A 68,733-nucleotide genomic window follows, 5' to 3' on the forward strand; every position below is an offset into this window, starting at 1 on the left:
TGTGTGGACCTCTGAGGGCGGACACACACACACACACACACACACACACATTCACCACACACCACTCACATGAATCACATGCTTCATACACCACACACCGCTACAGCCATCACGTCCCCCCACATTTCCCACATACCACCCCCCCATAAATCACATCACACACCACATCATATTCACCACACACAGGTTTTGTACCACACACCACCTCATACATCACCTGTCCCCCTGCATTCACACATACTCACCTCCCTGTATACTGGAAACCACATCCATCCCCTATCCCACACAGCAACCACATCACACACATGCACGCACTCTTCATGACACACCCCATCACACGTCAGTCACCAAACCCCTTTATGCCACCTCACTTATCACACACATCATCATACATGTCACATGCCACATATCACAGCACAACGTCTATGCCACACATCCCCTCACACGTCCCCCCTTCATCACACACCAGCCCCATTTACCACAGCAGATTCCTCATACTCTCTCTCACACACACACACACACACACACACACACACACAACACACCACAATACCTCATATCTCTCCAACATACAACCCAAAGCTATTACACCATCATTGTCCCAGTCAGCCTGGGGGAGCCAGACCCCCATTCCTCAGCTCACTGCTGCTTCTGGTCATCTGAGGGGCGCCGGGGAAGCGAAGGACCGGCTGGGCCGGGCTGGGCTGGGCTGGGCTGGGCTGGGCAGGGCAGCAGAGCAGGGAATGTGCCAGGAGAGATGAAAGTCTGGGGGCCTCGCGGGACTTTGCACTGGATACAGTCGCGTAACCAGTGTCCACAGCAGCAGGCCCATGGTGTGGCCTCACTTGAGATCTGACTCACTTTCCCTCCTCGCAGATAAGAGGGCTGGGAGGATTTGCTGCCCTCGAAGTGGAACCAGAAAAGAACCTTGAAGGTTGTTTCCTGAGAAGAACATGGGGACATTAGCCAGGAGCGATCCCTGAGCACAGAACCAGGAGTAACCCCTGAGCACAGAACCAGGAGTAACCCCTGAGCACAGAGCCAGGAGTAACCCCTGAGCACAGAGCCAGGAGTAACCCCTGAGCACAGAGCCAGGAGTAACCCCTGAGCACAGAACCAGGAGTAAACCCTAAGCACAGAGCCAGGAGTAACCCCTGAGCACAGAACCAGGAGTAACTCCTGAGCACAGAGCCAGGAGTAACCCCTGAGCACAGAGCCAGGAGTAACCCCTGAGCACAGAGCCAGGAGTAACCCCTGAGCACAGAGCCAGGAGTAACCCCTGAGCACAGAACCAGGAGTAACCCCTGAGCACAGAACCAGGAGTAACCCCTGAGCACAGAGCCAGGAGTAACCCCTGAGCACAGAACCAGGAGTAAGTCCTGGGCACGGGGCCAGGAGTAACCCCTGAGCATTTTTAGATTTCAGGTATGACCCAAAAACCTAAATAAAACTAGAATACCAGGAGCGGTTGGAGCAATAGCACGGGGGAGCATTTTCCTTGCACGTGGCTGACCAGGGTTCCATCCGATGCACCCCATCTCTGGAGCACCCCGCCAGGAGAGATCCCTGAGTGCAGAGCCAGGACTAAGCCCTGAGCACTGCTGGCTGTGACCTCCAAACAAAAACAAACACAAAACAAAAGGGGAGAGAGAGAGAGAGAGAGAGAGAGAGAGAGAGAGAGAGAGAGAGAGAGAGAGAGAGAGAGAGAGAGAGGTGGGGTGGAGGGAGAGACAGAGCCGACATCCGCAGGGAGAGTCTTCCTGACTGAGCGAAATCAAAAGACAGAACCAGGAGTAAACCCAGAGAATCACCGGATGCAGCCCCCAAACCAAACCCAACGAGCACTGGGAACCGCTCCAGGAAGGAGTCACGCGCTGTCTGGGTGCGAGCTAAGTCTGAGCGTGGCCCCCTTGTTTCCCTTCTGCAAGTCTGCGGTGTCCCCGTCCCTGGCTCCAGATGAGGGCGGGGCTGGGTGGGTAGCAGCTGTCGCTGATTGCTCTGGTGGGTGGGTGGGGGGTACGGAACCAGCCTCTGCGGCTGCTCCCTGAGCTTCCTCCTGGAGGCAGCGGCCGACCCTCAGTGCGGCTGATCCCCCGCTGAGCTCCGCGCCAGGCGTTTGGTTTCAAAGAAGTGACAGGTCAGCGGCTCTCTGGCATCCCGCGGCCATAAACGCACGATTGGCTGCTCCTTGGCGATCAAAGTGCAGCTGGATGGTCTCCCCCTGCTCTGCTCCGTGGAGGGAGGCGCGGGCTGTGCGTGTCCGGCATGGAGGGCCAGGAGCTGGTTCCCGAGCAGGGCCCAGAGCAGGACCCCGGACAGAGGAAAGGGGTGAGTGTCTCTCGGGGGCACCCTGTCGGGAACTCCTTCAGGAGACCCTCCCTCAGGGGTGCCCCCGGCAGCTGGACTTTTAACAAGGACTAAAAAGAGATTAAAACACTTAGAGGGCGGTAGTACAGCGGGGAGGTGTGTGCCTGGCATGTGTCCAGTCTGGATCCGATCCCGGCACCCCCTATGATCTCCTGAGCCCCGCCAGGAGTGATCCCTGAACACAAAGCCAGGAGTAAACTTTGAGCACCGGCAGTGTGGTCCCCAAAACAAAACAAAGATGTTAAGAGTTAGTGATTAATTGGAAAACTCCCTACTGGGCCCTTCTGCACCTGGCACCAAATTGAAGAGACTTGGGCCCAAGACTTGGGCACAGCGGGGAGGGCATTTGCCTGGCCACTTGTTAGCCCGGCGATTGCCTTGCCGACCAGGGTTCAATCCGCAGCATCCCGTATGGTCCCCCGAGCACCGCCAGGAGTGATTCCTGAGTGCAGAGTCAGGAGTAACCCCTGTGCATCGCCGGGTGTGACCCAAAAAGAAAAAAAAAATTGAAGAGACTCAAAGATCCAACCACCTTCACCTTAACTCAGGGTAGGAGGGTCCTGGGACCACCACTCTCACGCATTGTTGGGGGCACATTTGGGAGCTGATCTGACCTTCAGGACATTTTGTCCAACATTTGTTGGAGACTTTCCAGGAAGTAACACAGCTAGGCCCACCTGCAGAGAGGCTGGGAAGAGTTGTGAGGCTGGGATTTCCTCTCACCCAAGGAGACCCCCCCTTCTGTTTAATAACAGCCTTTCTGGTCCTCCCCGCCCCCTCCCCAGCACCGTATAATTTTGATGATGCTTTTGAGGTCCCTTGAGTGAGGAAAGAGTGGAAGGACGGGGAGATCATATAAACTCATTAATACTTTTCAAGAAATTTCAAGAAGCTATTGTGAGGAATAAAGATGATTTTTGAGGGGGAGGAGGGGCTGTGGTGTGGTGGGCATGAGAGCCCCTCCCCCCAGAGTCATTGCCTTAGAGATGTGCTCGCCCGCGTGTGCTCGTGTTTGATTCTCACTGTGAAATGTCTGGACTCGGGGCTGGAGCGATAGCACAGTGGGTAGGGCGTTTGCCTTGCACGCGGCCGACCCGGGTTCGATTCCCAGCATCCCATGTGGACCCCTGAGCACCGCCAGGAGTAACTCCTGAGTGCAGAGTCAGGAGTAACCCTTGAGCATCGCCAGGAGTGACCCAAAAAGCAAAAAAAAAAAAAAAAAAAAAGAAATGTCTGGACTCGGGTCAAGTCTGGCGAGGGTTCAGGCTCTGACCTCACGGTCCCCGCGAGCACGGCTGAGTGTGACCTCAAGACAAAGCAGCAGAAAGTCAGACAAGGACCTGGGCTGGAGACATGGGCCAGTGGGCAGGAGCGCGCGTGCCAGGGCCCAGGTTCCACCCCCAGGTACCACGGAAGCGAGCCCTGAACGCACAGCACCACTGGAGACGGCCCCCAAACACACATAAAGGACTTGTGTATAGACACAAAAAGGGGGCACAGTGCTCTCTATCTCTCCCGCCACCCGCATTCGGTAGTTCTGTAGTCTTACACCACTTCCCCCACCCCGGGGCGGTCAAAGGAAGGAAATGAGGGCCAGGCTGGTTGGTGTCAGTTGCAGTTTATTCCAATTTTTTTTTTTTTTTTACTTTTTGGGTCACACCCGGTGATGCTCAGGGGTTACTCCTGGCTCATGCACTCAGGAATGACTCCTGGCGGTGCTCGGGGGACCATATGGAATGCTGGGAATCGAACCCGGGTCAGCCATGTTGGCTGCGTGCAAGGCAAACGCCCTACCGCTGTGCTATGGCTCCAGCCCCAGTTTCAGTTTCTTCCAATCTCCTCTCCATTCTCTGATTCTCCTCCTGCTTCTTCCTCCCCCACGCTACTTCATTCTCCTCCTCAATCCCCCTTCATTCTCCTTCTTCCTCTCTCATTCTCCCTCTGGCTCTGGAATAATCTGGATTTCCCCACCCACTCTTACAGTCTAGTTAAATCCCCCCACATGAGGGCTTGGGGTTTACACATAGGTGTGGTCACAATCAATAAGGTTAAGGTTCTTTTCCTCGGGGCAAACTTCTTCTAGGACAGATTCTTATTCAGCAGGATGACCCGCCCCGAGAGCAGAATCCCATGGGTGTATTTCTCCTCTCCAAGTCCAACAAACATATCACACAAACAATCACACAAATCATCCTGTTATTCGTCGATTGCCTCGAGCAGGCCCCAGTAACGCAGGCCCCAGTAATGTCTCCTTCATCCTAGCCCTGAGATTATATTCACGGCTCTTTAGGAGAATGAGACCCATCATTGTTACCGGTATTTGGCATATTGGGTACACCACGGGGAGTTTGCCAGACTCTGCCGTGTGGGCAGGGTTACATTCAGTAGCCTGCCAGTTTGTCCAAAGTAGGAATGAGATAATAAGATGTCATAATAAGACATACAAACATTCATAATATTAATCATTTTGTATGAACACAGTAAGAGATGCATTAAGCTTATAGAATTGCTTCTCCTGGGGTCATCTCAATCTCAGACTGCAGTGCTCAGGCCAGATTAGTCTTTCCTATCCCTGGCAGGGTCCTAACCTCATCGTTACGATTGGATCATGACGGCATTTGTCCATGACCTTGCTCTCAACTTATAGTTGAGTATCGTGGCACTTTGGCCTGGCCCATTTCGATGCCAGGGTAGCTCACAGCTTGCCCTGGGTCCATTCAGTCCCTTGTCGGGACCCTGCTTTTGGGGTGCTAGCAACTAAGGACAACTGAGGCTTAAGTCGAGAAAGCAGTTGCCTGGGAGTGAATAATATTCGAAGCAAATTAAATCCCATGTTCATGGTCACGGTCCTCCCGTTGTTCATCGATTTGCTCGAGCGGGCCCAGTAACGTCTCCATTGTGACACTTGTTACTGTGTTTGGCATATCGAATACATCACAGGGAGCTTACCAGGCTTTGCCAGGCGGGCAAGATACTTTCGGTAGCTTGCCGGGCTCTCCAAGAGGGGCGGAGGAATCGAACTCGGGTTGGCCACATTGGCTGCATGCAAGGCAAACACCCTACTGCTGTGCTATCGCTCCAGCCCAAGTTACAAAAACATAATGTTAACTGTCTTCCTGTGTGTATACAGAAAGGACATTGCTTTAAAGTAAACTATTCAAAAGACAAAGAGAGGAGAAAGGCAATATTAACTTACAATACATGTTCAGTGTCCTAGAAGAATCTGACCTTACAAATGAACAGAAGCTGGGGGCTGGAGCGATAGCACAGTGGGTAGGGCGTTTGCCTTGCACGCAGCCAACATGGCCGACCCGAGTTCAATTCCCAGCATCCCATGTGGTCCCCTGAGCACCGCCAGGAGTAATTCCTGAGTGCATGAGCCAGGAGTAACCCCTGAGCACCGCCGGGTGTGACCCAAAGAGCAAAAAAAAAAAACCAAATTAACAGAAGCTAATTAGGGAGAAAAGCTGATTAACTGGTTGGGGAAAAAAGCCTAGAGAAGAGGTTACAGATAAAGGAATGGGAGTGACTCAGGAGCACTGTGATGGGTGTAACCTGATAAACCTAAGCTCCTCGTGGCAAGGGAGAAAGGACAAACCAATGTTGTACAAACCAATGTTGTCCTACAGACTTGTAAAGGCAGGGCTAGGCTCGAAGCTCGGCAGCAGAACTCTAGCCTGACACGAGCGAGGCCTTGGGTTTGATCCCCAGCACCATTGTGGGGTGCAGGGAGAGGAGAGAGGACGAAGGGAGAGGCGGGAAGAGGAGGGAAGAGGAGGGGAAGGAAAGGGAGGGGAGGGAGGAGCAGAACAGAGCAGGTGTCCTGGCTTCCCAGAGGCTTCCTGCTTGGGGACAGAGGGCCTGGAGTGGGTCAGCCCTGGCCTTTGACACAGCAGAGACAGCCACCGAGGCGGTTCCACCTGCGGCAGTACCGGGGTTCACCGCTAGGTGGCGCAGATCAGACCAGGGCCGCCCCTGGCCCCAAGTCCCTAAATTCTCTTTTTCTCTTATGGGTCCTCTCCTCTCCTTCCCTCCTCTCCTCTGCTAACAGATTCGGGGGAGGAGAGGAGAGAAGGGAAGAGGAGAGGAGAAGAGGGGAGGGGAGGAGAGGAGCCCTAAGAAAAAGAATTTAGAGGGGCTGGAGCGATAGCACAGCGGGTAGGGCGTTTGCCTTGCACGCAGCCAACGTGACCGACACAGGTTCGATACCCAGCACCCCATATGGTCCCCTGAGCACCGCCAGGAGCAATTCCTGAGTGCATGAGCCAGGAGTAACCCCTGCGCATCGCCAGGTGTGACCCAAAAAGCAAAAAAAAAAAAAAAAAAAAAAAAAAAAAGGAAAAGAATTTAGGAACTTGGAGTCATGGGCATCCCTGGTCTGATCTGCACCACCTAGCGGTGACTCCTGGTACTGCCGCAGGTGGAACCACCTCAGCGTCCTCCCCTATGTCAAGGGCCAGGGCTGATCCGCCCCCAGTCCCCAAGCAGGAAGCCTCTGGGAAGCCCAGACACCTGCTCTAACTCCAGATTCTGGAATGTTCGCTGGCCCTGGTTCGGTGGACAGCATTCTCTGATTTTGAACTTTGATCGTGGCTGGGCTAGCCACGTGTGGTCAGCTGGTCTAGTGCCCTGGACCCCCACGACCGTGATGTAAGGACTGCAGTGAGAACTGCCCAGGACCCTGGCCTTGGGGGAGCCAGTAACTGATGACACTGCAGAAGCTTCCCGTCCCATACCCCTCACAGCCGCTGTCCTCCTCCGGGCCCTGGGCTTCCTGCAGTCAGCAATGGGATCCCCCCCCCACTCCACCTGCTGGTCACTTCCGGCCCCGTGTCCATAGCCCCTCTCCACCTGGCTCTCTGGGAGGCTGTGTGAGCTGCCTGGGGCGGCCGCGGCTCTCCTTGGCATCCTGCGGGCATGGGGTCCTAGCCGCACCCCCACTGCGGGCCCCAGCTCCACTAGCGGCCGAGGAAGGGCTGTGTTCCGGGGGTGCTGACCTGGGACCCAGAGTCCTGGCCTCGACTTTGCTCCTCTGTCCCGGTCCCTGACGGAGCAAGATGTCCCCGTGCTTCAGGACACTCCATCAGGGAAGAGGACTTGTCCCGAAAAGAAAGGAAAGATTGGAAGGAAAAATGGCCCCCAAGTGCAGTGGGAAGCCAAGTCTCCCTCCCCAGCCCGCTTAGTGTTGGGGTGAGGGAGCCCCGAGACTCCGCCATCACTCAGCCATCTCATGTCTGTCTTTTTTGGGGGGAGAAGGGGGTGTTGTGGGAGGGCACAGCCAGCCGTGCCCAGGGGTTCCTCTTTGCTCCGTGCTTGGGAATCACTCCTGGCGGTGCTCCTAAGGGGTACTGGTGATCAAACCCAGAGACAAACGCTCTCCCCGCTGTGCTATGGTTCAGGCCTTGTTTCTCTGCAGTTGGCCTATCCAGTTCCTCATTACTCGGTCATCTCCTTGCAGACATGGGTGGAACACTGGCTGCCCCCAGGGGGCTTCTAAGCATTTCACAGGAATGAACGAACTTTTTTTTTTTTTTTTTTTGCTTTTTGGGTCACACCCAGTGATGCTCAGGGGTTACTCCTGACTGCACTCAGGAATTACTCCTGGCAGTGCTTGGAGGACCATATGGGATGCTGGGAATTGAACCCAGTTCGGCCGTGTGCAGGGCAAACACCCTCCCCACTGTGCTATCGCTCCAGCCCCAAGACTTAACTTTTTAATCATCGCGTTACATTGTATGAGGCGGGCGGGTCCTCGCCCATTTACAGGGGTGAGAAATCGTAGTTCATTGCATAATCATTGCAGATCTATGTCCAAAATTTTTTTCTTTTCCCAAAGCGTGGGGGTGTGCTGTTATGTGACGCTTCAGAAGAGGTATTCGGGGGCCGCCCCCAACGGTGCTTCGGGGCTGTGCCGGGCAGTGCCTGGGTCAGCCATGGCCCGGCGAGCACTTTGCCTCTGAGCCACACCCCTGCCTCCCACTGGGCCAGGCCTTCAGAGCAGAGGGTCAGGCTGGGGACGGCGGGGACTGCACAGGCACCATCTCCTGGGGCCGGGGAATTGGTTTCTCGGCCCAGGACTGTGTGTCGGGTGAATGAATGGGAGGTTTCATCAACGTTTCTTCTTCCTCTGGTCTCCTTCCCTCCTTCCTCTCCCCTTCCCTTCCCTCCTTCCTCTCCCTCCCTTCCTCTCCCCCTCACTCCCTTGCCAACAACACACAGGAGGGTCATCAGTCTGGAGCCACTGGGGGAGCCTAGTGGGGGGCCAGGAATGAATCCCCACAGCGTCTCCAAAGAGAGTGGGGCCAGGACGAATGTGGGGGACGCCTACTAGCACTCCCACCTCTAAGCATCACTGGGACGCTCTGTCTCTTCCTTTCTCCCTCTCTCTCATCCTCTCTCCCCCCCCCCCCACTCTGGTGTTTGAAGTGCTCCCGGCAGTGCTCAGGGATCACTCCTGGCAGTGCTTGGGGGACCATAGGTGGTCCCAGGTACCATCAACCAAATCAGTTTGGGAATCTCAATGAGATTTCTGATTTTGTTTGTTTGGTTCTGGGGCCACCGCCGGCAGTGCTCAGGGATTACTCTTGGCGGGCTCAGGGGACCCTGCGGGGTGCTGGGAATCAAGCCCAGGTCGGCCACGTGCAGGGCGAGCACTGTCCCCGCTGTTGCGTCTCTCCGGCCCTGAGTGGTGACCCTCCGCTTCTGTCCCATGCTCTCCCACCCGGGGTCACTCGGCCCTGGCCCAATGGGGTGTGACAGTGTGTTGGCTGTCACCCACAGGACATGCCCCCATGGCAGAGGGTCGCCCTGAAAGGGGCTGCGATGCCCCCTTGGGGGTCCCAGGAGGAACCCTGCCGGGCTCCCCGTGACCCTGCTCTCTTGCACGCAGAGGCTGACACGGGTGCTCCTGGCCACTACACTGGTGGCCACCTTTGGCTCGTCCTTCCAGTATGGCTACAACGTGGCTGTCATCAACTCCCCTGAGAAGGTAGGTCACGTGTTGGGGGGCACCAGCCACCAGAAAATGATGGGGGGTCAGCAGCGGGCACCACACAGTGGCTGTTCCAGTGAAGAGACAGGGAGGCCCCCCACCTCCAGGGTGCTCAGCGCTGCTGCTCAGCCTTGGGCATGGCCGCTGGGCACGGCCCTCCCTCCCGGGCAGGCAGCCAGGCACCCCTGCCTGTCCACTCTCTCTATGGGGGGCCTGGCGGCTGGGGTGAGGCCCCACGGACACTGGCTGCCGCCCGCTGGCCCAGCCCCTGGGAATGTCGCGGGTGTCGCAGGCATCTCGGAGTGGCCCCCACAGCCGCCGGCCCCCTCTCGCCCGGTCCCGCAGTACATGAAGAACTTCTACAATGAGACCCACCACGGGCGCACGGGCCAGTACCTGAGCGAGTCGCTGCTGACGCTGCTCTGGTCTCTGTCAGTGTCCGTGTTCCCCCTCGGGGGTCTCCTCGGCTCCTTCCTGGTCGGCCCTTCGGTGAACAGATTCGGCAGGTGAGGGGCAGCTGCAGGTCTCCCGGGGAGCGCGTGGGCATCTGGCCAGCGCCTTAGAGCCAGGAGCGGGGTCTTGAGTCGGGATGGGATCAGGACTCGCCCCCTTCCTGCCTCTTCCTTTGTACTTTTATTCTTTTTGTTCTGTTTTGTTTTGGGAGGCCGCACTCTGCAGTGCTCAGGGCTGACTCCTGGCTCTGTGCTCAGGGCTGACTCCTGGCTCTGTGCTCGGGGCTCACTCCTGGCTCTGTGCTCGGGGCTCACTCCTGGCTCTGTGCTCGGGGCTCACTCCTGGCTCTGTGCTCAGGACTCACTCCTGGCTCTGTGCTCAGGGATGACTCCTGGCTCTGTGCTCAGGACTCACTCCTGGCTCTGTGCTCAGGGCTGACTCCTGGCTCTGTGCTCAGGGCTGACTCCTGGCTCTGTGCTCGGGGCTCACTCCTGGCTCTGTGCTCGGGGCTCACTCCTGGCTCTGTGCTCGGGGCTCACTCCTGGCTCTGTGCTCAGGGCTGACTCCTGGCTCTGTGCTCAGGACTCACTCCTGGCTCTGTGCTCAGGACTCACTCCTGGCTCTGTGCTCAGGGCTGACTCCTGGCTCTGTGCTCAGGAATCAGACCTAGCCAGGTTGGGGGGCCGTATGGGGTGCTGGGGTCAAACTCAGGTCAGCTACCTTCGAGGCTAGTGTCCTGCCCTCCGTCTCAGCTCTCTGGCCCCTTTTATCTTCTATTCTTTAAAACAAACGCTTGGGGCTGGAGCAATAGCACAGCAGGTAGAGCATTTGCCTTGCATGCGGCCGACCCGGGTTCAATCCCCAGCATCCCATATGGTCCCCCGAGCACCGCCAGGAGTAATTCCTGAGTGCATGAGCCAGGAGTAATTAACCCCTGAGCATCACCGGGTGTAACCCCCCCCCCAAAAAAAAAACACTCGGTCCCTCTTTATCTCTGTGCTTTGCTTTTTTGGGGGGGGGTGCATAGCACATAGGCCATACCTGGTGGTGCTCGGGCTACTCTTGGCCCAGTGCTCAGGGTCATTATTGGGGAGGGGAAGGGTAGAGGCCGGGCCTCGTGTCCGCTGCAGCCTGTGGGCTGGCTCTGCCCCACACGTGAGCAGTTTCAGCCATGCTGCTGAGTCCCGTCAGCCCCCATTCTCTCAGGAGCGCCATACCTCGGCGGGTGAGTGGGGTCCGCGTTTCTTGTTTTAATTTTTCTTTTTGCTTGTGTTTTGCGCCACACCCAGCCGTGCTCGGGGCTGCTCCTGGCTCTGTAGGTGCTTGCCTTGCGTGCAGCTGACTTGGGTCCAATCCCTGGCACTGCAGGTGGTCTGAGCCCGTGGAAGAGGCGTCTCGGGCAGTTCAGGCCATGCGGCTGAGCACAGAGCCGGGAGTAAGCCTTGACCCCTCTACGGGTGAGCCCTGAGTGTAGCCAGTTGTGGCCTCCAAACCCCAAAACAAAACAAAAAAGCTACCACAAAACCTCTTTTTTTTTTTTTTTTTTTGCTTTTTGGGTCACACCCGGCAATGCACAGGGGTCACTCCTGGCTCTGCGCTCAGGAATTACCCCTGGCGGTGCTCAGGGGACCATATGGGATGCTGGGAATTGAACCCGGGTCGGCCGCGTGCAAGGCAAACGCCCTACCCGCTGTGCTATCGCTCCAGCCCCACCACAAAACCTCTTGGCGAGCGAATTTTCTCAAAACCCTTTTTCCGTGCCACACTCTGGGTCATTTCCAAGATAGGTTGGCAGCAGGGTGTTGGCAGCAGTCTGGGGGTCCCGGGGACTCTGACGTCCAGCAGCAAAGATCGGCTGCATTCCAGAGGGGCTGCGCGCGGCCCTGTCCGCCCTGACGCTGGCTCCCGTGCAGGAAAGGGACCTTACTGTTGAACAACGTCTTCTCCATCGGGCCGGCCTTCTGCATGGGCCTGAGCAGGCTTGCACGCTCCTATGAAATGATCATCGTGGGCAGAATCTTCGTGGGGATCTGCGCAGGTAACGGGGCAGGCTGTGGCCCTTCCTGAGGTCATGGGACGCAGGGGGGAGGGGTCTGAGCCCGTAGAGGGGGCGTCTCAGGGGCAGTTCAGGCCGTGCGGCTCCTCTGCCCTCAGTCTCTCCTGCGACCGCAGACCCCCCTACCCCTGCAAGGCCGAGCTAGAGACCCCGACGTGTGCAGATGGGCTTGCTCTGCTGGGCAAGGCTCCTGAAAGGGCAGGGCCTGGGGGAGAGCACCGTTTTTGTTTGTTTTTCTGTTTTGTTTTGTTTTTCGGCCACACTCGGCCGTTCTCAGGGTTTACTCCTGCCTCTGTGCTCAGGGAGCCCTCCTGCTGGGTCTCAGCGGGCTCTCTGGGGTGCTGGGGCTCAACCTGGGTCAGCGATGTGCCCGCTAACACTGTCCCCGCTGATCTGTTTCTCTGGTGGTTAGGGAGGGCACTTCTGAGTCCAGGAAGGCTTGGCTTTTTTTGGGGGGGGCTGGAATTTGGGGTCACACCTAGCAGTGCTCAGGGGTCACTCTTGGCAGTGCTCAGGGGACCCTATGGGATGCTGGGAATCGAACCTGGGTCAGCCGCATGCAAGGCAAACGCCCTCCCCGCTGTCCTGTCGCTCTGGCCCCAGGGATGGCTTTTCACTAGAAGCCTGGCCCTCTTCACAGCCCCCTTCTCAGCTCACCAACTGACCAGATGTCATGAGGTGACCAGGCCTGCTGGCCACGAGGCTCCTCATAGCCTCTTGGCCCTGGGCCCCCTTAGAACTCTGGCTCTGAAACTCTCTGGAGATGGTTTGGTTTTTGGTGCCGGGACAGAAAACGAGCCCCACGCAGGCAGGCCAGGTGCGCTGACCCAGACCACCACGACGCGGCTGTTACAAAGGAGTCCAGGAGTGGCCGCATGGCCCCCTAGGCACTGGGCAAGGGGGGGTGTTTGTTTTATATTTTTTTTTCAGCCACACCAGTGCTGCTCTGGGCTCACTCCTGACCATATGTGGTGCCAGGGATCGAACCCCAGTGGGCCAAGAACAAGACGGGCGGCCTCTCTGCTGTCCTCTGCCCCCGCCCCCAGGATGGCCACCGTGAATGACTGTGTCTGAAATGCCGGCCAACCAGTCCTCGAAGTTGCTGAACGGCCTCCGTCTGGTCACTATCTCCCGCGGTCTGCTCCCTGCGTTTCTCAGCAGGGGACCTGCGCCCCCCCCCCCTCCAGGATATTGTAGGGGGGGGGCAGAGATGAAAACCATGTCCGTGAAGGGTCATGGCAGAAGTCTAAGTAGACTGGTAGGACACCTTGGGAGGAAGTGTGTCGGAAGGGGCCGCAGTGGAGAAACGCTGAGAAATCCTGAGTCCATCACCCCAGACACGCGCTTCTCCTCCCCGGGAGATAAAGCTCCCCCCTCATCCCCACCCCCCACCCACACAACCTTTATGAACCGCAGCTGGAGGAAGCACAAGGAGTAATAGCCCCGCCCAGGCCTGCCCCAGCCGCCTGGGGCCTTAGAAGAGAATAAGTGGGGAATGTATGTGGGTTAAAATATTGGAGCTTGTAAAATTATTTAACCTCTTTTTTTTGGGGGGCACACCCTGTTATGCTCATTGCTTACCTGCTTCTGTTCAGGATGACTCTTGGAGGGGCTCAGGAAAATGGGGGGGGGGCAGGGATTGAACCCGGGTCAGCCATGTGCAAGGCAAGGGCCCGTCCTCCCTGCTGTCCTCCCAGCCCCATATCGCACCGCTTCTTAAGGAACCAGATTTATTTATTTATTTATTGGCTTTTTGGGTCACACCTGGCGATGCACAGGGGTTACTCCTGGCTCTGCACTCGGGAATTACTCCTGGCGGTGCTCAGGGGACCATCTGGGATGCTGGGAATCGAACCCGGGTCGGCCGCGTGCAAGGCAAACGCCCTACCCGCTGTGCTATTGCTCCAGCCCCAAGGAACCAGATTTAAACAGCACAGAATAATCTCCCAGATCAGATCGGGGCACCCAGAAGAAGTAGCCCAGGGCCAGCTGCGGCTCCGAGGGCCCGTGTGAGACCCTGGCTGGGTCCCCATCAGCCTTGATGCAGTGACTCACCTGTTGGAGGTTTCAGATAGTCTCGAGTTTACTGACGAACAAGCAGGTGCTGCTGACCGGGCCCAGCCTTGCTTGTTGCGTGCACTGGCATCTCTGACCGGCGGCAGAGGCCCCTGTTCTTCTGTTAATGGCCCAAGGAGCAGGATGGGTGCCAGGAGGAAGGACGTAAGGGCAAGGTGGCCCTTGCATAGCACTCGGGTGGACACGTGGCCACCACGTCATGGCCAGGCTGCTGTCTCTTCCCTGCTGGTGCGGGAAGCGGAGACAGGCACGAGGCCTGCTCTGACCCTAGGAGCGAAGGTCAGGGCGGCTCGGCCCCGCTAGGCTCCCTTCCTCCTGACGGTTCTTCCTCCCACCCCCCACCCCAGGGATCTCCTCCAATGTCGTCCCCATGTACCTGGGGGAGCTGGCGCCCAGGAATCTGCGGGGGGCACTGGGCGTGATGCCCCAGCTCTTCATCACCATCGGCATACTCATCGCCCAGATCCTTGGCATCACCTTCATCCTGGGCAATGACCAAGGTAAGCAAAGGGCCGGTGGTCACAGCAGCCCCGCCCCATGGGTACCATGGGTGCCAGGGCGGGCTCTGAGCAGCTGGTGCTGGTGACGGATGCAGGCGCTGGCCTGGCCTCCCTCAGCTGGCGGGCGAGGCTGGGGCATGGCTGGGCTCTGGGGTTGCCCCTCTGTGCCAGTCACCTACGCCTGTCTCTCCCCCAGAGCTGGAACTCATTAGCTCGGGAAGGCCAGGGGCTCTGCGGGGCTCCCAACCTTTGTTCCTGAGCTTCCAAAACGAATCACACTAACACAAAGCAGCAGAAGGGCGAGACTCCGAGCCGATCGGGGAGGGCGCTTCCCTTCACACGGCCAACCCTGGGTTCAATCCCCAGCATCCCACATGGCCCCTTAGCATCAGCGAGAGTGATCTCTGAGCACAGCATTAGGAGCCCTGAGCACAGTGGGCGGGCATAAAATCCAAAAATAATGAGAAAGAGCAGGGTGGAGGGTGCATGGGAGGGCCCAGGGCTGGTAGGAGGGCAGCAGAGAGGTCAGGGTCAGCCCACACCGGGTATCTGGATTTGGCAGCAGGAAGACTTCTCTGTGGCAGGAAGAATGTTGGGAACTAGTCGGTGCTGGAGCAGGGAGACCCTCTGGCCTGTGGCAGCTGGGTGGGTGTGATCTGGGGGGTTTGAACTGGGTGGGTGTGAATCCTGGGTGTGAGCTGGGCAAGTATGAGCTGCTGGGTGTGAACGCTGGGTGTGAACTGGTTGCGTGCGTGACCTGGTGGGTATGAGCTAGTGGGTGTGGCCCGGGTGGGTGTGATCTGGCGAGTAGGAGCTGGTGGGTGTGAATGCTGGGTGTGAATTGGTGGGTCTGAACCGGGTGTGAACTGGGTGGGTGTGAGCTGGTGGGTGTGAGCTTCTGGGTGTGACACGTGGGGTGAGTTGCTGGGTGTGAACCGGTGGATGTGAACGCTGGGTGTGACTGGCAGGTGTGAGCTGGTGAATGTGAGCTGGTGGGTGTGAATGCTCGGTGTGAATTGGGCAGGTGTAAACTGGGTGGATGTGAGCTTCTGGGGTGGCCTGTGGAGTGAGCCTGGTGGGCGTGACCTGTGGGTGTGGTGCTGGCTTCCTTGCAGGCTGGACCACCCTCCTGGGGCTCACAGCCATCCCAGCGGCAGTGCAGGTGCTCGTGCTGCCCTTCCTCCCCGAGAGCCCCAGGTACCTGCTGATTCAGAAGAAAGACACGAGCGCAGCCAGGAAAGGTGTGTCCGCCTTTCCCTTGCGCCCACCGCGGGGCTGCTCAGTGCTCTGCACCCCTGACATCCTCCCCGTGCTCCCACCTCAGCTCTGCAGAGGCTCCGGGGCTGGGAGCACGTGGAGGATGAGTTGGAGGAGATCCGGCAGGAGGACGAGGCCCAGAAGGCGGCGGGCACCGTGTCGGTGTGGAAGCTCTTCCTCACGCGCTCCCTGCGCTGGCAGCTGGTCTCGACCATCTGCCTCATGGGCGGCCAGCAGCTGTCCGGAGTGAACGCGGTAGGGGCGGGGCCGGGGCCTGGGGTAGGGGAGCACTGGGTGGGGCCAGGGGACAGGAGCAGGCCTGGGTGGGGCTGGGCGGGGCCAGGGCCGGGTTGGGGTGGGCCAGGGCGGGATGGGCGGGGCCAGGGACAGGGATGGGCGGGGCTGGGCAGGGCCGGGGGTGGGGCCAGCCCGGGCGTGGCTGGGTGGGGAGGGGGAGGGGCAAGGGGCTGGGCGGGGCCAGGGCAGGATGGGCGGGGATGGGCAGGGCCAGGGGTGGGGCCAGTCTAGTGTTGGGGCGTGGCTGGGCGGGGAGGGGGAGGGGCAAGGGGCTGGGCGGGGCCAGGGCAGGATGGGCGGGGCTGGGCAGGGCCAGGGGTGGGGCCAGTCTAGTGCTGGGGCGGGGCGGGGCTGGGGGGCGTGGGTGGGGCCGGGATGCTGGGCGGGGCCAGGGCCGGGCCAGGGGCGTGGCCGGGGCTGGGCGTGGCCAGAGGCGGGGCCTTGGTGGGGCGGGGCCAGGTACCAGGGGTGGGGCGGGGCCATGGCCAGGTGCAGTGGAACCAGCCCCAGGACTTGCCTTCCAGATCTACTACTACGCCAACGAGATCTACACCAACACGGGCATAGAGCCAAGCCAGGTCCAGTACGTGACGGTGGGCACTGGCGCCATCAACGTGGTGGCCACGCTGGTCTCTGTGAGTGTCCACGGCCTCCTGCGTGCATGGCGGACGCGCCACGTGTCCAGCCTGTGTGGGGCATCTTGTCAGAGGCTGGGGAGGGTGGCCATGGAATGGGGGGGCTGCGCCCTGACCTCTTGCCCGGTGCTGACCCCTTGCCTGGGCTGTCGTGGGGAGGGCCAGGACGTCCCTTCCCCACTCCAGAAACTTCACTTCCCTCACCTCTGGCCTCTGAGACCTTCTGCAGCGGGCAGTGAGGTGGCCCACTGGCCATTCAAGGGCATGTTGGGGGCGGCCCTGCAGAGCTGGGTGGGGGCATGGCCCGGCTGCTCCAGGGAGGGGTGGAGTGCAGGGGCTCCAGCTCTGAGGCCTCCCTTCCCCCGCCCCCAGGTGTTCGTGGTGGAGCTGCTGGGGCGTCGTGTCCTGCTGCTACTTGGCTTCCTGCTCTGTGGCGGGGCCTGCTGCGTGCTCACGGCAGGCCTGGTCCTGCAGGTGAGTGACCACGCAAGGCCCCGGGCCCCTGGCCCTGGCCCTGCCCCCGGCCCTGCCTCTGGCCCTGCCCCTGCCCCCAGGCATGCCCCTGCCCCCAGCCCTACCCCCTGCCCCCTGCCCCTGGCTGGGTCAGCCGTCTGGATTGTCACCCGCCTGGCCCCGCAGGACACCGTCTCCTGGATGAGCTACCTCAGCATCACCTGCATCTTCTCCTACGTCGTGGGCCACGCCCTTGGACCCAGTGCGTCCTGGAAGCAGGTTCTGGGCTGGGCGGGCTCCCTCCTCTCGCCGTCCACCTTGAGCTCCCCTGAGAGCTTCTGGGACCTGGGGGCGTCTCACCGTGTGTGCCGGGGGGGGGGGGCACATGCTTTATCCTTGGTGCAGGCCTGTGCTCCCCCACCCCACTCCAGCCTCCCGCTGCGAGATATGTGCAGAGCTGGGGACGACCCTGCTGCGGGTGCCAGGGCTCGGGGCCTGCTGGGGTGGGTGCTCTCCCCACCACAGCCCCTTCCCCCCTGCAGGTCCCATCCCTCCACTGATCATCACTGAGGCCTTCCTGCAGTCCTCCCGGGCGTCCGCCTTCATGGTGGGGGGCACGGTCCACTGGCTGTCCAACTTCACGGTGGGGCTGGTCTTCCCCTTCATCCAGGTAAGCTCAGCCAGACCTCAGCCTTCCCAGGGTGCTGGGCGGGAGGCTGGGCCCAGTGGCTGTCCAGGAGCTGACCGTGGCCCCCCCTTGCCCGCCTGCAGCGCTCCCTGGGTGCTTACAGCTTCATCATCTTCGCCTCTGTGTGCTTCCTCACCGCTGTCTACATCCTCCTGGTCCTCCCCGAGACCAAGGGCAAGACGTTCGTGGAGATCAGCCAGATGTTCGCCAAGAAGACGCCATCGGCCGATGATGTCCAGGGCAAGGGGGAGCTCAGGGACCTGCCTCCCGCTCCTGTGGCCGCTAGCTGAGGGGACCACAGGGTTTCCTGTGAGGGGAGCCTGTGACTCCCCGGAACGAGAGCAGGCCCGCGGGGCAGAAGGACCCCCGCAAGGACAGTTCGCCGACTTGGTGTCACAGTGGGGAGGGATGAAGGGTGAAGGAATCAAAGGTTAAAGGTTAAGGAATCAAAGGGGCCTGTGTCCTGGGACCTCCGGGGAAAAGCCACCTGCGGAGTGACCTGGCTCCGGAAACCCTCCCCGGGGAGGTGTGAGGCCTCAGAAATGGGGGTCCAGAAAGCTGGGGCAGCAACAGGCGCTCAGGGAGATGCTGGTGGTCTGGACAGGGTGTCTGGCCAGGGATGGTGATGGCTCTGCCCGGGGCACCCAATAAAGCATCTCCCCATACCACGCTGGGCCACTTTCTGGGCTACAGTGTCCCACTCCACCCCCGGCCTCCCAGCCCATGCCAAAGTGCCAGGCCCTGGAGGGCAAGGGGCATGGTCCCTAGGAGCCCCCAGAGCCCGCCCGGCAGAGGAAGGGGCGTGTGTGCGCTATAGTGGAACTGAGCTAGCCCTGTTGCATTTAGGGTGGGGGAAGCAGCTGCCCCGAGGGGCTGACAGGGGCACAGAGGGAAGCACGGGACGCCCCCACATGCAGCAGTGCTGGTATCTTTTCTTGGGGAACGAGGCAGATGGTGCCTGGAGGGATGCTGGGGCACAGGACAAGGGTGTGGGGGGCCCTGCAGGAAGGGGTGAAGGTGAGCTGGGGGGCTGGGGGGCCTGAAAGGGCAGTGGGACTAGCAGTGGCCGGGCATCGAGGGCCCTGATGAAGATGGGAGGATACTGGGGGAGGCCTCCCCCCCACGCACCATCTTTCAGGGGCGGCACGAGGACTGGCCACTTGCAAGGGAAACAGGCAGCACTGGAAGCCAGAGGTCGGGCTGGGGCACCTTGCCATGATCCTGCCCAAGGGCCACCCTCCCCCTGGGGCCCCCAGCCATGCGGGTGCCGAGGCTCAGGCCAGTCTCATGTCCTGGTGGAGCCCGTCACAAAGATTTGGTGGCCGTGGCCAGGAGAAGGAAGAGTCTGGCCAGGCCTGTCCCCGGGGCCCCCCACGGGCTCAGGACCCCCCACTGGTTCCATATGTTTGGGGCCCAACACGGATCTCAGGGACACAGAAACCCACAGGCGGACAAGAAGAAGGTGAGTGGCCACTCGGTTGCATACGGCATGTCCCTGTCGCCAGCAGAGGGGGCTGGGAAGGACCCAGGTACGCACAGCTGCATGAGCGAGGAAGCCCTGGTCCACTTGGCAGAGGCCCCGAGAGACTCATCGGACATGCGGCTGGACAGGAGGGACACAGGGTGAGGGAGCAGCAGAGGGGCTGGCAGGAAGTGAGGGCACGAGTGTCCAGCGATATAGGCCTGGCCTTTGGGAGCCGGCACCTCGGAAGTTTGGCGAGTCCCCAAGATCCTCCTCCTGGGGGCACTGGGCAGTGGGTGTGGGCAGGGGCAGCGGGTCCTTCTACACTGGGAACGCCAGTGCAGAAGGCAGAGCAGTGGTGTGAGGCCTGGGTATATGGTGGGGGGGGGGGTCTGGTCCAGAGAGATGTGGGAGGATTGGGGACCACTCATTGGCCCCTAGTGGTCCCTGCCCATTTGACACCCATGGACCAGAGAAGCACACTGTGGCGTCTGATCTGTTGAGTCTTAGGAGCTTGTGAGAGCAGCAGAAAGGGTCTAGGAGGTTGGCCATAAGCCCCGGAGCCCAGATCAGGCTTATCCACATGGGGACCAGCACGTCCATGAAGCAGGCAGGCAGGTGGGGGTGCCCGGCCTTGAGTTCTTGGGAAGTAATTAAACCAAGATGGGTTTGAAGTGACTCTGTCACTAGCCCCGAAGTGGCTAACAGCATGATGGCTGGACCGACTTTTTTGGACACAAGAACTGGGGCCTGAGTAGATTCTTGCCGACTCAGCACAGGCCCAGAGAACAGTGAAGCACCAAGAGAAGTTCCCACGGGAATCAAGAGTGGTAGCAAGGGCCTGGAGCGATAGCACAGCGGGTAGGGCGTTTGTCTTGCACGCAGCCAACATGGCCAACACAGGTTCGATTCCCAGCACCGCATATGGTCCCCTGAGCACCGCCAGGAGCAATTCCTGAGTGCATGAGCCAGGAGGAACCCCTGAGCATCGCCGGGTGTGACCCAAAAAAAAAACAAAAACAAGAGTGGTAGCAAGGCCATGGAGGTAAGCCAGCAAAGTCCCAAGCACTTCTCCTTGACAACGCCATAGCAACAGACTCATCTAGGGAGAAAGCCCCCACGGGACAGCTTGGGGGAAGCCCTATAAAATCAACTCTGCAAAGGCAAGGGTCTCCCTGCCTGGCGGTCCCCGTCTGCATCAGATCTGTTTGCCTCTGGAGAAGTCCACGCTCTCTCAAACGCATCACTCTCCTCTCTTCCACATCATCTCTAATTAAATTGGTTTCACTTCACTAGTCGCCTCCTCCTGAAATTCTTGTCTGAAAAGCAACGAACTGGAAAAGATTTAGGACTGGCTTTCCTTTCCTGCAAAGAGCAATTCCTTGCCCCAGCCTGGGTCCTCGGCTCCCGAAGAAACCGGGTTTCTTCGGCAGGGATCATTTCCCATGCCGCGCAGGACAAGTGGGTGCCCCGTGCAGCTTGACGGCTCGCTTGCAGGGCTGGTGGGACATAAGGGCTGAGCCGGGCAGGGGCTCCCTTGCACACCCTCATCAGTCCTGGGTTCCCCAGCCACTTCCAGGTGACGGAGGCAGGTGGAGAGGGAAGCAGACTCCCTTCCCCGGGCTGCCGACTCTGCCTTCTCCCCCCTTCACTGAAGGTGCCTGCAACCAACTATTGTAGAAGCAGGGGTGTGAGTTTACCAGCGCTGAGACAAGGCAGGTAAAGCCATCCCGGGAGATGGTGTCACTAGATTTGAGGTGGTGGAGAACCATCAGGCATGAAAAGTGCAGGGTCTCCTGACCGGAAGAGAAGGACAGGAGGGGCTGGAGTGATAGCACAGCGGGTAGGGCGTTTGCCTAGCACGTGGTCGACCCGGGTTCGATTCCCAGCATCCCATAGGGTCCCCCGAGCACCACCAGGAGTGATTCCTGAATGCAGCGCCAGGTGTGACCCAAAAGGAAAAGAAAAAAAGAGAGGGGGTCAGGAGAACAGACAGGAGCCCCCCAACCCCCACCCTGTGAGACACAACGTGTCCTCTGCCCTGCAGATGCCCTGAGCAGCCTGTCCTCTGCCCTGCAGATGCCCTGAGCAGCCTCAGTATGGGCGGAGCTGGGGGGGTAGAGCGGGGAGGCAGGGAGGGAGGAAGCTGGCACCTGTCCGGAGGGTGGGCGGCTCTGAGCGGGGGTGCCGAGGGCCACACCCTGAAGCATTGTGAAGTACAAAATGCTTTTATTATTTTTTTAAATTTTGAGATGAACACAGAGCTGAACATTCCCTCCCAGGCTATCAGCCGTGACAGGTGCTGGTGCCGGCCCAGGAGCCGGTGGGGGTGAAGGACTGTGCCTTGCAACAATCAACCCTCCGCTCCAAGGCTGAGACGGAAGAAGGGGCGGGCAGGGAACAGAGAGAAACTGAGAGTACTTCAGTGCTTGCAGCCCAGGCTGGGGGCTGGGCTGCCGTTGGTTCATTCCTGGGGCTGTCAGCATTTCTGCAGCCGCTACCGGTCAGCTCCCCTGTGCTTTGTGGCCTGAAGTCATTTTCATCATTGTTCTTTGCTTGGGGGCCACACCAGGCAGTGCTCCGGGCTTACTCCTGACCCAGTGCTTGGGGTTCATTCCTGGTGGTGTTTGAGGAACCACTCAGGGTGCTGGGGATCAAGCCTGGGGGTAAGTGCCAGCGCCCTGCCCACTGTTCCCGGGTGGGCTGCATGCAAGGCCAGCGCCCTGCCCACTGTCCTACCCCTAGGCCCACATTATTTGGTTGGTTGGCTGGTATTTTGGGCCACTACCGGCAGTGCTCAAGGCTTACACTCCGGGCTCTATGCTCAGGGGTCACCCCTCATGGGGGTCGGGGGCCGGTATGTGGTGCTGGGGATTGAACTTGGGTTGGCCACGTGTGAGGCAAGTGCCCTTTTCCGTTGTACTATCTCTGATCACCGCCGTTGCTCTTTGAAACCAACAGCCTAGAGTTCCAATCTCACTTGTCAAAAAGTATTCAGCCTTTTCCAATTTTTTTTTTTCCTTTGTGCTAGCAAAGGATTCTGAACTGCGCACTTTTTTTTTCTTTTTGGGTCACACCTGGTGATGCACAGGGGTTGCTCCTAGCTCTGCACTCAGGAGTTACTCCTGGCGGTGCTCAGGGGACCATATGGGATGCTGGGAATCGAACCCGGGTTGGCCGCGTGCAAGGCAAACGCCCTACCCGCTGTGCGATTGCTCCAGCCCCTGAACTGAGCACTTTTGCTCAATATTTTATTGACTTCTTTGACCCCACGTGTACTAAGAGATTATGGTTGGCTCAAGGAACCGTATATGGTGCCGGGAATCGATCCCAGGTCAGCTATGTGCAAGGCAAGCACCCTCTCTGCTGTCCTATGTCCCCAACATGTTTAAGGTTGCTGTGACACGTACGTGAGAAGCAGATGCATTGTGCTTAGAGAAATAACCTGGAAGCCCCTCACAGTGGTTCAGTCAGGAACTGCCTGGCTCCAAACCACAGTTCTGGGGACACACAGTGAGTGCAGCTTCTCCATGCACTTGGGGTGCATCTGGCTAGGGGCTAGGCAGAGGCAGACCAAAATCACCCCAAGCTTATCTTATCAACACGTGCAAGGAAAAAGTGCACCTAGCAGGGTCCAGAGGCCGCGGGGGGCAAAGTCACACAGGCCACCCACAGCTGGGCGAGGACACAGGTGCCCCGACCCAGCGAGCTGCTTCTCCCCCAAGGATGGAGCCCAAAGAAGGGGGGACTCCTGCGAACGCCCCAGCCCAGAAAGGAGTAAGTGCCAAGCCCAGGTGACGGCCCTCGCTTTCCCAAGCTAGGCACGGGGTGCTGTGGCAGGCAGGGGAGGGTCTGGAAATGTCTCCAGCAGGGAGCAACATTCTGCCCCACCTTTGGGGGGGAGGGGGCTTCTGGGGGAGGTGGACCAGCACCTCCCATCACAGCTTAACCCACAGGGTTGAGTTCAGCTCCTTTGCACCAGATGGGGGTGGAGCTGCCCCCCCTCCACGCTACAGCCTCTGGCATCTGCCCCGCCCTGCCTGGGGGTGTGTGGGCAGGCAGCTGAATGAAGGTGGGGGTCAGGTGCACAGCCAGAGAACTGGGGTGTGGACGATGGCCACAGTCCCAGCTCAGGCAGCCACAGACGCCACCCCAATACAATGGTCCCCTCCTCTGAGGGGGGCCCTCTGGTGGGTCCACCCCCTGCCCCCAGCTGTGCTGGTTATAGAGTCACTGGACTGTAGAAACTGGTTCCCCAGGTGTGCCTGGGATGGCCCTCGGAGCTCGGGGTTCAGCTGGGAGGCACCTTCTGAGACAGACCCTCACCACACACTGCCCAGTGCAGCACACACCCCACTCCCCAATACAACACACCCCCTGACCCCTTCCTACCCCAACACAGCACCTCCCCTCACCCATCACATTCCACCCCCCAACACAGCACACACCCACATTCCACCTCACTGGCCAATTCAACACAGACCCCCAAACCCTGACCCCACCCCTCCCCCAGAGCTTGTAGCTCTGGACCCTGCTCTATGGCCTGTAATAGCACCTTTGTTTGAAATTCTCCTCTCTGCCTTTTTTTGTTGTTATTTTGGGCTCCCGGAGGGCAGTGCAAGGTCCCCACCTGCCCCCACCCCCTAATCCAGGAGATGCTAGGCTGGTAGCTGGGAGAGTGGGGGGTGGGGATGGGGGGGTGGGAGGGGGGTTGGGGGGGGAGTGGAGAAGCAATAGGATGAGGAGTGGGAACTGATGCCATCCAGGGCTCCCAGCCTCGGGCCGGCTCCCCCAGGCAGCCAGCCCCTGCCTCCACCTTCCCTGCACTTGACCTGGGTCCTGGGACCCCGACTTCCGGCCTCCGCATCCCACTTCCGGAGGCCCCGAGCCTCCTGACGGTGGGCTTCCTTCATCTCCCACAGCGCCTGCAGCCCACACTGGTGCTGGCCACACTGAGCGCAGCCTTCGGTTCTGCTTTCCAGTATGGCTACAACATCTCCGTGGTCAACACCCCGCACAAGGTGGGCTCCAGGTGGAGGCGGCCGCCTTGCTGCCCTGCCGACCCGCCATCTTGCCCATGGGGGCCGCCATCTTGCCCGTGGGGGCCGCCATCTTGCCCGCGGGGGCCGCCATCTTGGTTGGAGCCAGCCCGAGCCCAGGGTGGGATGGAACAGAGAAGGGGGTAGAGCCGGGCGTTTTGAAGGAGTTCTCCCCCAGAGGGGTGCAGAGAACGAAGCGTGTTGGAGGGAGATGTGGGGATCATGTGATGGGGGGAGGTAAACCTGGGATGCAGGGACAGAGAGGGCATTCAGAGGAAGACCCCGAAAGGCAAAGGGGCAGGACTGTCCACTGTCGCTCCTGCGCGTGCAGAATCCGCTATTTCACGCCACTTTCTGGCCCCCCTTTGTTCGCAGACAGCCTTCCCCAGGGGTCCACACTGCCCCTGGCTTGCTCTGACTGCATCCCACCCTGCCCATGGCTAGGGGATTTCTCAGTGGGTGGCGTGGACCCTGCCGCCCACAGCAGCCCATGTCCTCTGCTCCTCTGCGTCCTCGTCCCTCTCCCACCCACCCCCCATCCATCCCACAGGTGCCTTTCAACCTTCTCAGGCAATAGCAGAGACTCAGTTGCGCCAGTTGGTTGGTGGGCACCGCCCCAGGGGCCCAGGGAACATCGCCTGGTCCTCTCCCGGGAGTGCCCAGTACTCCTGGCGAGAAGGGGACGTGTCTCCCAGGTCCTCAAGTCCTTTTACAACGAGACCTACTTCGAGCGCCATGGAGTCAGCCTAGGCGAGGAGAGGCTGATGCTGCTGTGGTCATGCACCGTGTCCATGTTTCCCCTCGGAGGCTTCCTGGGGTCGCTGGTGGTCGGCCTGCTGGTTGACAGATGTGGCAGGTAAAGCGGAGGCGCGAGGCTCTCCGGCCATGCGCGGTGGTGTCCACTGTCTTGGCTGTGCATGTTGGGGACCCTGGGATCAGGGCTCTGAGATCTAGTCCGCACTTCACCAGACATCAGGGCGTTTTTTTGTTTGTTGGGGGGCCACACCCGGCGCGGTGCTCAGGGTTCGCTCCTGGTTCTATGCTCAGGACCACTGCTGGTGGTGCTGGGGGACCGTATGCGGTGCCAGCCATCAGACCGGAGTGGACCGTGTGCCAGGCCACGCCTTCCTCATTCCACTGTCTCTCCAGCCCTTGAAGCAAGTCCCGGGTTGCCCAGGGACTCCCTCCTAGGTCCCTTGCATGGGGACAACTTTCGCTCTGTCCTCTTCCCCATGCAGGTGGGTGGGGCTCAGAGCAAAGTGCTTGGGTGGGGGGGGGGTCCTTTGGGTGGCGTGAGTGGAAGAGGCTGGCCGTGGGGGGAGGTGCCCAGTGGTGTCAGCCAGCTGAGGTTTGGGGTCAGACGCGTCACCTCCCTCCTGCCTCGAGAACGGGGGAGCCCTCTGTGCTCCGCGTGGCTTGCACGGGCTCCCTGCTGGCTCCCTGAGCACGGGGGTCGCTGAGTTGTGACTGTGGGGGGGAGGTGTGACTATGCCGGTCAATCCCGAAACTCCGCCCCCCCCCCCCCCCCCCCCCGCCACTGCCCTTCCTACCCGGCTCGCAGCCCCCATCAGTGCCATCCCGCTTGGTGCCCAGTTCCTGCCCTTGCTTGCAGGAAGGGGACCCTGCTGCTCAACAACGTCTTCGCCATCGTCCCCGCCATCCTCATGGGCGTCAGCAAAGTGGCCAAGGCTTTCGAGCTCATCATCTTCTCCCGAGTCGTGCTGGGCATCTGTGCAGGTAGGGCAGGTGCAGTGCGGCGTGGGGCGGGGAGGTTGGGGGGGTGTGGGGGGGGAAGGGCTGGGGCAGATGGCCCCACGCCATTGGCTAAGCCAGGGGGCAGGGGCGGGTCTTCCTGGTCCTGCGGGCGCTTTTCTTTTTTCTTGCTTTTAGTTTTAATATAAGGGCTGGAGCGATAGCACAGCGGGTAGGGCGTTCGCCTTACAAGCGGCCAACATGGCCGACCCGAGTTCGATTCCTCCGCCCCTCTCGGAGAGCCCGGCAAGCTACCGAGAGTATTCGATATGCCAGACACAGTAACAACAAAGTCTCCAATGGAGACGTTACTGGGCCCGCTCGAGCAAATCGACGATCAACGGGAGGGCCTTTACCTTTATATCACTGATCATTGTCCTCCCATTGTTCATCAATTTGTTCGCGCGGGCCCAGTAACGTCTCCATTGGAGACTTTGTTGTTACTGCGTCTGGCATATCGAATACGTCACGGGGAGCTTGCCAGGCTCTGCCATGCGGGCGAGATCCTCTTGGTAGCTTGCCGGGCTCTCCGAGAGGGGCGGAGGAATTGAACCTGGCTCGGCCGAGCCGGCTGCACGCAAGGCAAACGCCCTACCCACCGTGCTATCGCTCCAGTGCCCGCCCACCGTCGCGCGCCCTTAAATATACATATATTTTTTAATTTCACGAATCACAACCTTCCTGTTATTCGTCGATTGCCTGGAGCAGGCCCCAGTAATGTCTCCTTTTTTAATTTAAGCATGGGGAATTACAGAGTTACAAAGTTATTCCTGGATGGGGTTACAATTGTACAATGTTACAACACCAGTCCCTTCCCCCGCGCCCAGCCCCCCTACACCAACACTGATGGTTCTTTTGCCTTATTTTTTGTCTGGTGGCCAAATCCGGCAATACTCAGAGGTTACCCCTGGCTCTGCGCTCAGGGATCACTCCTCGCGAGCTCGGAGGACCATATGGGTGCCGAGGTTTGAACCCCAGTTCACCGTGTGCCGGGCAAACGCTCTGCTGGCCGGACTATGGCTCCAGCCCCCAAAGATTCTTTTCTCTGGAAGCATCTTCTGACCCCTCCCCAGGGGCGGAGAACCCACACACGCTGGTTCCTTCCCTGAACTAGACCTTCTCCCGGAAGGAGTTTTAGAAACACATTCCCGGCCGAGACAGCGCGCTCGGTGGGAAGGACGCTTGTCTTGCGCTGTGCCAACCTGGGTTCAATCACTTAACACCCGTATGGAGCTGTCATACCGTCATACCGGACCATCAAGCGTGGCCCAGGACAAAACAAACACATGCTCTTAGGCCTGGAGACGTGGCAGCACCAGCTAGAGTGCAGACTTGGCACGCAGGAGGCCCGGGTCCGAGCCCCAATATCACACCGTCCCCTGGGTACAGAGTTGGGCATCACTCCCCCCATCATGATCACTTGTATCACTTGTCATCCTGTTGATCATCGATTTGCTCGAGCGGGCACCAGAAATGTCTCCATTCGTCCCAGTCTCGTGCTAGTCTAGCCCAATGGCGTCTGTTCGCTCCAGGAACATGATAGTGGGATAAATTGAAAGATAAATAAATACAAATAAAAGCATACTTCCTGGGGGAAAAAAAAAAGAAAAACAACGTTTTTCGAGGACTCTCTGAGAATGTTTTACCAGGCAACGGCAGGGTTGGGACGACAGTGCAGTGGGGAGGGCACCTGCCTTCCAAGCGGCTGCCCCGGGTTCGATCCCCGAAATCTCATAAAATGAGCAACTGCCAGGAGTGATCCCTGAGTACAGAGCCAGGAGTAAACCCTGAGCACTGCTGGGCGTGACTCCCAAACCAGAGCAAACAGAACAGGTCTCTCCTGAGGAGACGCCGCAGGCTGTCTGCCTCGGGCATGGACGGGGAGAGGTGCCCTTCCCCCCAGAAGACAGTAAGGAGGCAGCTTCCAAACTGGCATGGCTGCCCATGACGAGAAAAGTCATGCATTTCACCTGGGCTGAGAAAACAGGAAATAAATGCCCGCAAGGGTCTCTAGGGACACCTGTTTCTAGAAGATTCGCTGGACTGTCAGATGGCCTGAGGCTGAGCCTGGAGCTGTCACCGGGGAGGCAGGAGAAAGCGCTGGGTTGAATCCGGATCGGGTCAGGGGTCCTGCTTCTCCCCTGCCCTGACCCCCTTCTCCATCCAGGCATCTCTTACAGTGCCCTGCCCATGTACCTGGGGGAGCTGGCTCCCAAGAACCTTCGCGGCACTCTGGGGACAATGACGGAGGTTTTTGTCATCGTGGGAGTCTTCCTAGCACAGATCTTCAGTCTGCAGGCCGTCCTGGGCAACCCCACAGGTACGGGCACGCCGAGGTGGGGGTAGGTGTCATCTCCCAGGCGTTGGCTCTCACTCAGCCGGGCCCACGTCATACTGGACCAGTCAGATGAGGTGAGCAGTGACCTTTGGTCTGGGCAGCGTGTCCCATGGTGGCCTTGCTCAGTGGGGTCAAGAGCATCCAGGGAGAGGGGCTGGAGCGATAGCACAGCCGGGAGGGCGTTTGCCTTGCACGTGGCTGACCCGGGTTCGATTCCCAGCATCCCATATGATCCCCTGAGCACCGCCAGGTGTAATTCCTGAGTGCAGAGCCAGGAGTAACCCCTGAGCATCTCTGGGTGTGACCCAAAAAAAGCAAAACACACACACACACACACACACACACACACACACACACACGAGTGTTTGGGGAGAGTTCCCCAGGCCCACAAGAACACGGCGGGGCTTGTTTGGATTTGCCTGCCTAAAAATATTCAACCCCTCCAACCCCACAGTTAGCACGTTGGACTGACGCCCCTGCGCCCACCCTCCCCCCCAGCAGGGCGAAACTCAGGGGGGCTCGTGTTAGCAGGCCCCACTCACAGGTTCCCTGTGCACAAACGTGAACCACGGCCACCGTGGGACGGCTCAGGCCACGTTGTCCAGCCCCCCCCCCCCAGGCCTCGTGTGTGTCTTCCAACCCATCATTCATATGGCACTGTGTCCCCAAGCCCATCATCTTCATCCCCATGGCCTCATCATCTTCACCCTCACCCCCGTCACCTTCACCATCATCATGCCCGTCTCCTCACTCTCACCTGACCTCATCACTGTTACTCCCTTCATCATCCCTGTCAGTCACCATCACCATCCGCCCCGTTGTCATCTTCACCGTCTTCCCCGCATCATCACCACCCTCATCTTCGTGTTACTGCTCGGAAAACTGAGGCTTGGACCAAAGAACTCCTCCGGTTCCTGCCACACTAACGGGTGGAGGTGGTGTGCAGATTCAGCCCCCCTCGCTGTTCTCAGTGTCCACCCCGCCCCCCCCCCCCCCCACAGCGCTGGGTCCTGCCACTCTCGCAGCCCGGCTCCTTGGCCGTCAGGCCGTTTCCAGCCACAGAAAAGAACAACGTCACTTGCGTTGTCCTGGGGCCTTGGGGCCGCTGAGGCGCAGGAGGGTGGGTGTGTGTGGGGGGAGGGCGGGCGAGACTCCAGTGGGGTCTTGGCTCCCCTGCAGGCTGGCCCCTGCTCCTGGCGCTCACCGGGGTCCCGGCACTGATACAGCTGCTGTCCCTTCCCTTCTTCCCCGAGAGCCCTCGGTACACCCTGATCCAGAAGGGGGACGAGGGTGCCGCTCGGCAAGGTACAGTGACAGCTGCCCACCCCTTCCAGCCGCGTCCCCACCCTGCCCCGGGGTCCCTCCATGAGCCCGGGCAAGGAGGGTGGGTGGCATGACCGGGAGGCTCAGGGCTCAGGAATGGGGTGGGGGGTGGGAGCAGGGCCCTGCCTGTTTGTTTGGGGTGGGGGTGGGGGTCTTGCCAGGGGCTCCTCCGGCTCAGGCATGGTCCCAGCGGGGCTCCGGGGACCCCGCGGTGCTGAGGCTCCTCCACGCGCGGTGCGTGGGGGTCTGGCAGCCGCGCGCGGTCGCTCCCCCAGCCCTGCAGAGACTGCGCGGCTGCCCGGACGTGGACGCCGAGCTGGAGGAGATGCGGCTGGAGGACCAGGCCGAGAGGGCCGAGGGCCGCCTGTCCGTGTGGAACCTCTTCACCTTCCGGCCCCTCCGCTGGCAGCTCATCTCCATCATCGTGCTCATGGCCGGCCAGCAGCTCTCAGGGGTGAACGCGGTGAGCAGGCCAAGGGGTGCCCCAGTGCGGCTGCAGGGCGGTGGGCGTGGCCAGGGGCGTGGCCTGGTGTGCGGCGGGCGTGGCTTTGAGTGGTGGGCGTGGCCACGGCCGTGGGCTGGGTGGGCGTGGGTGTCGCTGTGGCCAGGGCTGTGGCCTTGGGCGTGGAGCAGCTGTGGCTGTTGGCTGCTGGAGGGTTGACTGTCCTCCCCCGCACCCCAACCCACTGGAACCATCAAACTCATCGGTGGTTCTCACAGTGCTCCGCCCGGTGCTCAGTGCCACCCCCGGCTCCTGTAGTTCAGAGCTGGCCGTACCTGTCCCGCCTCTGGCAGGAAGGGGAAGGTGGTTGGGCGCACACGCCTGGCTTGCACAGCACCGGGGCGCCCTGCAGAGCTGAGGCCACAGCAGGCGTCATCTCCAGATAGCGGGGAGCCTCCAGGGTGGATTGTGCCAGAGGTCCAAGGAGGGGACGGGAGGTCACAGCTCGCCCCTTACTCTGCCTCTGCTGTTCTGGCTGCCAAGCTTTCCCCCTCTACATCTCCTCCCGAGCCCTTTCCCTGCAAAGCAGGAAAAAGGACAAAGAGCTCGGCCGAGAGTCACGTGGGGTTGGGGAGAAGGCGGGTTTCTCGGCTTGGGGTGGGAGCTGCGGTGACTTGGTCCCCGTGGCCCCGAGGGAAGCTGGACAGGTTGCCCAGTTGTGGGCGAGAAGAGGGGTCCCGTGGAAGTGACATCAGGCCTTGGGGACACACAGCCAGTTTCCCAAGGGAAGTCCCAGCGGGAGAGCCCAGTGGCCACCAGGGACGGCAGCAGCTGTGACCGGCAGAGGTGCCGTGAGCCCAGGGCTCACTGTGCAGAGGGAAAGGCGAGGGGGTGAGGAGTGCTTGCCTGGCTGCGACCCCAACCACGCACAACCCCGGGGGCTCGTCCCCCCTTCCTGTCCCCCCCCACCCTCCCAGCTTCCAGGGCTGCTAGTGGCAGAGTCGGGACGGGGGGAGGGGGCACTCATGGGCTGGGCCCTCATTTCAGATCAATTATTACGCCGACCTCATCTACACATCTGCGGGCATCGGGGCCACGCACTCGCAGTACGTGACCGTGGGCGCCGGCGTGGTCAACATCGTGATGACCGTCGTCTCCGTGAGTGACTCTCAGAGCAGGGCCAGCAACCCCAGGTCATGGTGGATGTGGTCCAAGCAACTAACCTCCCATCCAAGTCCTCCCTCATAAAGTGCTTCCCAGGTGGCCTTCACAGTATCCCGCCGGTGGTACTTGAGTGACGTAAAACTTGCCCCGGAGGGGCCAGAACAATAGTACAGCGGGTAGGGCACTTGCCTTGCACAAGGCTGACATGGGTTCAATCCCCGGCATCCCATATGGTCCCCTGAGCCCTGCCAGGAGTGACACCTGAGCATAGAGCTGGGAGTAAGACCTGAGCACCACTGGGTGTGACCAACCAACAAACAAAAACTTGCTTCGGAGTGTTCTATGGAAGGGCCGGGAATGTGGCTCAGTGGTCAAGCACTTGCTGTGCTTGTGTGAGGCCCTGGGTTGGATTCCTGGCACTTGCGGGTGTGAGGTCCTGGGGCAGAAGCAAGCAGAGGGTGTGGAGGGAGAGAGGGCGCCTCACCCGCCCTCTTCCCTGCAGGCCTTCACTGTGGAGCGGCTGGGAAGGCGGCGCCTCCTGCTGGCGGGATACAGCATCTGCGGCTCGGCATGCCTGGTGCTGACTCTGGCCCTGCTCTTCCAGGTGGGTGTGGCAGGGCACCTGAGATGGGAGGGGGTCCAGCTCCCCCTGGATCTGCATCCTGCCCAGTGCGAGGACTCGAAGTGTCCCCTCCGAAAGGGAAGACCGCCCCTGCCAGGTTCACACACGTGGCCTTGGTGGCTCTTGTGGCCGGACCACGGTGTCACGGAGAAGCAAGTTTCCTTCGGTCCATGCTCAGTTCGGTTCTGCAGACAAGGAGATGGAGGAGGAGCATGCCGCGAAGTCATTCCCTTTGTGGGGTGCATGGGGGCCCCTCACATCCCCCAGGATCCATGCTGACAGCCCCTGGGAAACATCACGGACTCTGTCTGTGGGGTTTAAGAATTTACTTCAGGGGCTGGAGCGATAGCACAGCGGGTAGGGCGTTTGCCTTGCACGCGGCTGACCTGGGTTCTATTCCCAGCATCCCATATGGTCCCCCGAGCACCGCCAGGGGTAATTCCTGAGTGCATGAACCAGGAGTAACTCCCGTGCATCGCCAAGTGTGACCCAAAAAGCAAAAAAAAAAAAAAAAAAAAAAAAAAGGAATTTACTTCAGGGACTGGAGCAATAGCACAGCGGGGAGGGTATTTGCCTTGCACACAGCCGACCCAGGTTCGATTCCCAGCATCCCATATGGTCCCCCAAACCCACCAGGAGTAATTCCTGAGTACAAAGCCAGGAATAACCCAAAAGAAAAAGAAAAGAATTTAGTTCAGGGCGGCAGGGACAGACCGTGGGGGTGCAGGGGTGCGTCAGACAAGCACAGCCCACACCCCCACCCCCGCCTCAGGCAGACCCCAGCTATTGGCTCTGGGTATCAGAAGGGTTCCCTCCATCCAGGGTGGTCTCGGGAGAGAAGGGCTGAGAGTTGTGCCCACCCAGCAGCTTCGACACTGAGCCCAGGGACCCCCAGGCACCCCCTGCTAGAGAGCCCACCCCCTCCAGCCCGCCTCTCGCCCCACAGGGCCTGTGCACAGCTGGTGGGGCGCCCCCTACTGTCCAGTGAAGGGTCCCCTGGTGCGGGGGGTCTGTGGCCCAGCCATGGGGGCAGAGGGGGTGCTGGTGGTCTCAGTGGAGCCATTCTTGACCCCCCCCATCGCAGGGCTCCCCGAGTGCCTCGTGGTCGGCCTTGAGGCACTCTGTTGGCAGGACTCCAACACTCCAGCCCTCCCCCTGTCAGGGAGATTAAGGGGGGTTAATCCTCAGGAGGTGCAGAGAACCACGGGGTGCAGGGAACTCCCGAGAGTGGCTGGGAGCATCCCGAGGCAGCGAGGTGGGGTCCCAGGGGTATCCTGGGGGTTCTGGACACGGCCTTCCTGCACCCCCATCCCGTCTCCCTGCAGAGCCAGGTCCAGGAGTTGTCGTACCTCGGTGTGGTCTGTGTCTTCTCCTACATCGCAGGACACTCCATTGGACCCAGTGAGTCTAACCCCGCCCCCACCAGGCCCCCTGGGCCCTGCCCCCCCCCCACTGCCAGAGCCAACCCCTCAGGGACTCAGCCTGCCTCTCTGCATGTCCTGACAGTTTTCGTTCACTCATTCACTCATTCACTCATTCATAGGCTCGACCCCAGGGCGACACTCCCAGGGTTTGTTGTCCCTGCCCAGCACCCATCAGTGACATGCACCTTTGCAGGGGAGGGAGCCCCGGGGCGGGGGCGGGGACGGGCAGAATGCATGGCGTGGGCGGGGGTCCGTCCATGTCCGACCTTCCAGTGCCCCCACAGCTCAGCTGTCGCTGTCCCCAGACCTGCACAGCCTGGGGTGCCCTGTTCTCCCCACGAACATGCCAGCGGACCCCTCCCCCCCGGCCCACCTCCCCGGAGCCTCTGGACTCTAGGGTCACCCCTCCAGGTTTCTGAGACCCGATCCCCCTTCTTGCTGCCTCGGCAAAGGCACGGGGGTCCGCAAGACCAGAACTTTTCCCACAGTCTGGAAAGGACCTTCCTTTCTGCCACCCCCTCACACTGGGGGGTGTATCGGTATTTTTCAGGGGGTTGTGCGGGGTGGTCCGGGCCTTCCTGCTGATGTCTTCCAGACGAGTCTCCAAGCAACCCCAGACTATGGGCTTGGGGTGCAGGGAGGCAGACCTGAGGGACAGACTGCTTGTGTGAGCCGGGCCTGGAAGGCACCGCCAGGGTGTGAGCCAGGGCTGGGGGCCCCAGACTTGTGATCTCCGCCTCCCCCAGCACACTCGGGCCGGGAGCTGGTTGTGGAGGGGCCGCATCTTACTGTGGGGGCCACAGGGACTGTGGACACAGGCTGATAGTGGTGTATGGGTGGCAGAGATGGTAAGAAAAGCAAGGGGCGGTCACCGAGGCAAAGGGGCAGCGCTGCTGATCCCCAGAACTACCACAGGGGGGCAGCATGTCCCGAGCCCTGCGCTGCTCTGCCCCTCTCAGGAAAATCAGTCTGCAGAAGGTTCTGGCACCTGTGAGGGAGGGACTGGCCCCTGCGCTCCCTGCTCCCAAGGTTTCCCATTTCCCTGGCTGCCCATCTTGACTCATCCCTGCTGACCTCAGAGGAGCTCCATGCCTGCCCCTGGTCAAGGACCTTGGGGGTCCCCTCCAGAAGGAACCTTCTAGCTTCCACCTTGGTTCTGTGGGTAGAGCTGGGCTCCCTCTCGGGCCCAGTTCCGGCGGGGACTGGTCATAACAGCCCACCCAGCCGCTGCTGCAGGGGAAGCTGGTGATCCGTGTGACCTTGAGACCTCCTGCGACCTGGAGGCCCAGGAAGGAGGCCAGAAGGGAGGCTCAGGAGGGAGGCTGGGAGGGAGACCCAAGGAGGGAGGTCCAACAAGGAGGCCCAGGGTGCAGGTCTGGGAAGATACCTGCATGGAGGGAGGCCTGGGGGAGGCCCAGGATGGAGGCTGGGAGGAGGCCGAGGGAGGCCTGGAGGGAGGCAGGAGGGAGTCCCAGGAGGGAGGCTGGGAGGAGGCTGGGGGCTGGAGGGAGGTCCGGGAGGAAGGTCGGGGTGCAGGTCGTGGAAGACACCTGTACCAAGGCCGGGAGGGAGTCTGGCTGGCCCCGGGCGGGGGTCAGAGGCCAGAGCAGATCTCCACCCCTCATCCCCCGCCCCAGGCCCCGTCCCGTCAGTGGTGCGCACTGAGGTCTTCCTGCAGTCCTCCCGGCCGGCCGCCTTCACGGTGGACGGAGCCACGCACTGGCTCACCAACTTCCTCGTGGGCTTCGTGTTCCCGTCCATCCAGGTGAGCCCCCTCCCCGCCCCGAGCACGCCGGCGCCCCTCCTGCTCGTCCATCAGGGGGCGCACTCACCCTGCAAGGCCGGAGCGTGCAGGCCGGGCTCAGACCCTCCAAGCCCCTCCACCTCCCTCCCTGTCCTGGAGCGTGGCCCTGGGACACCCCCCCATCCTGTGCCTCCCCCAGGGAGCCCCACTTACCAAGTGCGTCCCCTCGGGGAGACTCCACCTTCCAACTCTGCTCCCAGAAACACATCGGCGCCTACAGCTTCACAGTCTTTGCGGGCATCTGCTTCCTCACGGCCGTCTACATCTACGTGGTGATTCCCGAGACCAAGGGCAAGACGTTTGTGGAGATAAATCGCATCTTCGCCGCGAGAAACGGGGTGCAGCTTCCGGAACCTGAAGCAGAGAGCACAGAAGCGGTGCCCGCGCGGGAAACTGCCTTCTAACCCGGCTGTCCTGGACCGGCCCGTCTCAGGGAGGGTCGCAGGGATAAGGGGCCCCGGGCCTGTCCCCTCAAGCCCCGAAGGTCCAGATGGCTTAGTTCCGGCCTAGGTCATAAGGCTCCAATGATGGGGGGATAAAAGGGGTGGGACCCCTTCCTCAACCTCTGCCTGAGCCCCCATGGCTGCTGCATTTTAAAAGAAACTTTCCCGGGACCAGAGAGTCCAGCAGGGAGGGCGTTTGCCTTGCAGGCAGCCAGCCCTGGTTCGATCCCCGGCAACTCCATATAGTCCCCTGGGCACCGCCAGGAATAACTCCTGAGCATCGCTGGATGTGGACCCAAGTGTTTTAAAAGGAATAGGAGGGCCGGATGATAGCACAGCGGGTAGGGCGTTTGCCTTGCATGCAGTCAACCTGAGTTCAATCCCCAGCATCCCATATGGTCCCCCAAGCACCACCAGGAGTGATTCCTGAGTGCTGAGCCAGGAGTAACCCCTGAGCATCGCCGGGTGTGACCCCAGAAAAAGCAAAAAACAAAAAAAAGGAAAAAAGAAGCTTTCCCAGTCCAGCGGCTGACCCCACCTGACCAGTCCCTGGTCCCCTGGGTCCAGATCTTCCTTCCATGCTACTCTCACAGCCCATTCTGTCCCCCAGAAGCCCCCTGTAGCACCCCTACAGCCCATCCCTGTCCCCTACAGCTCAGTGACCCCCCCCAGTCCATCCTGTCACCCCTCACCCCTGCCCTGTGAGGCTGGGCGCTGCTGGACATTAGAAGAAAATGTGTTTTGTGACTGTTTGGGGGCCCCTGCTTGGGGACCTCATCTGTGTCCTGGGAACCAAGCGTGCCTTTTCCAACAGCGACCTCTGAGCCCAGTCTTATCCCCCCCCAAATCACTCGCTCTGTGCCCCCCAAGATTATAAGGCCCCGGCAAGGCCACCACCTCACAATAAAGCTGTGTGAGATTTTCTCGATGTTCACAGGAGGCGACACTGGGCAGTGCTCGGGCATGCAGGGTGGGCCGGGGGGGGGGGGGTGGCGCTCAGTGCTCAGGCAGGCAACACTCAGTGCCCAGGGGTGATGACCCCTCTTGGCCTGTTCCCATGACCCCTCCGTCACCTGAGGCCTCTTCTCCGTGGACCCTCGTCACTTCGTCCATTGTGTATCATTCAACGAAAAACAAGTCAACCCCGAACTCAGGCTCATGCATCCAGGTCTGTAGACCTGGGCTGAGAGTTCGGGGCTTCATCTGGAGGATTCGAAAGCGGGGTCCACACTGGTCTATGGCAGAGACCCCCATTTTAGGAACCATCCAGCAGCCACCTGATTGCACCCCCCAATTATCTCAGCAACCCCTGGGAAGGGCAGTACCACCCGTTTCGTGAAGCACTGGTCTATGGGTCACCCTGTTTCTTGGGGGGCACCCTCAGCAGTGCTCAGGGGCTGCTCCCAGGGACCCGGGCAGACCATACTGGGGACGGACCTCAGGCCTTCTGCATGCAAAGGACAGGCTTAGCCCACTGAGCCTTCCCTTGGGCAGCCCCATTTCTGATGCTTGGACGAAAGTCGACCTGAATTTTACTTACACCCCAGAGTCCCCCACTCGGATGGGCGGACCCCAGGGTGAGGGAGATCCCGCTCATACGTGTGCACCTGGAAGTCACCTAACATGAATTCTCCCGTGTCAATAGAAGCAGTCACTTGGGGACCAGACAGGACAAGCCGGTATGCAGCTGGCTGGGGTGACCCCTGAGCACTGACCTGTGATGTAAGCCCTGAGCATCATCGGCTGTGGCCCGACAATCACGAATCACGACCATCCTGTTATTCATCGATTGCCTGGAGCAGGCCCCAGTAACGTCTCCTTCGACCTAGCCCTGAGATTTTTTTTTTAAAGTGCCATGACTCTTTCAGAGTTAGGAGAATGAGACCCTTCATTGTTACTGGTATTTGGCATATTGGGAACGCCACGGGGAGTTTGCCAGACTCTGCCATGTGGGCAGGTTACATTCGGTAGCCTGCCAGTTTGTCCAAAGTAGTAATGAGATGATAAGATGATAAGATGTCCGCTTCCGGGAGCTGGGTTTTATAGTCTCTGAGTCTTGGCCGTTGATGGGATTACACGGCGCCAGGGGGCCAGTTGGTGGGTGTGACCCCCCGCCTACTGGAATTTGGAGGATCTGGGTGGAGGATGCTCAGTCCTGATCCAAGTAGGCTTGGAGATCTCGGCCCCAGGACCCACGTGCCTTTGTTCCTCTGCCGGTACCTTCATGCGTGTGGAGAGTGGTCTCAGCATGGTGGTGGCTGGTCCTGGAGGTCTTCGGCTGCCGGAGCCCTGGTTGGGGCAGGGAGGGAAACTCAACCTGCTCCCCTCCAAGGGGCCCCAGCGAGGACAGCCAGGTGCGGGGGCCCGACAATAAAGCCAAACAAAAGCAACCCCTTGCTCTGGCTTTCACAGTTGCAGTTCGTCTGGAACTGCCAAGCTCTTTCTTTCCATCCACATTCTTCTACCTGGTGGTTAGGCAAGCAGGCCACTTCATCTCTTGGGGTTCCGTTTCCAGGTCTCTAAAAGAGACAGAAGCTTTGAGGCTGATCAAACAAATCTCAAATGAGCCCGTTGGCAAAGCTGGCGGTGCAGGAAACCTTTGACGCATGGCAAGGGTCAACTTTTGGTGGTTGCTGTCGCAATAAACTGGTGAGTCAAACTAGCCCTGTTACCGGCAGGGTCCCCCCTGCAGGCTTGGTCTCTGTCAGGGCAGGCTCCTGCGACGATAGGGAAGGGGTGCCTTCAGAAACGCCGCTGTCATTCTCCCCGGGGGCTGTCAGTGGTTGGGGGCGCGGGGCAGCGTGGCTGAGCGTGCTTTTGTGTTGAGGTCTCCGCAGCCAGCCTGAGACTTTGTTTTTTTGTTTTTGTTTTTGTTTTTTTCTTTTTGGGTCACATCTGGTGATGCACAGGGGTTACTCCTGGCTCATGCACTCAGGAGTTGCTCCTGGCAGTGCTCAGGGGACCCTATGGGATGCTGGGAATCAAACCCGGGTCGGCCGCGTGCAAGGCAAACGCCCTACCCGCTGTGCTATTGCTCCAGCCCCCAGCCTGAGACTTTGACCAAACCCCCTGGCCCTGAGAGCAAGAGCCGGCCCTGTTTACCTGGGCCCAGGGGCTTGCCCCAGCATCCCACACAGGTAGGCATTCTGGTTGAGGAGACTATGGGATGAGGGGGTATGATTTGCCTGAGCTGATTAACCCGGCCCTGAGATTGGGGAATACAAATCATTAACCGTCATCTGTACTGAGCTCGACGAGATAAGCGTGAGACATGCGTGGAATGCCCCCCCGATTGTGTGCATAAAAACCCCCGTGTAAGAGTCAATAAACGGAGAACTGCTTGACCACCAACTCCCCCCACCTCTCTTTGGTGTTCCTTCTCGGTTTCTTTCTCGGCAGCGGCGGGCGGCTGGAATCCTGCAGTGGGCAGAGGGCCAGGGCCGAGGCTTCTCCTGTTCCCACTCCCTCTCCCATAGGGAGTAAGTCCAGCGACTTTGGGGGATCATACTCCAGTGTGCCAAGGTCGACTGGCCAGGACCCCGACACTCATGCGCACACGTGCCCAGCTGCCGCAGCCCCTCTGGACAAGGCACAAGTGACACAGGCGCACTGCGGGCAGGGGTGGCAGTGGCCGGACCTTTGCCTCAGCGAAGAACTGGACACCACGCTCAGGGATCAGCTCAGGAATCACTCGTGGCGCCGCTCTGGGAAGCCTATGTGACGCCAGGGATCGAACACAGGTCAGCACGCGCAAGGCACGCGCCCTCCCCGCTCTGCTCTGGCTCCTCCCCTAGGGCCGACTTTTACACTTCTGTTTTTATTCTTTGGGGCCTCACCCGGCGATGCTCAGGGATTACTCCTGGCTCTGCATTCAGAATCACTCCTGGCAGGGTTTTGAAGTCCCTATGGGATGCCGGGGGTCGAACCTGGATTGGCCACGTGCAAGGCGGTACCCACTGTACCATCTCCTTGGCCTAAGAACAGGCTTAAGGTTAGCAAGAGAGAAAATTCCAAAAGCTAGCTTGGTGCGGTGGTGGGCCGAGATTCCACTGACTGTGGGGATGATTTCACAATGTCTACAGATACTGACTCAGCAGCTCGTACACCTGAAACCAGTATAACTTTATAGGTCAATTACACCCCCATAAAAATGTCTTAACTCAATAACAAAGCAAACAACTCAATTAAAACGTGGGCTAAAGATTTTTTTTTTTGCTTTTTGGGTCACACCCGGCAATGCTCAGGGGTTACTCCTGGCTCTGCACTCAGGAATTACTCCTGGCAGTGCTCAGGGGACCATATGGAATGCTGGGATTCGAACCCTGGTTGGACGCGTAGCAAGGCAAACGCCCTCTCCCTGCTGTGCTATCGCTCCAGCCCCTGGGCTAAAGATTTTAGTAGCTAGTTCTCCCAAGAAAACCCAAGATGTTCAATCCACATGTGAAAAGATATATCTTCAGAGAGACAGGAAGACGGAACCAGCAGGTGCATGAAATCAACAAGGTCGAGCGTGAAATTAACAAGGATCTCTCTGACCCGCCCGGGAGAAAGTGCAGAAGCTGGAAGATCCTCACACAGCGGTGGGAAGGCCCAGGGCATGCCTGGAAAACCCGTTCACAGGCTTCAAAAGGAGGACAACCTTGGCCGTGGGATCCAGCAGTTCACTCCCAGGAAGTGCTGTTCATCTCCCAAACCCATATGCCCATCCAGAGGTTCGCACAAGAAAACGTCCTTAACACCCACCTCAGGGGCTGGAGAGAGAGCACAGCGGTAGGGCGTTTGCCTTGCACGCGGCCGACCCGGGTTCGATTCCCAGCATCCCATATGGTCCCCAGGGCACCGCCAGAAGTGATTCCTGAGCTCAGAGCCAGGAGTTAACCCCTAAGCATCGCTGGGTGTGACTCAAAAAGGAAAGAGAGGGGCTGGAGCAATAGCACAGCGGGTAGGGCGTTTGCCTTGCACGCGGCCGACCCGGGTTCGATCCCCAGCATCCCATAGGGTCCCCTGAGCACCACCAGGAGTAATTCCTGAGTGCAGAGCCAGGCGGAACCCATGTGCATCGCCGGGTGTGACCCAAAAAGCAAAAAAATAACCAAAAACAAAAAAAACAAAACAAAAAAAACACCCACCTCAGCACTGATGGAAACAATAATGACACAGCAGGAGCAGAGCAGGGGGCGGGCATCAGGGGAATTGAGTCGGTCAACTCGAAATCTTGCTCATGGAGCAGAGAGCCAGCCAATCAGAACAGATAACGGGATGGGGTGGGGGTGGGGGGATATGGCAGCAGATAAAAGGAACCCCCAGGCCTGTCTCTCCCCATACACACACACACTCTCTCTCTCTCTTTCTCTCTCTGGACCTGCTCACCAGCAGGCCACGGATCAGGTAGGGCCGCGCCCAAAGAGATGCTGAGAATAGGCCCAGATGCGCAGAATACAGGCTGGGCTTGGACGCCCAGGGGGACTCAGGCGTGGGCAGGGCCGGGACGCCCAGACAGTGACAAGGGGCTAAACACAGGACTTTCCCCCCCACTCGTACAGAGCAGGGACAGGATGGCAGGAGCTCCTGGGGTACAGCTGGGAGGCTCAGCAATGGGTAAAGGAGAGACCTGGGCATTTGGGGAGGCCCGGACCCGTCTACTTTACCCGTACAGTAAACTCTTTTAGAGTTTGCATGCAAACCTTTCATACATCTTTCAAGTATCCGCCAGCAGGAAAATCCACTTTCATACTGACAATGTCAAGATGCCTTGCCGAGTGACGGGCACTTGGTCCCCTTCCTCCGGTACAGACATCTCAGCAATAATGGGCCACGGACAAGCCTCTCAGGTGACTCTGTGCGGTGACAGCAGCCAGACTGAGGGTTCAGATGACTGCTGAGAGGGTTCTGTTTTTCACAGACAGGAAATGCAAAGTCACCCGGGTCACAGAGCTGGGGCCTCACCTTGCCTGGGACCACAGAGCCGTGGTCCTCTCCTCACCTGGGTCACAGAGTCCTCACCTCCCCTGGGGCCACAGAGCCTGGGACCTGGGGACACTGCGGCCCATTTTCCTGGTCGCTGTGATGCTAGGGATATGCGTGGATGTGGCGAAGTCCTGGATAAATGTGTTTTCTGCTCAAGTTCTCCAGTCACTCTGGCGCCGGTCGTGTGGTGGGGAGACAGGGGACCCTGAGAATCGGGAGGTCTGGTCCCCACATCACCAGAGGCATCAGGCCTTGGAGCAAGTTCCGAATGGTCAGGGCCTTCGCTCCCTCTCCTGCCCTGTGCAGCTGGGTGGGCCTCAGAGCAAGTGTGGGGGGCTTTTGGGGTGGCATGCGTGGACGCGGGCGAGGTGCCCAGTGGTCGGCACTGCGGCTTCTCCCGGGCGGCCGTGTCAGCCTGCTGAGGTTTGGGGTCAGACGGTGTTACCTGCCTCCTGACTCGCCTGAGGAGGTGAGAGGGGGCCCTCTGCGCTCCGCGTGGCTTGCCTGGGTTCCACTGTGGCTCCCTGAGCACTGAGGTCGCTGAGCTATGACTGTGGGAGGGCTGAGACTCCCCCCGCCTTACCCCTGCTCTGGGGAACTCTGGCTGCGCCGGGGCGGGTGGCACTTTGTGGGAGTGAGTGGAGAGACTCCTAAGCAGTGCTCAGGCCCCTGAGGGCCTCTCTGTCGGAGAAGCTCAGCCAACTGGTCCAGCAGCAAGAAAACAATGGGGAGGGGGGCCACACCCAGCAGTGCTCAGGGGCTATTCTGCTCGGGGTCATTCTTAGCAGTGTTCAGCAAGTGCCATGCGCTCTCTGCTATCTCCCCAGGAAAACAAACAAACTTTGAGGGGCCCTGAGCGAGAGTGCAATGGTTAGGGCGCTGGCCTTACAGTGGCTGATCTGGGCTCGTTCCCAGCATCCCATAGGGTCCTTTGAGCCCACCAAGAGTGACCCCAGAGCACTGATGGGTGTGGTTCCCAATTCGTCGATTGCCTCGAGCAGGCCCCAGTAACGTCTCCTTCGTCCTAGCCCTGAGATTTTTAAAAAAGTGCCATATTCAAGTCTCTTTCAGAGTTAGGAGAATGAAACCCATCATTGTTACCGGTATTTGGCATATTGGGGACGCCACGGGGAGTTTGCCAGACTCTGCCGTGTGGGCAGGCTACATTCGGTAGCCTGCCAGTTTGTCCAAAGTGAGAATGAGATAATAAGATGTCGCGTGGCTGTGAATGCGGCTGCGTGCTTCCGGGAGCTGGGTTTTATAGTCTCTGAGTCTTGGCAGAGTCTGGCAAACTCCCCGTGGCGTACCCAATATGCCAAATACCAGTAACAATGATGGGTCTCATTCTCCTAAAGAGCCTTGAATATAATCTCAGGGCTAGGACGAAGGAGACGTTACTGGGACCTGCTCGAGGCAGTCGATGAATAACAGGATGGTCGTGATTCGTGATTCGTGATTCTTGGCTGTTGATGGGATTACATGGCACCAGGGGGCCAGTTGGTGGGTGTGAGCCCCACCTACTGGAATTTGGAGGATCTGGGTGGAGGATGCTCAGCCCCGATCCGAGTAGGCTTGGAGATCTCAGCCCCAGGACCCGCGTGTCTTTGTTCCTCTGCTGGTACCTTCATGTGTGCGGAGAGTGGTCTCAGCATGGTGGTGGCTGGTTCTGATTCCCAAACAAGCAAATAAACAAAAGGAAAGAAGGAAGGAAGGAAGGAAGGAAGGAAGGAAGGAAGGAAGGAAGGAAGGAAGGAAGAGGAAGGAAGGAAGGAAGGGAAAGGAAGGAAGGAAGGAAGGGAAAGGAAGGAAGGAAGGAAGGAAGGAAGGAAGGAAGGAAGAGGAAGGAAGGAAGGAAGGAAGGAAGGAAGGAAGGAAGGAAGAGGAAGGAAGGAAGGAAGGGAAAGGAAGGAAGGAAGGAAGGAAGGAAGGAAGGGAAAGGAAGGAAGGAAGGAAGGAAGGAAGGAAGGAAGGAAAGAAAGAAAGAAAGAAAGAAAGAAAGAAAGAAAGAAAGAAAGAAAGACCCACAACAGATCAACTTTCATATCCAGAAGGAAGCATGCTCGGGGGGAGGGTGTCTGTGAAAATGTTGGGAAGGGAAATTGGAAGTTTGAAAAGTGCAGAGATCAGAAAACTGAGACTGAGTGGAGAGGAGGGGTCTGTGTCCACCCCCGTGGGCTTGGGAGTTGGGGGAGGCAGGGACACTCACAGGTCTTGTGGAGGACACTGTGAGCACTTTGTGGGTGAGAGGGTCTGGCTCGCCCCTGGGATATTCCCCTCCATCACTGAGCGCAGAACATGGAGCAGACGGGAGGGGGGGCGGGGGGAAGGGGAGGCGGAGAATCCACACAGTGCGCCCAGAGCTGCCCGTCTCAGGGCCCACTGCCACCTGGTGATGTCCTGCTGTTTCTCCCGGCGGCCACTGGGGGGCAGTACGTTCCCCGTGAAACCGCTCAGCCCATCCCACCTGCAGGCAAAACCCACTTTGCTTTAGTTATTCTCCAAATGCACCAACCCAGATGCCTGCTGGGAACCGTCTGTGGATCTCTGGTGAGAGCGCCGGGGGACAGCTAACAGGCTGCATCCGAGGGGCGTGTGACTTCTCAAAACCACTAGCACAAGTGGGTAGGGGGTTTGCCTTGCGCGCGGCTGACCCAGATTCAATCCCGGCATCCCATATGGTCCCCCGAGTGCCACCAGGAGTGATCCCTGAGTGCAGAGCTAGGACCAAGCCCTGAGCATCATCGGGTGTGGCCCCTGCAAAAAAAAATAAATTAAAGCCCCCAACCTCCCCCAAATTAAGATGTTGAAATGGGATTATTCAGAGGGCCCCAAATGCGGAGGTAAGTGCTAAGTCCCTAAGGTAAGTCACTAAGAAGAGAAACAGGCCTGGAACTCGGGGCTCAGGGCTGGGGCGGCACACCTGCCCCATACGTGCAAGGCCCTGGCCAGGTGCGAGGAAGGAGCAGTTCTGCCCAGCCAGAAGCGGTGCTCACCCCAGCCGGCCTCCACCAGCCCTCCTGCCCAGTTCTCAGGAGACAGAGCAGAGGTGCCATGGGCTGGGGCAGTCGAGGGAGGACACAGGCGAGCTTCCAGGGACCTGGGAGTCGCGTCCCAGGAGGCTCTGCATGGAGGAACGCAGGCCGGGAAGGACTGTGTTTGCTGGACTCTGTCCGTGCCCAGGACAGAGAGAACTTCCCAAGCAACAGCGGAAACAAAGGTTCAGCTCAGAAAGGAGCCGGACCCTCGACAGGCCCAGCTGCAGAGCGGCGTGGGTGCCCCAGGCTCATGGCAACACACTCCACAGCTAAGGGGCGGCAGGCAGGAGTGGGTGGGTGCAGGAGGGTGCACTCAGTGCCGAGCACCCTGTTCTTGTTTTTATTTTTTTTATGTCCATTCAGGTAATTTTATTGCATCTTCTAGAGATTTTTGTGTGTGTGTGTGTCACACCTGGCGATGCACAGGGGTTACTCCTGGCTCTGCACTCAGGAGTTACTCCTGGCAGTGCTCAGGGCACCATATGGGATGCTGGGAATCGAACCCGGGTGAGCCGCGTGCAAGGCTAACACCCTACCCGCTGTGCTATCTCTCCAACCCCTCTTCTAGAGATTTTTATTACAATCTTTTACCTATGAATGCAGAAACTTGAACATTATCTATAATATATTTTCTTTTTTTTTTAAATGAATCATCACGAGATACAGTTACAGGCTTGCAAACTTTTGTGATTGCGTTTCAGTCATACAATGATTGAGCACCCATGCCTCCACCAGTCCCCCTTCTCCACCACCAATGTCCCCAGGATAACTCCCGCCACCCCCACCCATTGCCCCCCGCCCCCCGCCTCCATGGCAGGAACATTCCCTCTTACGCTCCTACCCTGATGCCCCTTCCGAGGTTCCTGCCCCAGCCTGGCAGGGGGGACGGAGCACACGGTCCCCCGACCGCTCAAGACCCCACTGACAACCTCAGACCCATGCTGGCGAGAGGCCCACACGCAGGCAGCCACACACACGCGCAGCAGAAAAGGGCCTGCCCCGCGGAGCCGCACGCCAGGCCCCCAGACAGCCCTGGACCCCACGACCAGGGCACCCGTCTCCCAGAAGCTGGTTGGAAGAGGCCCAGGCCACCCGGTCCTGGGATTCGCTTCAGTGCTTGAGCCGTTGTGGCTGGGCAGAGCCCCGCGGCTTCTGTTTGTTGCACAGTGCCTCACGCGGCCACAGCAGCGACACCCGTATGGACACAGGCTCTGTGGGGGCCGGGGCTAGAGCCAGCCAGGTAGGACATAGGCTCCATGAGGGCGGGGCCGGACGGGTGGGGCATGGGCTCTTCAGGCTGGAGGGGCTGGCCAGGGAGAGGATGAGCTGAGGCACAGGGCAGCCAGCCAGGCCCCTGTGAGGTGCAAGACAGGACCTATACAGGACCTGGAGCCCCTGAGCATGCAGAGTGACCGCCCAGAGGGACCTTTCTGCGGCCCCGTTTGGCAGGTGCGACCCGTGCTTGGCCAGGTATGTGCTGAAACCCAGAGCACAGCAGTGGGTCAGAGGCTGTGGGGCGAGGGGTCCTTCAAAGCTTCTCCTCCAGCTGCCAGAACCTTCCAGGCTTCCTAGATGGCCAGGCCACGCCCCCTCCCCAGCAGGGTCATGGCCCCAAGCTGCTCAAGGCTGACCAGACCATGGCCTGGCCTGCCACACTCTGCTCAGCGCTGAACCCGTCCCCCCTCCTCCCTCCGAGCCATCCACACCATGTCACGGGTGTCAGGTGCATATGGGCACGAGCGTGTGGGCCTTGTATGTGCCTTATATGTGCATGTGTGTGCCAGGGTGGTGTCTGCGAAGCCTGGCCCCATACCAGGAGCACACGAGTTTTCCCAGGAGGAGCGTCCAATCCCACATCCTTGGGCTTTAGGAAGGCCTAGAGGGCCAGAGCCTCCCTGCAGGGGCACTGGGTAGATTCATGGATCAAGTGACCCCTGGTGGGCCTTGTGCAGGGGCTTAACCAAGCAACAACGGAGCCAGGGTAAAGCAGCTGACCTGGGCACCAGACATCAGCCAAACCTGGCTGGTGGGTACAGGGGTCTCAGGCAGCCTGGCCAGTGGGGGAGGGGGTGGCTCCAGGCAAGTGTGTTGTGTCACTGGGCCTGGGTGCCCTGTCACCCACTCTGGCCCTTAGGCAGCACCGTGTGGAGGTGGCCCTTGGGACGGGTGGGCCAGAGCCCCTCCAACTCTCCCTCCTGCTAACCCGGCCCTCCTGACAGCAAGGTTGGAGCCTGCACCCCCCTCAGCCCCCCGCCCGCCCCTCAAACCCGCCCTGCTGACTTCCCACCTGACCCCTCCCTACCCCAGCAGGCTCAGTCAGGCGGTCCGAGACACCTGGAGCAAAAAAAAAAAGGAAAAGAAAATCCGGTGCTGAGAGGGGACGGGCACCCACCTGCCCACCCCCACCGGCGGCCTCAGCTCCTCCCTCTGGCCTTCAGAAGCCCGAGTCTGTGGGCGCCACACCTGTCTGCCAGCTGTTGGCGGGCTCCAGAGACTGCTCGGGCAGAGCCATGATGATTAGGGGGTTTGTGGTGGGCTGCCCCGCTGGGCAGGGCTGCTGGGGCCAGAGTGTGGACACGTGCACACTCAGGGATGGTGAGCACTGCCCTCCCAGCCAGGGATGGGGGACTGAGCCACAGTGGGGGTGCAACCCCCCCTTCCCCCCATCTGCCCCAGCCTGGAGGGAGCCCTGGGGGGCATGCAGTGACCCACCCCTCCCCACCCAGCTGCCTGCATCCCTGCCCAGGCGGGGGTGACACCTCCTGACTCTCCAGAACCTTCTGGAACCTTCTGGAGCCGGGAGAGAGAGAGAGAGAGAGAGAGAGAGAGAGAGAGAGAGAGAGAGAAGCTGGTGAGTGACGTCACACTTCCTTGCTTTGTGCAGAGGCCAGGGTGGGCCCACCCATCTCCCTGCCTGTCTCCTGCTCCCAGACCTGCTCAGCCACTCTCTGGAAGGGTGCTCAGGGCCGCTGCAAGTACAGTGGCCCGGGCAGCCCTGCAGCCTGTTCTAGTCCCCAGCTCTGTTCCCAGCCAGCTTGTTCCAAGTGTGTCCTGTGGGAGGTGGCACCAGAGGAAGGCTTGGACAGGCCCGGGCGCTGCTTGAAGGGGCAGGGTAGGTGTCGACCTGCAAGATCCTGGGGAGACCCTCCCCACCAGCCCCCTTCAGCGCTGCTGGGGTGTGGGGGTTGCCCCACCAAACAGGAAGGCCCACAGCCTGTGCGGGGGCCGGCCGCACAAATTCGGGCAGGTTCTGGATGGATGAAGAGGGGGCACGGGCACTGGGTGGACAGAGCAGGGGGAGGAGGGGAGGGTGTGAAGGGGAGAGGAAAAGGAGAAGGAGGGGAAGAGGGGGAGCAGGAAGGAGAGGAGGGAGAGGAAGAGGAGGGGAGGGGGGATAGGAAGGGGGAAGGGTAAGAAGGAGGAAGAGAGGGAGGAGGAAGGGGAGGAGGGGGAGGAGGCAGCCCTGCAGAATCCCCCTGTCCTTCCCCTCTCTCAGCTCTGTCTGAGCCCGCTGAGCCCACACGCAGAGGCCTGCCATGGCCTGAGACCCCAGCTCCCCAAGATGGCACCGAGGAGGGACTCCGCTGAGCCCCCGACTCCCAAACCGGCCCTGAGGCCAAGGCCTGCTGCCCTCTTCCCAAGGTGTCACCCACTGCCCGCTTTCCGTCTGACCCAGGACCTTTGGGAAGGTTCTGTTTCTCTCATAATCCTTTGCTCCGTGATCACAGACCCTCGAGACCCGGGTTTGGGCACTTGGTCCTGGAGCAGGACCCCTGTCTCCGTGAGGCCTGAGCCCATCTGCAGCGGGTGGAAGGAATGGGGGGCGGGGGGAGCAGGGCGGAGTGGTTAGCCAGGTGGAGGACCATGGGACAGAAGAACAAAACAGGGTGTGGTGGGGTTGGAGTGATAGCACAGGAGGTAGGGCATTTGCCTTGCATGCAGCCGACCCGGGTTCGAGTCCCAGCATCCCATATGGTCCCCCGAGCACCGCCAGGAGTAACTCCTGAGTGCAAAGCCAGGAGTAACCTGTGCATTGCCAGGTGTGACCCAAAAAGAAAAAGTCATTCAGTCAGTCAGCCAGTCACTGACTCATTCATCCCTTCAGTCAGTCACTCATTCTTCCCTTCAGTCACTCTTTCAGTCAGCGTCCTCCTGCACAAGGCAGCTGGGGCCCAGAGGGAAGAGACTATTTCAGGGACTCTGGGGTCACAGCTTGCTTCTGCCTCTGTGAAGCAAAGGCTTGAAATGCCTCCCTGGAATGTGTCCGGGGCCCCTCGGTCAAGTGCACTCCATCCTTCCGGTGCAACACCCGAGCTTGGGTGTCTCTCCTCCCTGGCCTTGCGTGGTCTTCTTCCCCTCTCTCTCCCCACACCATTTGCAGGGGTCTTGGGCGATGGGGCTGGGCTGGGGGCTGCAGAGCTGGGGGCCTAGAGGCTGAGGGGCCGGAGGGCTGTGGGGCTGTGGGGCTGTGGGGCTGGGGGCTGAGGTGACAGAGGGCTGCGGGGCTGGGGGTTGCAGGGCCAGGGGCCAGGGTCTGCGGTGCTGCAGAGGTGTGGCTGCCTGGAAGGGGCGCCTTGGGGTGGCCCTGGTAGCTCTACCCATCATGGCCGGCTCAGCAGGTCCAGGACAGGCCTGCAAGGGTGGCCAGAGGCTGACCGGGCTGGGGCTGCAGCTGTATGCCACCTGCCCCTGCCCTTCCTTTTCCCCAGTTTTACAAGTCTTTGCATGAACTATACTGAACTTTCTATGTGAAAGACAGTTATTTCAAAACTTGGACCCTTGCACCCAGGGCCGTGAAGGGGCTTTTTTTGTTAGACTTACAAATTTTTGTGCTTGGGTTACAGTTATACAATGGTGGAGTACCCATCCCTCCACCAGTGCCCACTCTCCACCACCAATGATCTCAGTATCCCTCCCACCCCTCCATCCCCCCCACACCTCATCCCACCCCGCCTCTGTGGCAGGGCATTCCCTTTTGTTCTCTCTCTCCTTTTGGGTGCTGTGGTTTGCAAAAGAGGCATTGGGTGGCAATCATGTTTGGTCTATAGTCTACTTTCAGCATGCATCTCCCATCCTGGGAGGATCCTCCCAACACCCTTTACTTGGTGGTCCCTTCTCTGTCTGAGCTGCCCTTTCCCCTAGCATGTGCGGCTGGCCTTCAAGCCATGGAGTGAACCTCCTGGTACTTATCTCGACTATTCTTGGATGTTAGTCTCCTATTTTGTTACTTTATATTCCCCAGATGAATGCAATATTTCTATGTCTGTCTCTCTCTTTCTGACTCATTTCGCTTAGCATGATACTTTCCATGTAGTACCACGTTGTATGTAAATTTCATGACTTCATCTTTTCTAACAGCTGCATAGTACTCCACTGTGTAGATGTACCAACGTTTCTTTAACCAGTCATCTGTTCTCAGGCACTCGGGTTTTTTTTTCCCAGATTTTGGCTATTGTGAACAATACAGCAATGAACATAGAAGTGCAGATATCATTTCAACTGTACTTTTTTGCCTCTCCAGGACATATTCCCAGGAGTGGTATTGCTGGGTCAAATGGGAGCTCAATTTCTAATTTTTTAAGAATCATCCATACTATTTTCCGAAAGGGCTGAACCAGTCGGCATTCTCACCAGCAGTGAAGGAGGGTCCTTTTCTCGCCACATCCGCACCAACACCAGTTGCTTTTGTTCTTTTGGATGTGGGCCAGTCTCTGTGGTGTGAGATGATATCTCATTGTTGTTTTGATCTGCATCTCCCTGATGATTAATGATGAGAGCATTTTCTCATGTGCCTTTTAACCATTCGGATTCCTTCTTTGAGAAAGTTTCTGTTCATTTCATCACTCCATTTTTTGGATGGGGTTGGATGTTTTCTTCCTGTGGAGTTCAACCAGTGCTTTGTTTATCCTTGATATCAACGCCTTATTGGATGTGTATTGGGTCAATATCCTTTCCCATTCTGTAGATTGTCTTTGTATTCTGGTCACTGTGTCTTTTGAGGTGCAGAAAGCTTCTTAATTTAAAGTAGTCCCATTTGTTTATCTCTGTTTCCACTTGGTTGGTCAGTGGAGTGTTGTCTTTGAAGATACCATTAGCCTCAATATTGTGGAGGGTTTTGCCAACCTTGTCTTCAATGTACCTTATAGATTTTGGCCTGATGTTGAGATCTTTAGTCCATTTTGATCTGACTTTTGTGCATGGTGTTAGGTCGAGGTCTAAGCCCATTTTTTGCATGTGATTGTCCAGTTATGCCAGCACTATTTATTGAAGAGGCTTTCCTTGTTCCACTTCACATTTCTTGCTCCCTTATCAAAGATTAGATGTTCAAACATTTGAGGTTGTGTGTATGGATATTCCACCCTGTTCCATTGGTCTGCGGCCCTGCCTTTGTTCCAGTACCATGCTGTTTTAATTACTATGGCTTTGTAGTAGAGTTTGAGGTTGGGGAGGGTAATGCCTCCCCACGTCTTTTTCCCAAGAATTGCTTTAGCTATTAGTGGGTGTTTGTTGTTCCATATGAATTTCAGGCGTGCTTGATCAATTTCTTTGAAGAATTTCATGGGTATCCTTATAGGGATCGCAGTGAATCTGTGTAATGCTTTGGGGAGTATTGCCATTTTGACAATGTTAATTTTTTCTATCCATGAGCAGGGTATATGTTTCCATTTCCTCATGTCCTCTTTTATTTAATGGAGTACCAAAAGCAAACAAAGACACCACCAAAAAAGAAAACTACAGGCCAATATCTCTGATGAACATGGATGTGAAGATCCTCAACAAAATATTAGCAAATAGAATCCAACAACTCATCAAAAAGATTATACACCACGACCAAGTGGGATTCATCCCGGGGATGCAAGGATGGTTTAACATTTGGAAATCAATCAACATAATCCATCATATCAACAAAAGTAAAGATAAAAACCATATGATCATATCAATAGACACAGAGAAAGCTTTTGACAAGATCCAGCACCCGTTTATGATGAAAACTCTCACAAAAATGGTTTTTAAAGGTACTTCCCTCAAGATAGTCAAAGCCATCTACAACAAACCCATGGCAAGCATTATCCTCAAGGGGGAAAAATGAAGGGCCTTTCCTCTAAGATCAGGGACAAGACAAGGATGCCCACTATCACCACTTCTGTTCAATATAGTTCTGGAAGTACTTGCAATGGCGATTAGGCAAGAAAAAGACATTAAAGGTATTCAGATAGGAAAGGAAGAAATCAAGCTCTCCCTATTCGCGGAAAATATGATACTATATCTTGAGAGTCCTAAATCCTCTACCAAGAAACTCCTAGAAACAATAGGCTTGTACAGTAAAGTCGCAGGTTATAAAGTTAATGCCCCAAAATCCATGGCCTTCCTATATGCAAATAATGAGAGGGAGGAAAGTGACATGAAAAAAACAATCCTGTTCACAATTGTGCCCCAGAAAAATCAAATACCGGAATCACCATAACTAAAGAGCTCACAGTCCTCCCGTTGTTCACTGATTTGCTTGAGCGGGCCCAGTAACGTCTCCATCGTGAGATTTGTTACTGTGTTTGGCATATGGAATATGCATCATGGGTAGTTTGCCAGGCTTTGCCGTGCGGGCGAGATACTCTCAGTAGCTTGCCAGGCTCTCCGAGAAGGGCGGAGGAATCGAACTCGGGTCAGCCATGTTCGCCTCTTGTAAGGCGAACGCCCTACCCGCTGTGCTATCGCTCCAGCCCTAACGAAAGAGGTAAAGGACCTCTACAGTGAAGGGGATTTTGGCTGCGAGCAATCCTGTGACTCCTGGTGACGCCGATGTGACAGCTGCCTGCAGCCCAGCTGCTGCTCACGTGGCCCTTCCACCTGCTCTCGGTTTGGCGCTTGGCAGAACTATCTGGGTCAGGCAAAAGGCAGGTGGGTGCCCACAGGTCGTGCTGCTGCTCCCCTGGTGCCAGCTGGGAGGGAGGGGGAGGGAGGGGGGCTCTTTCTTGAAGCTCCTTCCCCAGAGGGGCTCGGGTTCCCCGCCCGTTGCAAGGGGCATGGCACAGATCCTGGGCAGCCCCTTCCTTCCCTGCACCCCCTGGCTGCTGAGTCACACCCCACCCTCTGCCAACTGCAGGCTCAGAACCCATAGTGGTGCCAGGCGGCCACGTCCAGAGCCACAACCGGCCAAGCCACTGGGGCAAGCGAGCAAGTGTCATCAGCCAAGACCGGGCTGCACCCCAGACCCTGCTTGGCTTTTGTAGTGGGCACCGAAGCCTGTGTGGACAGGGTGGCAGAACCCTGCCTGTTGTGAGTCAACGCCCCAGGGTTGGGTATGTGTTCTGCTCTGCGCCCCTGGCATGGGGGCTGCACCTGCCCCGCCTCAGCGCTGCAGCCTTCCCTCCCACCTCTGCCCTGTACCTGCAGGAGCTGGCCTTGGCCAAGCCGGCCACTGCCCTGCTCCAGAAGGGCTGAGGGAGATGAGTCGGGGCCTTGTCTGGCCGTCTCTTAACAATCGCAGAGGAAAGGCCAATTCGACGCAGGACGTCGCCAAGTCAGGGCTCTTTTGTGTGTTAAACCCCAACTCTGAGCCAGCCCCGTGTTGCACACCTCACAAATACGCTCTTGCTGTGGCTTCTGTACAAGGGAGTCACTCTTGTCTCACGGAAGGGACCAGACATGGACATGGCTACCAGCGCCGGGCGTTAAACATACTTGTTGGGTGGAAGAATGGATGCATGGTTGCATGAGTGGGTGATGGATGCATGATTGGATGCGTGGAGAAATGGAGGGAGGGAGGGAGGGATGGATGGGGAGATGGAGGGAGGGAAGGATGGATGGATCGGGAGATGGAGGGAGAGAGGGATGGATGGTGGGTGGATAACTGGATGGGTGGATGGATGGAAAGATGGACGGGTGGATAAGTGGATGGGTGGATGGATGGAAAGATGGACGGGTGGATAAGTGGATGGGTGGATGGATGGAAAGATGGACGGGTGGATAAGTGGATGGGTGGATGGATGGAAAGATGGACGGGTGGATAAGTGGATGGGTGGATGGACGGAAAGATGGACGGGTGGATAAGTGGATGGGTGGATGGATGGAAAGATGGATGGGTGGATAAGTGGATGGGTGGATGGATGGATGGATGGATGGGTGGATAAGTGGATGGGTGGATGGATGGATGAATGGATGGTGGATAAGTGGATGGGTGGATGGATGGATGTAGGATAACGTTGCTTTGTCCTTTCTCCCTGGCCACAAGGAACTCAGGTTTATGACAGTGCTCCTGAGGCACTTCCATTCCATTGTGTTTATCTGTGAACTCTTCTCTATGCTGTTTCCCCAACCAGTTAATCAGCTTTTCCCATAATCAGAATCTGTTAATTTGTAAGGTCAGATCTTCTAGGACACTGAAATTGTATTGTAAGTTAATATTGCCTTTCTCCAATCCTTATGTCTTTTGAATAGTTTACTTTAATGCAATGTCCTTTTTGTATGGACACAGGAAGACAGTTAATATTATGCCTTGTAACTTAGGATTTAATTGGCTTTGAATATTATTCACTCCCGGGCATCTGCTTTCTCGACTTAAGCCTCAGTTTCCCTTAGTTCCTAACACCCCAAAAGCAGGGTACCAACGAGGGACTGAATGGACCCAGGGCAAGCGGTGAGCTACCCTGGCATCAAAATGGGCCAGGCCAAAGTGCCACGATTCTTAACTATAAGTTAAGAGCTTGATCATAGACAAATGCTGTCATGATCCAAAAGTAACAACGAGACTAGGACCCTGCTAAGGAAACACTATCTGGCCTGAGCACTATAGTCTGAGATTGAGATGGCCCTAGGAGAGCAATTCTATAAGCAAAAGGATTTATATTATGTATGCTTATATGTTTGTTGGACAAGGAGAGGAGAAACACACTCAGGGGATTGTTCTAAGGTGGGTCGTCCTGCTGAGAGAGTATCTGTCCTAGAAGGGGCTATCCCTGAGGAAAAGAACTTTACCCCTATTGATTGTGACCACACCTATGTGTAATTGTTACCCCAACCGCTCATGGTTTTGGGATTTAACTAGACTGTAAGAGTGGGCTGGGGGATCAGAATCCAGACTCCAGAAGGAGAAGGAGAAAGGGGATCAGGATCCAGACTCCAGAAGGAGGAGAAAGGGAGTCCAGATTCCAGAGTCAGAAGGAAAATGAAGGGGGATTGAGGAGGAGAATGAAGTAGCGTGGGAGAGGAAGAAGCAGGAGGAGAGTCAGAGGAGAATGGAGATGGGAATGGAATGAACTGCAACTGACACCAACCAGCCTGGCCCGCGTTCCTTCCTTCGCCTGCCCATCACCATCGACCTCCCCGGGGTGGGGGAATCGGCGTGGGATTACCGAACGCAGGCAGCGGGAGAGAGAGCCGCTGCTGTCTTTTTGAATTTACACAAATGGATGGATGGATGGGTGGATAAGTGGATGGGTGGATGATGGATGGATGGATGGATGGGTGGATAAGTGGATGGGTGGATGGGTGGATGGATGGATGATGGATGGATGGATGGATGGGTGGATAAGTGGATGGGTGGATGGATGAATGATGGATGGATGGATGGGTGGATGGATGGGTAGATGAGTAGATGGATGGGTGGAGGAGTGGATGGATAGATGGGTGGTCAGATAGGTGGATGGGTGGATAGTGAATGGATAGGATTATGGGTGGGTGGGTGGATGGATGGGGAGATGAAGGGAGGGATGGATGGGTGGATGGGTGAGTGGGTGAATGGATAGATGGATGGATGGGTGGGTGGATGGGTGGGTGGATGGATGATGGATGGGTGGATGGATGGGTGGGTGGATAGTGATTGGATAGGATAGATGGATGGTGTATGAATGGTGGGTGGCTTATGATCCATGGACAGAAGGTTGGATTAATGGTGGAAAACTAAGTGAACTGAGGCATAGGAGGATGGTTAATGGGTGGATTTGGGGCAGATGGCCAGGTAGAGTGGATGAGTGAGAGTTTAAGTCACCTACTCAACTCTTGTCTGTAGCAGACTGGCCAGACTTCCGCCACTTCCGCTCCAGGACCTGGGCTTTCCACCCCTCACTACCCCTAGCTGCCCTCCGGGAATCAGTACAGCAGCCCTGTGCTGAGCCCCACTTCCGGGCCCTGCAGCGGCATGTGAGCGCCCCTGCAGGATGTCTCAGACTTTGCTCCCCTTTAAGAATCCCTTTGTCTCTTCAACCTGCTCAGTGTCAGCCCTTACCGTTGGTCACTCTGGAGCACAAGATAGCAAGGGGGCACCCAGACTCCAAATCCTGTGCTTCCAGTACCTCTTTTCTGCTGCCCAGGAAACATGCTCTCTGGCTGCTGCAGCTCAGGGTATCAAGGACAGCCGCACACGCATGGGTCACTGCCGTCCAGCAGTCTCAGGGTCACTCTCCCACTCTCCCTTCCACATCCTCCTCTGTCCCTGTGTCCTCACAGTCAGACTGGCAGGGGCTCGCAGACGAGCAGGGTTCCGGCTCCAGCATCACGGTCACAAACAACATGGCAAAGTCTGTCCGACCATCCACATGTCCTCCCCAGCAAGAACTGGCTGCTCAGGACAGTTGTACGGTGCTGGAAATTGGGCCAGACACAATGACCTCCTTCTCCTTGTACCCTCTGACCCCTCCTTGCAAATGTCACTCTCTGGAATCCGCTGTGCTCCTGCTTGGGGGGTCGGGCATCAGTCTGCTCAGTGTCAGCCCTTACCGTTATCAGCCAGGCGGGTCCTGTGCCCAGTGGCTCACGGGAGCCTCCCCTGGCCCCGCCGTGGACAGACTCTGTCCCACAGCAGAAACACCAGGACTGAGTGGAGCCAAGTCTGAGCTCTCGGCCCCCACAGGCACCGTCCACTCCTGGAGGACATTCAGGTGCCTCCACCTTCTGTCTGCTCTGAGTGACCAAGTTGTGAACTTGGTGAACAAACACCCCTGAGTCTCAGCTTTTGGCCCCTGGGGGACCCCCGGAATTGGGGTTATCTGCCATGTGGTCACTGCCTGTGGTGTCTCATGACCACTGTCAGGTTTTCCAGGGAGAAGCCCAAGGGCCTGGGCGTCACGGGGAGGTGCTGACTCTAGCCGGACCTGGTGTCCCTGCCACTGAACGGTCTGTCCACCGCAGGATAGGGGAGGTTCCTGTGAGCCGAAGAACACAGGGCCCACCTAGCTGATGCCCACGGAGCGGGTGATGAGTGCCCTTTGCACCAGCCAGCAAGTGGCCTTGACCCCCGAAACAGCGGGCACAGCGGATGCCAGAGGGTGACATTCACAAGGGGGGGTGTCTGAGGGTACAAGTGGAAGGAGGTCACCGTGTCCAGTCAACGTCCATCTCTGCACAACTGCCCTGGGCAACCAATGCTAGCCCAGCACTCCAGATGCAGTGGACAGCAGTGGCCCCCCCTGGGGGCTTTCCAGGCCTTCAACAGCCCCGAGCAGCAAGCGACCTCTGAGTGCAAAGTTGTGCCATGGGGACACCCACCCCTTCACCCAGTCAGCCGCTCCACTGACCTCCCTGGGGTGCAGAAGGGGCTTCCTTCCTGGATGAGTGAGCCCTCCATGGGTGTCTGGGGGAGAGGTATCGGGCTTCACCAAGCAGTGCTCAGGGCATACTCCTGGCTCTGTGCTCAAGGATCACTCCTGGTCGGGCTCAGGGGACCTTATAGGGTGCCAGGGATCAAACCCAGGTCAGGAAGTGCCGAGGCCAGTGCCCTCTAGAGGAAGTTTTCACATGCACCATTGTTGGCTTGCACAGGGAGTGGAGTGTCCAATGGAGCGTCCCATGGGCGTCCATTCACGCAGTGCAGGCTGGTGGGAGTCCCAGGAACTCCCAGCAGTCCTGGTTCTTGCAGAGGTTTGTGGCTGGGCGTGGTGAGGGATTGGAGTGTTTAAAGCGGGGCGGGGGAGGGGGGCTCAGCCTCCAGGGTCAGAGAATGGGGGTGGGCAGAGCACCTGCCTGGCCCAGCCCTCAGCTGGGACCAGAACCTCCTGCAGTGAGGAGCAGTGCCACCAGGGGGCGCAGTGGATCTGGGCCTCACTGCCAGGGGGGTGTGCGCGTGTGCGCGCGTGTGCGCGTGTGTGTGGGGTGGGAGTGGGGGTTAGGGGGTGGCCAAGCTGCTGCTCACAGCTTTCCCAAAATGAGCTCCTGGACAGTGTTCTGGGCCCTGGGGACGGCCCAGTGTGTCTCCCCAGAACTTTCCAGCCAGGATCTTCTCTGGGCCACAAGCCAGTTCAGGTTCCAGGGCTCTGCTGGGACCAGACCTGGACCCCCTTGTGCCCCGGGACCCCTCTCTCAAGGGCTGGGGCCCCTCCCCCGTGTGCTGTGCCCCCCCATGTGGGGTCCCTGTGGGACAGGCAGGTCTCTGAGGGAGTGTGGCTGGTTCTGGATGTCACGTTCTGGTTCAGGTTTCTTGGGGGGGGTCCTGTGACAGGGCACCCCAGGACTTAGGCAAAGGCTGTCCCCTTCCCTTCCCTTGTCCTGTCAGTAACTGCCTCATGTGGGGCACTGGACTGTGGGGCTGGGGGGGGGCACTGCCCACTCTGAAGCCACAGTACTCCCGTTGCTCCCGGCAGTGACCGGTGAGGGGACCCTGGTTCAAGGACATCCCCGCACCTGGGGGAAGCCTTTCACTGTCCCCCTTAACCCTGCCTCTGGGTCCCCAGGCTGAGGTGGTACCCATCTGTCACCTCATACTTCAGAGACCGCGTCCCATGGCCCCTCCGCAGCCCACTCCCAGGAAACTCCCAGTTGCCCTGGTGCGGGACAACGGCTCCTCACCCCTGCTCACACCCACCCCTCCTCCTCACCCCTGCTCCATGCCTGTCCCTCCTCCTCACCCGTTCACACCTACCTCTCCTTCTCATCCCTGATCCATCCCTCCTCCTCACTCTTATTCTGTTCCCACCCCTGTTCTGTTCCCATCCCTCCTCCTCTCTCCTGCTCCATGCCCAGTCCTCCCCACTCCTTTGCAGACTCCTCCTCCTCGCCCCTGCCACACAGAGCTGCCTTTTGTGAGTTCACTTCCTAAAGCGGGAGCAGGCACAGGCAGGTGGGTAGCAGGTGAGGTGCAGGAGACAGAGGGGCCAGAAATGAATCAGGGTCACTAGCCCAGACCTCAGGGGTCCTGAAATCTGCAATAGACCCCCCCTCCAAGAAAAGCGTCTTCAAGCAGCTTCCTGGGGAGGGGCTTCCTGCATCTTCTCTCCTTCGCTGGGATTGCCCTTCCTTGGCTGGGAGGGGGAGGGATGGGAGGGAAGGAGGTGACAGTGGAAGAAAAGGCCCAGGCTGGGGTGGGGCGGAGGGAGGGAGGACCCAGGCTTTCATGGGTTCCGGAGTCTTTTGGGTGGGGCCACACCCAGCGGTGCTCAGGGGTCACTCCTGGCAGTGCTGGGAGCCCCAGCTGAGGCTGCCACTCAAGGCCAGTGCCTGACCCCTGAGCTCTCACCACACGAGCCTTCTAAAGACCATCAGATTCTCCGTGCCCTGCTTGAAGCCCTTCACGGTGTCCTGAGGCAGCCCTGGACGGAGGGTGGGCGGTGACACGGTGTATGTCCATTGTCCCGGGTCCTGAGCTGGCGCAGCTCCAGCCCCTTCCTCAGACAGAGCTTGGAGAGTCACTGGACTCAGAGGGCAGCTGGGGGACAGCGGGGCAGGAGTGTCCCCTTGCTAGCTGGGCAGCTCCAGGAAGGAAAAACCAGCCAGACCTGTTGGACTCCCCAAACTTTCCACTGCAAGAGTCAGACCCTCCCGGCTGCCAGTGGGTGCTGGGCAGGGCCGGCCTCCCTGGGCTCACTTTGCCCAGCCCCACGATTGGGCCTTTCAGCCGTAGCACAGTGTTGCTTTGGCCCAGGTTTGTGTGGCTTCCCAGGACGGAGCCAGGCCTGAAGCCTGTGAGGAGAGCCCTCCGCTGTCTCACTCGCCCTAGATGCAGACCCCTGGCAGTCACTCCCGGCCCTGCTGTGGGGACTCCTAGCAGTGCTTGGGGTACCACGTGGGCCAGGGGTCCAACCTAGGCCTCCTGGATGCCAGGCCCCAGCACACTGAGCATCTGTTCAGCCACACCGGACAGTGCTCAGGGTTGACTCCTACCTCTGTGCTCACTCCTGCCTCTGTGCTTGGGCTCACTCCTGTCTTGGTGCTCAGGACTGACTCCTGTCTCTGTGCTCAGGGCTGATTCCTCTATCTGCTCAGGGCTGACTTCTGCCTCTGTGCTCAGGGCTCACTCTTATCTAGGTCTCAGGGATCACATCTGTCTTGGTGCTCAGGGCTCACTCCTGTCTCAGAACTCATGGATCACTCCTGTCTCGGTGCTCAGGGTTCATTCCTGTCTCAGTGCTCAGGGATGATTCCTGCATCTGTGCTCAGGGCTGACTCCTGCATCTGTGCTCAGGGATGACTCCTCTCTTTGTGCTCACAGCTCACTCCTGGTAGAGCTTGGGGGACCAAATGTGATGCCAGGGGTCTAACTGGGGTTGGCCACGTGCAGAGCAAGCGTCCTGCCTGCTGGGTGTAGATATGCCCAAGACGTCCACATGGCAGCAGGGCCCAGGGCTCTGGCCCAACACCATCCCCGACGCCCTCGTGCGCCACAAGCCTGTCCCCATGCTGAGGTGGCCGCACATCCCTCCACTAGCTCACGCTTCTTCCTGAGTGGGGTCACACCCTCCCCCTGCACAGCTGCCCTCGACTGGAGAGTCGGGCATAAGGTATACGAGGGCACGACAAGAGCCAGAACTCGGGTGTGGGGCAGGCAAGAGGCTCTCCTGAGGTGGTGACCTATGAGAGGGGCCTTGGAGAGAGAGCAGGAGTTTGTCACGGGGGGTGGCGGGGGGCAAGTCCCGGTCTGCTGCCAGAAAGTATGAGCTCGGTGGCGCACAGAACCATGACCTGAGGAAGGTGGGGCTGATAAAACCTGGGTGTGGGGGCCGGAGCAATAGCACAGCGAGCAGAGCATCTGCCTTGCACACGGCAGCCGACCCGGGTTTGATCCCCGGCATTCCAGATGGTCCCCCAGTGCTGTGCGAAGTTTCCTGATGCAGAGCTGGGTACGCCCCTCCCCCCAAAAAAAGGAAAAAGTTCTGAGCGCGAGCTGGGGAGCTGGAGGGGAGGAGAGGAGAAGCAACTCTATTTTGATGACCTGGACACATACAGAGACACACACGGCATTCACACGTGCGCCAGTGCACACACACACGGACATGCACGGAGCTCCGACATGCACGTATGCACCAGTGCCCACATGCCCACGCGCAAACACACTTGCTCATGCATGCACACACTGGCACGCACCCCTGGGCACCCGAGGCCCTCCTCAGGCGTGGGATTCAAGGACCCAGCCCAGCCTGGCAGGCCTGTCTGCTGCCACGGGTGCGTGCGGCTGTCATAGCGGCTGCCTGCCTGTGGTCCCCCAATGCATGTGGACCCCAGTGCTGTGCCCCCCCCAATGAATGTGGCCTCCCAGTACACATGACCCCCAACACACATGGCCCCAATGGATGTGCCCTCTCAATGCATGTGGGCCCCAATGTTCATTGACCCCCAATGCACATGGCCCTCCCATGCACGTGGCATGTGTCCCCCAATGCTCATGGATCCCCCAATGCATGTGGTATGTGCCCCCCAATGAGTCCCAGATGCTGCAGTTACGTGCGCCCCCTCCCCACCCACCTGGTGCTCCCAGCGACCAGAGCAGGTTGCCAGGGCCACAGGGCTCCCGAGCTGCGGTGCCCGGCCCGTCTCCTCTGTGCTACCAAGACAGCTCTGGCCTGGGCTCAGCAGAGCTGGACTGTGGTCTCAGGGGAATGGGGTGACCCTGGCAGCGAGATGGGGGGAACGAGAGTGCCCAGTACCAGCCTGCCCACTGGGCAGCTCCACAGGGCACCACACCTCAGCCCCACAGCTCCCTGCCAGGCTGTGCAACCTGGGGTGTCCTTGGGGAACCCACTGCCCGCCTCTGACTCCCCCACTTGGCTCCTGGCACTCCAGGGCCACATGCGGGAAAGTCTCTTGTGACCTCACTCAGCTCAGCAAGGTCGCTTGTTCCCGTGGGTCAACTTCAAGTCATGGCCAATGTAAACAGGCCGGACCCGCATTCTGGTTGTATGAAGGGGGCTCAGCTTCCATCAGCCTCTGTTTCATGAGGGAGCCCGAGGCCCGTCACCCACCGCTGGGGCTCTGCCATCTCTCTGATTGCTTTCGTGCGGGGGGGCCCCACTGGTCATGTGCAGGGCGAGAGGCCTCCCTCGAAGGGTGCTCCAGCTGCAGAGTCACGCAGAAAGCTCCTGTCTGGTGAGCAGGACAGCCGTGCAAGGATCCCTGTATTGCTCTTTACTTCTTCTTCTTCTTCTTCTTCTTCTTCTTCTTCTTCTTCTTCTTCTTCTTCTTCTTCTTCTTCTCCTCCTCCTCCTCCTCCTCCTCCTCCTCCTCCTCCTCCCTCCTCCTCCTCCTCCTCCTCCTCCTCCTCCTCCTCCTCCTCCTCCTCCTCCTCCCTCCTCCTCCTCCTCCTCCTCCTCCTCCTCCTCCTCCTCCTCCTCCTCCTTCTTCTTCTTCTTCTTCTTCTTCTTCTTCTTCTTCTTCTTCCTTCTCCTTCTTCCTTCTTCTTCTTCTTCTTCTTCTTCTTCTTCTTCTTCTTCTTCTTCTTCTTCTTCTTCTTCTTCTTCCTTCTCCTTCTTCCTTCTTCTTCTTCTTCTTCTTCCTCTTCTTCTTCTTCTTCTTCTTCTTCTTCTTCTTCTTCTTCTCCTTCTCCTTCTCCTTCTTCCTTCTTCCTCTTCTTCTTCTTCTTCTTCTTCTTCTTCTTCTTCCTTCTTCTTCCTTCTCCTTCTTCCTTCTTCTTCTTCTTCTTCTTCCTTCTCCTTCTCCTTCTTCCTTCTTCCTCTTCTTCTTCTTCTTCTTCTTCTTCTTCTTCTTCCTTCTTCTTCCTTCTTCTTCTTTCTTCTTCTTCTTCTTCTTCTTCTTCTTCTTCTTCTTCTTCTTCTTCTTCTTCTTTTCTTTTTTTTTGTTTTGTGGTTCATACCCAGCCGATGCACAGGGGTTACTCCTGGCTCTGCACTCAGGAATCACTCCTGGCGGTGGTTGTGGGACCATATGGGATGCTGGGAATTGGGAATGGAAGCCGGGTCAGCAGTGTGCAAGGCAAACGCCCTACACGCTGTGCTACTGCTCCAGCCCACTTGTATTGCTCTTAAAGAGGGGGGTTTCCGGGGCTGGAGCAATAGCACAGTGGGTAGGGCGTTTGCCTTGCACGCGGCTGACCCGGGTTCGATTCCCAGCATCCCATATGGTCCCCCGAGCACTGCCAGGAGTGATTCCTGAGTGCAGAGCCAGGAGTAACCCCTGAGCATCGGCTGGGTGTGACCCAAAAAGCAAAAAAAAAAAAACAAAACGGGGGGGTTTCCTAAAAGAAAGATGAGGAGGAAACAGAACATCATGGACCAGAATGAATTCTGGAAGCCCAATCCTGCCTGAGATTATGGCGTCCCGGCATTTCTAATGTAATATTTTGAATTTTGAGAAGTTAACCTGACTTTGGAAATCAAAGGAAGTGACCCCGTGGGTCGGTGGGCAGGCAGCGCGGAGTTGGAGTCGGGGGAGGCCCTGAATTCAGTCCCCAGCCTCGTTACCCTCCAGCACTGCACAGCTGTGAAGGACCCCCCTCAAGTAAAGTCAAGGCAGAGGTGGGGAAGAGGGGGCAAGCAGCCCACAGAGCTCCTTGCAATCCAAATATTTGGCGAATGACTCAGTTCCACTCTTGTGCCTCTGAGAGCCCTGGGTTTCTGGTTCGTGCCTGTGTAAACTTTCTCTTGTCTTGTTTTTATTGGGGGGGGTGTTCCCTGGATGGTTCTTGGGGGGCCCCGGAGGACTCACCCTCTGTGGGGCCAGTGATTTGGGTCTTAGGCCCCGGGGTGCCATCAGCCACAGCCCTGAGATGCCAGGGCCATCACGTCCACCCTGGCCAGGCCCCCAAGTGTTCCCTCCTTAGGCCCTGCCTGCTATTGCTCCTGCCACCACCAGATGGCAGTGGGCGCACTGGGCTGGCGGGACGTGTGTCACCTGCCCCCTTAGTCCATGCCCCCATAACTGTCCCGGGCATTCTTGCAGACAGTCCGGAAGCCAATTCAGCTGCCCGCTCTGTCCCCGAGTTAGTCTAAAGCATGCAGGCTCCTCATCACTGGGGCAGGGGGGCAAGAAAACCCCCCTCAGCAAAGCTGGCTGAGCCGTTGCTGGTGGGGAGCGCAGGGCTGCCTCCCCCCGCCCCCCCCCCCAGGGTACCCAGCCTCCAGGGGACACTCCTGATATCACTTGCCTTGAGGACAGATGGCAGAGCAAGGGCGACCCTCCCCTTCTGACACAGTCTCAAGCGGGTGCCAGCCTGGGCTACCTCCACTACCGTCCCTCCCCCCGACCTCAGCATCTCTGTTGGGAAGGTAACTGACTCCTGTCGGGGTCACTGCCTCCTACAGCCTCCCTGGGGTGCGTCCTCCCACGGGGTTAACAGCAGCTGCACGGTTTCTCCAGAGAACCTGCTGCTCTGTCCTCACCCACAGGGAGATACAGACTCGGAGGGCAGGACCCCTGTCCCCACTGCTAAGCCAGACCAAGCAGGATATTTGTGATAACAACAACAATAACAATAGGCCCTCCCGTCGTTCATCAGTTTTCTCGAGCGGGCCCAGTAACGTCTCCATTGGAGACTTTGTTGTTACTGTGTCTGGCATATCGAGTACGTCACGGGGAGCTTGCCAGGCTCTGCCGTGCGGGCAAGATACTCTCGGTAGCTTGTTGGGATCTCCGAGAGGGGCGGAGGAATCGAACTCGGGTCGGCCATGTTGGCTGTGTGCAAGGCAGACGCCCTACCGCTGTGCTATCGCTCCAGCCCGATGTGGAAGAGAAAAGCACACGCACAGTGTGCTGTACTTTCCGCATCATGCATCTACAGCACCACACAGAGACTCTGCACAGGCATGCCATGGCCACACACACGCACATGTGCACACGCTATATCTACATGCCAATGCACACGTGCACATGCTATATCCACACACGCACACGTGTACATGCTATATCCACCCAGACACACACACACGTGAACATGTTATATCCACACACAGATGCACACACCTACATGCTATATCCACACAGACGCACACCTGCATGCGATATCCACACAGACTTACAATGTGTGTGCTATATTCACAGACAACACACAACCTCCCCACACAACACGGACTTCGCACATATAGCAGATGCACTACACACAGCATGCACCGTGCTCACGGGCGGCCTCACGTGTGCAGATATGCACACGACACTCGGCAGTGGGCATGTGAGGGTCTCCACGGTCCAGGCGACTTGTGACCCTTGGCCAGCCTAGTCCCAGGCCCCCACTGAGCCCAGTGCCCTGGGGGTCTGTGGCCTGGAACCCTGGGACCCCACCGTGCCCCTGACTTAGGGAAGCAGGAGGCTGGGATGGATGAGTTTCTGGACGCCAGGCATGGGGGAGTGGCCACCCGCCCCCTCCCAGCCCCTCCTTCCCTCTCTCCACCCTCCCCTGCTCCCCTCTCCCTGCTCTCCTCTCCTTTCTCTCAGGCATCTCTCTCTCCCTCCCTCTCTCTCCCTCTCTCTTTCTCCCTTTCTCACTCCTTCTCTCTCCCTCTCTTCTGTCTCTCCCTCTCCCTCTCCTTCTCCCACTCTCTCCCTCTCACTTTCCCTCTCTTTCTCTTTCTCTCTCTTCTCTCCCTCCCTCTCCCTCTCCCTCCCTCTTTCTCTCTCCCTCTCTCTCTCTCTCTCTCTCTCTTTCTCCCTCTCTCTTTCTCTCTCCTTTTCTCTCTGTCTCCTGCTGGCTCTCTCACATCCCTTTCTCTTTCCCTTTCTTCCAGTCTCCCCTCATCCCTGCGCCCTGCCGCGATCTCTTCCCTCTTTGTCTGGGCTCTGCAGCGGGACTCCCTGAGGGCAGCCCAGATGGACGCAGAAGCTGAGCTCTGCAGCTGGACCTGGAGCTGGTGGCCAGGGCCAGTGTCCCCTGCCCCACCGCCCACCCAGCGGGGGACGAGGAATGGGCGGAAGCAATGGCAGGGCTTCAGGGTCCCGGCCTTTGGGCTGGGGGTGGGGGCGGCTGCTTTCTGTATTTCCTTGGGGGCGGGGGTGGGGTGCGTGGGGGACAGCAGAGCCGACCCTGGGGCCAAGAAGGAAGTGGCCAACAATAGCCCCCCAGAGGCCAGCCTTGTCCGAGCCAGCTCTGCTTCCGCTACAGGAAGCGATACCCGGGAGGGCTTCCTGTGGGCAGCGGGCTGAGCCCTGCACCCCACCCCCGCACCTCCGCAAAGGGCCCTCACTGGGTCTGCGCCCCAAAACCCACACCCACCGCTGTCCCGGGTCCCCGCTGCTCCCCCACCTCCCGCTAGTGCCCACTCAGAGCCTGAGCTGGCACTGCTCCAGGCGACCCCTGACCTCTGACCTCCCCCTGAGAGGGTCCCCTCAGGACATCTGCTGCCACCGCGGGGTCAGCATCCAGACAGGGACAGAGGAGCCGGTGGGCGCTGCTCCGGGTGTTGACCAGGAAGGGGGGACGTGCTGAGCAGAAGGGGGTGGGCTCAGAGCATCAAACTATGACCCTTGACCTTCACACGGGCAGTGAGGCCCTGAGGGTCGCTCTGGGAAGAACAGGCCTCCAGCATCCCCCACCCCACCCCAGCTCACACTGGAGCCCCTAGTGCTGGACCCTAGGGGGTCCGGGGGTGTGAGCCGGCAGCACAGACACAGGTTGGGGGCGGGGACTGGAGCGACAGCACAGCGGGTAGGGCGTTTGTCTTGCACACGGCCGACCAGGGTTCGATTCCCAGCAGCCCATACGGTTCCCTGAGCCCCGCCAGGAGTGATTGATTCCTGAGTGCATGAGCCAGGAGTAACCCCTGAGCATCGCCAGGTGTGACCCAAAAAGAATAAAAAAACAAACAAAAATTACAGGCTGGGGGTGGCAGAAGCCTCCGAGCACAGGATGAGCACGGGATGTCGCCTCTCCTGAGGCCCAGAGAAAGCCCAGCCAGAGGCTCCTAGGGGCCCGGTGGCGGCCCTGGCTGAAGTCTGCACGGGATGGACAACACGCCAATGACCTCTGAGCACTGCACCCCACGTCTGGGCAGAAGGACACTGGGGATCCTGGGAGGGTGAGAGCAGCTTGGAGGTGACCGAGTGGCCTAGGGGAAGTGATCTCCCAGGGAAAGGCTGTCTGCGGTCAGCGGTCAGGGCCGGGAGGAAGTAGGGCTCAGAAGTGGCCTCTGATACCGGGGCCAGGCACCAGCTCGCTGGGATCAGCCTCACAGCACCCAAACCTACTCCTTGGCTTTCCGGTGAAGCCCCTAACCCCACCTCGCCCATGACCCTACCCTACAAAACAGGGGGGAGCCCCCTCCCTCACCCCTGCGAGCAGAGGTCCTCAGCATGAGAGGGTGAGGAGAAAGGGGCTGGAGAGTCTGTGACTCCGAATCACCAGGGCATGCAGGGGTGAGAAGGTGAGAACCGGGCCAACCCCTTGATTTCTGCTCCTGTGGTCCCATATGCCTCCTCAGACCTGCTCAGACGGGGTGGGTGTCACACGTCCCTCCACGCAGGGGCTTTCAGCAGCATGAACACTAAAATCGGAGTGATACCGTGAGGACTGACATGGTGCCGCACTCAGGGGCTGTCCCCGCTGCACCCCTGCCCCTCCCTGCTGCACCCCTGCCCCTCCTTGCTGGACCTCTGTCCCTCACACCGCACCTGTCCCTCCCTGCTCCACCCCACTCCCTCCCCGCTGTACCCCTGACCCCCTGCTGCACCCCGCTCCTCCCCACTGCGCCCCTGTCCCTCCCCACTGCACCTGTCCCTCCCTGCTCCACCCCGCCCCTCCTCGCTGCACCCCTGCCAACTTTCTGCCCCTCTCCTCCTGGGAGTTAGACCCAGGCACGGGGATCATCTTGTTGAAGAGGACATTGAGGTGCAGAGAGAGCAGCACCCCTCCAGCCAGGGGCAGGTGCGTGGCACGCAGGAGCCCCACTTTCACCTGGGCAGCACGTGGCCCCCTGCGCCCCTCCAGATGTGATGCAGCCCCCAAGCAGGATGGCTGAGGCGCCTCCGGGCAGGGGGACAGTGCCGGGTCTGTCTCTGTCTGAGACTGGGCCCATCAGGGCTGGGACAACCCTCCAGTTCAGAACCACACAGCCCTGTGCCTCCACACGCCTCCGACCGAAGGAGGGGCCCCGGGGTGTCGAGCCACGCCCGGGAGAATCCGCTGGAGGGTGCTGGGTCTCCTCTCGTCCTGAACCCACTCAGGACCCGATGCCTTCCCTCCCTCACACACACACATACTGGGCAGCTGGTGGGTGCGGGCTGGTGCCGTCTGTCGCTGCTGTTGCCATGGCATCCATGTGCTGCACCCCAGCCCTGGAACAGGGTGCGGGGGAGACGCGGCAGAGCTCGGAGCCCAGGAGTGGCATGGCTTTGAGCTGCGGCGGGCCTGCTGGGAGCGTGGCCACCTGGCCCGGGGGCAGGACTATCCAAAGGAAGCCCAGGTTCCCCGGTCACCAGCAGCCAGCCCAGCTCAGGTCAAGCTTGTCCATCAAAAACAAATGGCGGGCGGAGGGAGGACAGAGGGCTGGCATGCGGGGGTGAGGGGGGTGGGGGGAGTGGGCGGGCCTTGAACGAGGTCTAAGGTCCCAGCCTCCCAGGGCTGATTGCTGAGAGCAGAGCCAGGAGTCAGCGGGGCTGGAGACTCAGAAGGGAGGGAGGTGGTCGGTGCTTGCCTTGACTGTGGCTGACCTGGGTTCAGTGCCCAGCACTGTCAGGAGTGATCCCTGAGTTCGGAGCCAGCAGTGGCCCCCAGACAAAAACCAAACCAAACCCCCCAAGAATAGTAAACTTTCAGACTACTCACTGGTATCGGGGCTTGTCAGATATGGGGGGAGGACACACTCCTGAGTGCTTTTCTGTCTGTAATGATTAAGGGTTGTTATTACACCCTCAAAAAGAAGTGATGGGGGCTGGCAGGAGAGTGCAGTGGTTAGGGCTGCTACACACACGGACCTGGGTTTGATTCCCGGCACCGCATGGTCCCCCAAGAGCTGCTGGGTGTGGCTCTGGATGCCCTCAGCATTTCTGGGGTGACCCGGATATC

At 58.9% G+C, this 68,733-nt stretch overlaps 2 protein-coding genes across 2 annotated transcripts; both read left to right on the plus strand.

The window, feature by feature from the left end:
• The first annotated feature begins 2,265 nt into the window (after positions 1-2,265).
• On the plus strand, positions 2,266-18,083 carry LOC130020364 (solute carrier family 2, facilitated glucose transporter member 5-like). The gene is made up of 12 exons (XM_056110984.1): positions 2,266-2,328; positions 9,257-9,355; positions 9,704-9,864; positions 11,725-11,849; positions 14,291-14,443; positions 15,559-15,684; positions 15,768-15,955; positions 16,522-16,632; positions 17,005-17,106; positions 17,272-17,347; positions 17,628-17,755; positions 17,857-18,083. The coding sequence occupies exons 1-12, from the start codon at positions 2,266-2,268 to the stop codon at positions 18,061-18,063; spliced, it is 1,539 nt and encodes a 512-aa protein (XP_055966959.1). The 3' UTR covers positions 18,064-18,083.
• A 4,878-nt stretch (positions 18,084-22,961) lies between these two features.
• On the plus strand, positions 22,962-35,547 carry LOC130020366 (solute carrier family 2, facilitated glucose transporter member 7-like). The gene is made up of 12 exons (XM_056110987.1): positions 22,962-23,012; positions 24,158-24,256; positions 24,970-25,130; positions 25,887-26,011; positions 28,194-28,346; positions 29,544-29,669; positions 29,963-30,150; positions 31,177-31,287; positions 31,796-31,897; positions 33,241-33,316; positions 34,977-35,104; positions 35,344-35,547. The coding sequence occupies exons 1-12, from the start codon at positions 22,962-22,964 to the stop codon at positions 35,545-35,547; spliced, it is 1,524 nt and encodes a 507-aa protein (XP_055966962.1).
• Positions 35,548-68,733: the final 33,186 nt, after the last annotated feature.

Source organism: Sorex fumeus, unplaced genomic scaffold, assembly GCF_029834395.1.
Source record: "Sorex fumeus unplaced genomic scaffold, SorFum_2.1 ptg000011l, whole genome shotgun sequence".
Taxonomy (NCBI): Eukaryota; Metazoa; Chordata; class Mammalia; order Eulipotyphla; family Soricidae; genus Sorex; species Sorex fumeus.

What these genes read in the sequence shown, in the direction of transcription:
- LOC130020364 (XM_056110984.1), top strand. Translation starts at nt 2,266, where the DNA reads ATGGAGGGCCAGGAGCTGGTTCCCGAGCAGGGCCCAGAGCAGGACCCC. An exon ending in CGGCAGGCCTGGTCCTGCAG is followed by an intron (nt 17,107 to 17,271) that starts GTGAGTGACCAC and finishes CTGGCCCCGCAG; the next exon opens with GACACCGTCTCCTGGATGAG. An exon ending in GGGCCACGCCCTTGGACCCA is followed by an intron (nt 17,348 to 17,627) that starts GTGCGTCCTGGA and finishes TCCCCCCTGCAG; the next exon opens with GTCCCATCCCTCCACTGATC.
- LOC130020366 (XM_056110987.1), top strand. Translation starts at nt 22,962, where the DNA reads ATGGAGCCCAAAGAAGGGGGGACTCCTGCGAACGCCCCAGCCCAGAAA. An exon ending in TGGTCAACACCCCGCACAAG is followed by an intron (nt 24,257 to 24,969) that starts GTGGGCTCCAGG and finishes CGTGTCTCCCAG; the next exon opens with GTCCTCAAGTCCTTTTACAA. An exon ending in AGCTCTCAGGGGTGAACGCG is followed by an intron (nt 30,151 to 31,176) that starts GTGAGCAGGCCA and finishes CCCTCATTTCAG; the next exon opens with ATCAATTATTACGCCGACCT.